This window comes from Doryrhamphus excisus, linkage group LG11 (assembly GCF_037039965.1).
Source record: "Doryrhamphus excisus strain RoL-2023G ecotype Guam linkage group LG11, RoL_Dexc_Guam_v1.1, whole genome shotgun sequence".
NCBI lineage: Eukaryota > Metazoa > Chordata > Actinopteri > Syngnathiformes > Syngnathidae > Doryrhamphus > Doryrhamphus excisus.
The window spans coordinates 10371601-10443689 of NC_136367.1; the positions used below are offsets into that span (position 1 = coordinate 10371601).

The window sequence follows — 72089 nt, forward strand, 5'->3', positions numbered from 1 at the left end:
ATGTGGAGGGATACTCCAGTGAGAGTGCAGTGAGCAGCTGTTGCCATGGAAACAGAATGCATGTCAGCCAATGCCCAGCACAATGGGGTGGAGGGAGGGAGTGGGGGGGCTCTGGCGGGAAACGTAGATGCGGGTTCCAAGCAAGGAGACGCTTGATGACATGGTGACTCTCTGGAGCCGCATAACGTCTCTCCGCTCTCATTTTTGCTCATCATTTCCTGTGAGAGCCACTACTTCCTGTCCAAAGCGTTCCTTCCTAATGAGAGTTTGAGATTGAGCCGAGCGCTGTGTGGATGAGTGAAGGGCGGTGGTGGCGGCTGGCACAGGATCTGACAATCGGCGGACCGATCCAAACCTCCGCATCCACCCGGGGCCCCAGCTCTGGAATCACTTCACTCACCTTTACCACCCGAACTCAGAAGGTCAGCTCAGGAAAGTTGTCACGGTCAAAGTGGTACTATAATGTTCCACTCTTTCGAACTCTTGTGCTAGCATGTTGATGATAATTAGTTTTCATTTTGACCATGCATCAGTTCTGACCATTGAGCAACAGCAGAAAACTTAGAAGAATTTGACGGACGAGCAAAAGATGACCTTAACTCTCCAATGATTCTGATGAATTAGTCGCTGCCTTTCCTTTTTCCTTTCCCACTTTTCTCCTTTGACGTATTTGATTCACACTTCCATCAGCGTCAGTGACCCTCATTAAATCTCTCCTAATTAAATGTGAGGCCTTCCCAAAGACCAAGTCACTGCAGGCCAGCATGTTTCCTACAGCTGCAGCTGAAACTGCTTTGTCAGCATCGTCATCATCACCATTCTATGAAAGCAGTAATGAGATGATGAAGACGTTGAAGATGATCTTAGTGTGTTGTTAGCGAGTGAACTTGGGACCTTTGACTTAGGAAGTCAAAGGTGATTTGACGGTTGCCATTTGTTGCCATCATTGATCCCGCCTCCGCTTGGCTCCTTCCCTGAGTATGTGAAGCTGAAAGTCGACACTCTGAATGTTTTAGTGACCTCGTGAGGGAACTAATTAGCTTCTGTGAGGTCCAATTAACAAAAGCCTCCCTAACGGGCTCTAATGGATCCAATTAGCGGGGATAATCAGCTCGTTTGTTGTCTTCCAACATCAGTCAGATCCGAAAAGTCCAACTGCTCCCGTCAGAACTCCTCTCCTGTGATAATTTCTGTGGAAGCTTTTCCATGCGTCAGCAGAAGCAGAACCAGTGTGTAGATCCAGTGATAAAACCAGCATCAGCGATGTTCTGCGCTAAACTGTCCTCAAATGTCTGGCATGGAAAGATTCAAACCACACCAAGGTTCTGTGATGGGGGAAAGGAATTAACGGAACCGGGACTGTGACACCTTCCCACAGGGAGAGGTCCATCAAGTCCAACATTGTCTCCTGTCAAGTGGTAAGCGCTGGCCCAGATCCTGTGTGATGGGCTGCAGGTAGATGAGATGAAGAAATCCTCTTGCATAGAACATCTTCGACTTCCTCAAAATCCTATGTAAGAGAATTCCATCCTGTGGTTCTGGTGTCATTTATGGTGACACCTTGTCTGGTGGCTCGGCCTGTATTGAAACTTGAGTTTTTTCATGTTCTATATTTAACCTCATGGTCATTAGCAAGGTTCTGGTTGTGTCCTTTCTCACCGTGCCTGCCAACAAATGAAGTGTTGGACTTGCAGCGTCTGCAATCTCCTTATTGAATATTGGCAGCTAATTGCTTGTTAGGAATCCTCAGAGGCAGTATCCATCCAAGGATTCCCTGAGGAGGGGTGGAGGGGTGAGTGGTGGGGACTGGATCCATGTGGATTAATGGAGGGAAAAGGATCTTTATTTAAGATCTTTATGAGCAACAGGCCACCTTCAAACAACATCACAAGATTCTTTGCTGAAGCAGCGGATCCTTCACGTCAACTGCTGACCCAATGGACCCAACCAAGTTGTCCTGAACAAAACTTTGACAGATGACACCGACCAAGTCACTCATTTGGTGGCGGTACTGAGTCCAAGAGTTGGACAAGGTGGTCAGGTAAGACCGGTAATGTTGGAGATGACGGCTTTCTGTCTTATGGCAACCAGTCAGAGGACACGAAAAACACACTTCCTGTGTGCGTGTGTTTGTGGTATTGACACAGCCGTCCTCTGATGCATAGATTGTCAACAACGCGATCAAATAGCGTGTGAACACTAACGATCATCGAACCTTCATTGACCAGACCTGGTGAAGACAAACATCCAGCTCACCCCTGTTGTCCCCCGCATGACTTTCATGGAGGCAGGAAGGGAATAAATAAGGCAGCTAGATTAGCACATGTGCTCATAAACACAGCTTTTAAAGATTCTTCTTCTTCTACTTCTTATTCTATGCATTGTTGTCTTTTCCACACATGGCTTTCTTCACCCTTCTAAAATGGTATTTCACATTTGAAATTATTTTTATTTATTTATTTTACATTTATTTCACGTTTGAATGATTGAAGGACAGGTTCACTTTGACTTTGTGTTGTGTTCGTCTAAACGCCAAACTAGGTCACTTGCTTTGCTGAGTCACCTAAAAGTTCTTTGAAAAAGTGCTGCATTGATGTTGAGCAGAGCTGTGATGCCCTCTAGCGGTGAGGTCTTTCTCGTGCATGTGTTGTCTTCACATTGTCTTGTGTCGGACCAATGCAGGTTCCTGATTGTTCTGGGCTGTTTGATTCTGGCCGTGCTGACCACCTTCAGAGAACATGAGAAGACATCTGCTCATTGGCTGGTGGTCCTGGTGAGTGTGCACACACACAGGCTTACACACACAAACAGCGTCGTGAGATGTTTGATGTTTGCTAGGAAACCTTCGCCATTTTCATCTTTGGGGCTGAGTTTGCACTGCGAGTATGGGCGGCGGGCTGCTGCTGTCGCTACAAAGGATGGCGAGGGAGGCTCAAGTTTGCCCGCAAGCCGCTGTGCATGCTAGGTAAGGTCAAAGGTCACTTGTCTTGTCCAGGGTGAGGTGTGCTTATGAATGGATGTTATTTTCAAATAGTGGGGCACATGGTTCGGTGTCCGGGGGCCGTGAGAGGCGGGGGCCGTGAGAGGCTAGGGCCGTGGGAGGCGGGGGCCAGACCTGCCAACATGGATGCATTTAAACTTTTTTACTTTCATAAAGTGTCTTCAAGGGTGGCAGGTCTGTCGGGGTCTTTATTCATGCTTGAACCATGCTGGTGCCAGCAACTCAAACAGTGGTTTGTATGGATGAATAAATATCATTTTTCAACAGTGTTTAAATTTGGCAGGAGCACGACAGAAAATAATTGATAACCACTGCTCTGGGCAGACATCTTTGTGTTGGTGGCGTCGGTGCCGGTGGTGGCAGTACGTAACCAAGGCAATGTGCTGGCTACGTCCCTGCGCAGCCTGCGCTTCCTGCAGATCCTGCGCATGCTGCGCATGGACCGCCGAGGAGGAACGTGGAAGCTGCTGGGCTCTGCTATCTACGCCCACAGTAAGGTAGGATGAGGCGGGAGGTGTTTCCATGATCACCATGTAATTGTCAGGTTGGTGCAACCAAATGACAGAACAATATTTGACAAATGTATGTAGGAGCTGATCACAGCATGGTACATTGGCTTCCTGTCTCTCATCCTGGCATCCTTCCTGGTCTACCTGGTGGAGAAGGACGACGTATCGGTGGACATGTCCAACCTGGACGACCCCACCGCTCAGCCCAAAGCTCAGGACTTTGACACCTACGCAGACGCCCTGTGGTGGGGGCTGGTACGTGCTTCAACAGCTCATCTCTGCCTGATGTTGACTCTGGAAGACAGGGGTGCCAAATCCAGCCCCCCAAGCCTTTGAATCTGGCCATATGTTTCCAAAGTATGTAATGTTAATTTTTGACATGACTCACAAGTCACAGTCCTTCTGAGACAAACTTTTAATGTTTAAATAGCTTTTCACACCCACAATGCAAAACAAACACATTCACATCAACATATGCACACAACTTAACAAGCCTACCAAGCCACTGCACTGTCTATACACCGATATACGGGATGCACATATTTATTTATAGTCTGACAACCCTGACAATTATTTTACCTCAGTGCAGCTGCGACACAAAAAGTAAAAGGTTTCCCCCCCTGCTGTCTCACAATGTATGACATTGTGAGACATTGTCATACAATGTCATACATACATGTATGACATTGTGAGACAAGTGTCTCTAGTCTGTTTGTCTCTTGCAGATCACGCTGACCACCATCGGTTACGGCGACAAGACACCAAAAACATGGGCAGGGAGACTTTTAGCCGGGACCTTCGCTCTCATTGGCGTGTCCTTCTTCGCACTGCCTGCAGTATGTGTCGCTCCACATGTCCTTAGGAGACATGTGGATGGTGCATGATGTCTAAGTGTGTCTCTGCAGGGCATTCTGGGTTCAGGTCTGGCTTTAAAGGTCCAGGAGCAGCACAGACAGAAGCACTTTGAGAAGCGCAGACATCCAGCTGCCGGACTCATTCAGGTTAGGTCCTCCTGCTCAGTGACCCTGGTTTCTGATTGGACAATTCAACGCTGCTTGGTGTGTGTTGCAGTCAGCGTGGCGCTACTACTCTACCAATCCAATCAGGGAAGACCTCATTGCCACGTGGAGGTTCTATGAAACCGTCATTTCTCTTCCGTGCTTCAGGCAAGTCACGTGCACATGAGCTCCCGTGCATGTGTACATGCCTTCATCAACACTGCCATGTTTGTTTGATTGACAGCGTTGTGTTTTTGTCATGCAGGAAGGAGCACCTGGAGGCCATAGCCAGGTAGAGCACCTCATGACACCTTGGACTTGGACTGTGGTCCATGACACTCTCATGATGAACATCGTGTCCAATAGGGATGTCTTACTGGGTCCAGAATCCAGGTAGGCGGGTTCACTAATAATTGGACCTGCAGAATAATCTGGGAGAGCCATTGTGAGACTCTCCAGCCCCTCTGGACGCTGGCGGTCTCCCTGTCTCCACTTCCTCTCCCTCTTTGGTGGAGTCTTCATGTAGTTCTTGATGGCTCTTGGCTTTAGAAGACATGTCTCAGTCTTCTTGGGAGAAACCAATGTTGAGTCTCTCACTGCTTTGTCTCCTTGATGTGTTTTCACATGCTAAGGCGCTAATGTGAGCGTGGTTTGTCTTTGACCAAAAGTTTTTCTTCTCGAAGGTTATTCCACCTTTGCGCTTGTTGTCACCATGAAAAGTTCATCTTTCTTCATTTTCCTCCTTACAGCCAGAAGATGACGCTACTGGAACGTGTTCGCCTTCCTAACGCCCGGCCAGCAATGGCGGCTGTGGCGGTGGCGGCAAGCAGGAAGCTGGCGGCCAACATGGAATCCATGGAGGACAGTCCATCCAAGGAACCCAAACCTGCTGGCTTTAGTAACCGGGAACGTTTCCGCACCGCCTTCCGCATGAAGGCATCCACGCTGCGCCAGAGCTCTGAAGGTATGACAAAGGTAACGGTAACTAGCTAGCTGGGGTGTCACGTTTAAAATGTGACGGTGTCAGGTTCAAACTCCTGTGACACTTTTAAAAACACTTAAATACAGAAATACAGAAGAGACAGATAACAATATTCAAATTTGCTCGCAGCGAGGAGAGTGAAACAACATACCCAGTGACATGCCACTCCTCTCTGAATATGCAGTTCACACTCCTCTCTTTTTATTCTCTTTCGGGGGTCCCTACTACATGGTCGTGCAACTCTAAGGGGGGAGGGGGGGCAGTTGCACGAGCTGTATTTGTTTGTCTATGTGTGTGTGTGTGTGTGTGTGTGTGTGTGTGTATGTGAGAGTAATTACTTTTGTTTTATGAGTTCTTATCTTGACACATTCTTGCAGGATTAACATGAACATCCGCAGGGTTGATCCAGGCACCTCCAGGACCTGGGGGTCGCTGGGGGTCCCTGATCAGGGTCACGGGAACATTTCTTCTTCAGCACATTCAAACACTTTCTATTGGATATAAGGGTGATAACTGATGCTATATTCATTCTATCTACATTTTATTGTAACAGACGGTATTTCTTTACTTTGAGAAAAGCTAAGATATCATGAGCTGAGTATATCATGACACCCCTACGACCTGTTTAATTAAAGCTTGTTCACGTTCTAACGACATGATTTTCTGGCCCTTTTTTACAGCCACTCTGCTTTCCCAAATGTTGTGGTGACAGACACTCAAAATCCTCATTTAAAATGTAAACATTTGATCTATCAATCAGAAGAGTTTACCGGCATCATGCCAACAAATTATAGTACACGGAATTTTTTGGTTGGCTCACACAATTTAGCGCTCCTTATTTGAAATCTGAGTCGAGGTGGATATGCACATTCTCCAAAACAATGTCCTCCTCCAGATGCAGCAGCCCTGCCAGATCCCGTCCTGGAGGAACGAGGCTTCCCAGCTGACATCTTGCTGGAGGAGATGATTCCCACGCTCAAGCTGGTCATCAGGGCCGTAAGGTCAGACACTAGAACACTTCTACTTCTACATTGTGTCAAGATGCAATCAAACATGTGTGTGCACGTGTCAGGATCATGCAGTTCCTGTTGAACAAGAAGCGCTTCAAGGAGACGCTGAGGCCTTACGACGTGAAAGACGTGATCGAGCAGTACTCTGCTGGTCATCTGGACATGCTGTGTAGGATCAAGTACCTGCAGGCCAGGTGAGTCCAGCGTTCCAGAACAGGGATGGGCAAACTACGGCCCGGGGGCCAAATCTGGCCAGCCAGATGCTTCATAAGGATTTAATGTAAACTTTTATCATACAAGCTGACAACATGACATTCAGGTCTCCAGTCAATCTGAGGTTTTCATATGTGGCGGTCCAGACGACTCCCTCACCCACCATGCCAAACAAACACAAACACACGTCATATACACACAACGCAACTCAACCTGCTCACTGGAGTGTCTGGGAAGTCGGATGGATGTTCACATGCTCCTTAATAGTCAATGTTTTATCATAGTTCATAATGTATTCATTATTAATGCACATTCACTGATTCAATTTGGTTATTTGATGCTGATGGTCTGATGGTCACAAGCACATATAAGCACATTGTATGCCACGGTTACGTCTACTTATACGTACATGTATATATGTACACATACCCCCACATTTATACTGTATGCCCACCCCTGTTCGAGAAGCTTTTTGCTGGACCTCATTGTCTGCCGTCCCTTTGCAGGATCGACATGATTCTGGCCCCTGGACCCCCCCTGACACCCAAGCAGAAGAAACCACCCAAACCCCCTTTTAACTACCCCACAAACCAGTCCCCCAGGTAGGCTGACCTCTGACCTTTGCCTCTACAACAAGAAGTAAGTCAAAGGTCACCACAATGTGTGCGTGTGTGTTGCAGGCACGAGTCGTACTTCTCCAAGAGTGTCTCCATGGCCGACACTGAGGACCAAAGCATGATGGGAAGATTTGTCAGGGTGGAGAGACAGGTGAAGAGGAGGATCATCCCACATGACCTTTCACCTTGTCCAAGCACTCACAGCATGTGTGTGTGTGTGTGTGTGTGAGAGGCAGGTGGAGGACATGGAGAAGAAGTTAGACTTCCTAGTAGACATGCACATCCAGCACAGCGAGCACCTGCAGGTGGACTCTGCTGGCACAGCCCACATGACCTTGGACGCCCCCCACTCCGGGGCCGGGGACATCCGCGGGCTCTTCCTCAACTATGCCGAGTCATTCCCCCACATGGCCTACCAAGTGCCCCTCGGCAAGGTGGGCTCATACTATGGCTTGGGGGGCAGAGGAAATGGGGAGGAGGCGGGATCAGCCGCAAGAGGCCACACCTTGCACATCCAACCGCACCCGCCGCCACTCTCTGTGCCCACCTATGCCGAGCGTCCCACCGTCTTGCCCATCAGCTCCCTGCAGGACACGTCGGGGGGGCTCGGCAGGACCACAGGGGACCGAGGGGGCGACTCCCCGCTGTCGTTGTTGTCAGTGAACCACGAGGAGCTGGAGCGCTCACCAAGCGGCTTCAGCATCTCTGGCGAGCGGGGTGACGAGGACGAGAAGGGGGCGGGGAGCTTCGTCACGAGGGCCAGGGTAGCCACAGAGGAGGGGGGTCGGACCCGACCCAGACCCGCCTACTTGGCAGAGGGTGAGACTGACACAGACACGGACCCCTTCACGCCCAATGGGTGTCCACTGCCACTCTCCTCCACAGGGGAGGGGCTTGGGGACGGCGTGTGGAGCACGCCACCCTGAGCTTGACCTTTAACCCAAGCCACGCCTCCAAGCTCCACCTTCACACTTGAAGCACTCAGAGGAGGTAGTCAGTGATGTCATCGTGATGTCATTGCGTGCACGGCCGCGTGTTAACACAACGTGACGGCCAACTGCATGTGACGCATGACTAGCGTAGACGCTGCTTCTGCTATGCCATTTTCTACTATCACTTTTCTTTTGCATGGACCGCATGCTCGGATGCCATCTACTGGCCAACCAAAACTCACTGATGTATCTGTGGGAGTGAGTGGTTGTGTGTGTTTGTCAGAGTTGTAAAGTAGGCGGTGCTTCACTGTCACAGTGCTGAATGATTGACAGCCTCAGAGTGTCATCAATCAATCAATCAATCAATCACGTGACGTCCAATGTGCCAAAATCCTCCAAAATGTCTTTTTGTTTGTCCTTAACGACCCAACAACTTTGATTAGTTCTGATGGAGCGTCACCGCTGACAAGCCATCGTACAAAAAAACATGTTTGTAGCAGCAGTTTGTTCATCCGTCATTCCAATGAATTTACAATATTTTGTCAAGATTTTCTAACAAAACTTATTTTCTACGTTTATACAACAAAGTCTACTCCTGAGGCAACAACCTTCTGATTTTCTATTGTCTTCTGACCTTTACCCTTCCCATGGCAAGAAAAGACAGGAAGTGAGAGGCGGGTCCTCAGTAGCCTGCAGAGTAATAACAACCATAATAATCATAAGAATTATAACGATAATCATGTCATGTTTTTAGCCGCTTATTAAATGCTACACTTATTACCACTTTAGATTAGCACACTTCTTGTCGTCATGTGACAACTTCAGTCACATGACACTTCAGGCTTCCACTGATTTAACACACTGGCCACTTTATTAGGCACACCTGGTTAAAATTAGAAACTACTGTTCAATGAATGTCTTGAAAATGAACATTATATGAATCTATGCTAATGGTTCACATGCTGGTGTACCTAATGAAGTGGCCGCCTTGACGTAGAGTCGCCGTATTCTAGCTCCCAGCATGCTTTAGAGAACCACATCTACTCTTGAATATTTCAAAGTACAAAAAGCTTCTTTCCTTGGTTCATTTTATATATATATTCATTTAAGGGCATGTATAATGATATCATATTTAACGTGTAATCCAGTATTTACATGAAGACACAATTTTTCCCTTCAAGAATGTTGAATGAGAGTTTTGTTTGTTAGCATGCTGCTAGCTGACATGCTACAATTTCATAACGTCTTTCTGTCATCATTGTTTTATTATCTCCATTTCCACGGGCAAGTGGACCTTCAGCACAAGCAAACGTTTGTTGTTGTCACGGAGTCACGACGAATGACCTTAACCTTGATTCCTTGAACTGAGAAAGCATTTTGGAATCAGGAAGTCATTTTGTGTGTCTGTGCTAACATGCAGGCTTCATGAGATGCTTTCTTGTTCAATTCTTTTTTTTTTTTTAAAGTTCCGTTCGTGGACCTTCCAGAAGGTTCTGGAGCGATTTGTTGTTGTTTTGTACCAGCACACACACACACAGACGCACACATTCTAGTGGGTCCTGAAGGTTGCACAGGTTCTGCTGGAGAACCTAAAGTCCAAAATGTCTTTTCTTACCACAAAAAGCCATACAATGTTCTGACTGGAAGCTAAGGTGCAACCTTGTCGGTTGTGATTGTGTTCTGATCCAAACATTCAAACATGACCTGAAACTTTTTGGACCTTTTGATTGCTACCAATGATTTGTGCCTTGGCTTTTCACACTTTTGTTCTTCTTGTCGCTCTTTGGCTTTACAGAGTTGCAACAACTTCATGGTATGAATTGTATTCATATCCTGCTGCTAAGCTAAACTAAAAACAATAGCAACCTTTTTGGTATGATATACATATTGACAAGAGTTGGAATATCCTGTTTGCTTAGCGACATCGCTAGCACGCTCAGATCACAAGACTTCTCTGTTGCCAAACGAGTAACGTTAGGCAGGGAACGTTCTCCAAGGTTTGATGGACGTGGCAGCAGCAGCTCGTTTACTTTTGACATCTTAAGACAAGAAGTGACCTTCACCAGTCATCACCAACATTTCCATTCTTTTTGACGATATAATATGCAAATGTACTCAGACTTGTTGATAATAAAGGACTGAAGTGAGCAGACCCAGTGTTCTATTGTGACTCGGGAGCAAGGAGATTATCCAACAGGAGAGTCCACTCAGCATTCGCTTTCGTATTATGTCCTGGGCGGGTTTGGCCGCCATTTTAAGCATCACGGAACACGCCAGGGATACGCCTTTAGTCCCCTTCCGTTTGTCGTAGCGAAAGACCCCCTTGCTGTAGCTAAAAGCTCCAACTGTTGTACAGTATATCGGGTTTATAACCGCACACACAAGCTTTCCTGAGCTTCCAGAGTCTGCACCGATTCCAGCTGTATTCCTTTAGATTTTGTGCTTCCTTGCGAAAACAATCTGTTTTAATTTATTCCACTCATGGCATGTTCACTCAATGTATCTTTTTTTAAATGTCCACAATTTGCACACTCTATAATGCTACAGAGACAACCGCTTTTCTTCCATGCCACAAAATAAACACAGTCAGGACACGGATAAATTGTTACTTACTGCTTGCTCTTCTCACTCTTCCACATGAACCAAGTAACATTGGCAAGGCATCAGGCCTCAGCAAATTTGTGGGCTAGTCCAGCTGCATAGTAGCCCGTGTTCACAAAACAGTCCAGTGTGAAATGCTTTTGACGGATTAAAATATTTTTCTTTTGCTGGTAGAGAATCAGGAACTCCAACCACTTCTGGCTGATGTTTGCCTCGTTAGGAATTGTAAACAAATTAAGCTTTCTCTTTCATGCAAAGCAACACTTTCTGGGAGACATTACTAACACCATTAACAAAGAAACAGAGCGTGCGGAGGGGCAGAGAGCCTATCTGGCCTACAGCGCTTGCCCATATAAGGATGCCGAGCACTCTGTGACATCACAGAGAGCCAATGTTTAAAAAAACTCTAAAAGCGAGCATTGAGACCTACATCCTTCAGGGCTCACGTCCAAATGCACAAACCTCATTATCTGAACCACTGAGATTGTTTAACTTGAGAATACAACAAGCTAACTACGTGTGGCGCTTGGAAAAGTGGAAAAAGCATAATAGGTCCCTTTTAAGAAACAAATTATGGCTTTCTAGCCCAGTGGCGTTGAACCATAGATTTAAACACTCACGAATTGATAGAGCCTCCATGTGTGGTCTGAGAGGTCTGAGGTCATTTCTCTACAGTTGACATAGCAGCCACTGGGTGGCGCTCACACACCACTCCTGACTCCTCGCCTCCTCTCTTCTGCCTAGCAACAGCCTCTTGCGCAATTTGCTTATTGTTCACACACACACACACACTCTCTCTCTCAGTGTTAAAGTGAGGAAGACTTAATAGGTTGAGTGTAATGAAATGTGAATGAACAACTACAAATAACTCTTCATCTTCATCATTCTTCATACTGACAAGTGTGTGTATACAGTATATACTGTATATACGTGCATACACACACACACATATAATTGCAACAGTCCATAATTCACACGACATCAGCTATAGAGCACAAAGTAGTGCCTCTAACTAAGAATAAATTAAATCTTTCCAAAAATAACATAAATCAAGGCACAAAAAACACAGATGTATTATTATATAAAATATGTAATAGATTAATTATCTACTCAGAGATGGGTTGAGTAGCCAACAAAACCACTTACTCATTTAAGACCATTGTTACTTACGGTTCTACTCAAGAAAAGTCTATGTGATGTTACACATATCGGTATTGGTAAATATCGGAATCGGAAATTGAATCAGTTATCGGCAAAAATCTGTCCAATATTGGACATCCTATTAAAGACTCATGGTCATTTTAAAATAACAATACAAATCCTAACCCCAACCCCACCCAACCCTAATGTACTCCAACCCTAATCCCAGCTAGCAGTGAGGCAGACCAGTTTGATGAAGATGCTGTACAGCAAGAAAGATGGCTGGAGGGCCGGGGGTCAAAGGTTAGAAATACTAACATGGAACGTATTTCTAACCCCGTCGCCTCCCAGCTATAAGAGTGTGAGTGTAAAAAAAAAGTCCAAATGATATTATTATTCATGAAAATATTGAAGTTGGGGGGCGGGTGGATTGGGGGAAATGAAAATAAAACATGTTTTTATTGATTGTCAAACAAAGCATTCAGTGTTGGGGGGGGCACACGAAACGCACAGATGCAAACCTTACAGAATGTCCCCCTAGCTGCACCCGTCATTAAACCCCCCTGATCAGATACGACCCCAACCCAAAAAAGCACAGAGGATTCTGTAGGTCAGAACCTCCACTGGCCCAGGACTCAGGTGTGACCAATCAGAGGCGAGGGGGAGGTGCCTCAGGTGGACAGACAAAGATGCCATCAGAACTCCACTTCACTATGATTCCAAATACCGCCCCCGACCACAAGGTAAGAGTTTCTGTCTGCCCTTCCCCCAACATGGGAATAGGTCTTGGCTGTATGACCAGAACCAGAAGTGGTGCAGTAGAACCGTGGTGACCACAGAACGTTTGCTCTATGTGGAGGAACCATGATGCTGATGCTCTTGTTGACCCTGCCGACGCTCACACGTGTTCAGTAATGCACACGCGACACACACGGGTTCTGTCATGTGGTCCACATGGACTCTCAGGTCTTTTTGTGTTCTTACCTCAGCTCTGTCCATCGGCGCCCTCTGGTGCTCAGAGTGGGAGGGAGGTTCTCCAGGTCATATGGTGATGATGGTGAGGTCAACATGAGGTTTTTGTCTTTGTGTGGTTCAAATGAAGCACTGTGTACATCTCGGAGTGACACGGCTGTGTTGTTGTAGACTGCTTGGGCGTGCGCTTCACGTGGCTACCTCATGTGAGGCCGCCAACAACACGTGTGACTCAGGTAGACAAGCGCTCAGCACCAACTGGGAAAAGTGGTGTTTTAAGCCTGCAAAAGCCAAAGCTTAATGGTAACCAGTTTGTGCCCTTTGCATTGTTGCCGTGACTGGTGATGGTGACTGGTGCCGGCGGACGCTGTGTGCATGTGACCAGGCTGCCATTCACTGCTTGACACTCAAACACACCTTGAGAGGGTTACACACGTCCTTTTGCTCATCTGCCAATGAAACAGGTAGCCCATTCTTGTTGCACAAGAATTCCGATAATTTGCATTGAAAGATGAAAAGAAGCTGACAATTCTGCATTTTGCAGACTTTCTGCACAGCCAACAAGCTCAGACGCAGGCGAGTGATGCCTGTGATTGGCCAGGAAGGGGACAGACTCCTCCTCCTCGGCGCTCAGCCAATGACAAGAAGTTTTTTATTCACTTCCGCAATTGGAAGTGAATAAGGCTGCACGGCAGACGAGTGGTTAGCGTGCAGGCCTCACAGCTCGGAGAGCGGAGTTCAATTCCACCCTCTGCCATCTCCGTGTGTCATGCTAGGTTAATTGGCCACTCCAAATTGTCCAAATTGTATGAATGTGAGTGTGAATGGTTGTTTGTCTATATGTGCCCTGAGATTGGCTGGCCACCATTCCAGGGTGTATCCTGCCTCTCGCCCCAAGACAGCTGGGATAGGCTCCAGCACGTCCGCCACCCTCGTGAGGATAAGCGGTAGAAAATGCATGAGTGGAAGTGAAGAAGAAAAGCAGGAAGTAACTGTTGTGTTAGCAGCTAACAAATCTTTTCACGTGTCCAACTCTTCCTTAACACTTGCTCAATATTTCATTATTATCATATATTATAAAAAAGTTTTTTGTGTGTGTCGCAAAGTTGGAGCTGGTCGAAGTGGGCGTGGCCAACAACCACAGCCAGATGCAGCAGGTGGATGCTGACTCCATGACACCCCCTGCTGGTACGCTGTGAAATTCATTAGTTAACCTCACATATAAAACCATGAAACCATTGCCTTGAAAAAACAAGTCAATGCAACTTAATAGTTTTCGTTGTCCACAATAGATGTTTTACTTGGCAATCATGAGAGGAACCTTTTGTCCTAAAGAAGTTGAAATAACAGCTTTCAGATCCCAGACCAGTGGGAGGAGCTAGAAAAGGAGGAACAGGAAGTTAACGGTACCTTGAGTGTGCTGGAACAGGAAGAGCAGACTACCCACAATGCATTTGTTGGTGACCCCCAACAGCAAGGTCAATCTGTCACATGCCACAACATTAGGAACACAGCAAGCTGACAGTGGATGTGTTTGTGTAGAAGCGTGGTCACATGACGACACACAGCAATGTGAGGGGGCGGAGTCATCTCAGGAAAGAGCGTTGAGTGATGTCACATCTTCACTGGTACCATCTTCAGTGGGTCCGTCAATCGGCATGCTGCACGAAACCACGGCATTGGCCTCTTCTGAAGAAAACCGGGATGAAGAGGAGGATGATGAAGGTGGTGAGACAAAACTTCTCGAGTCAAGTGTGTAGAACCTGGCCGCGCTTCTTGGTGAACTCTGTCCAGGTCCAAATCACCAAACTTCACAAAAAGCACCTGAGCTCAGACGGTCCACCACCACCATCACAGAATCTGTGAAGGAAGCACAGGATGGAACCAGAACCTCCACAGACTCTTGTGAAGACAAGGAGAAGAGTCCAAAATCAGAATTCGACTGCATGGTCACCATGACCAGAGGCGATTCTATGGTCTGTTCCCTTTGATTAGTGCTACTGCTGTAGAAGTTCAAAGTTTGTCAGCCCTCTGGGGCCCCCGACTGAGGCACCAAGCAGTTCTTTCCTCAGGGCCCCTGACCATGACGACAGCTTTCACTGGTCTTGTTCTGTTGTCTTGACCAAGTCAAGTCTCCATGTTTATTTATGACGTCCATGTTTTGGTCATCAGAGTGGGAAGGAGGTCTCAAGAGGACAGTGCCGACCTTCCCGTGGTCCCCGTTGGACTCAGCGGGTCTAACACAGGGGCGTCACTAGACCTGATACTGTACTGGGGTACACCTGGGGCTCAAATAATTCATGAGGAGCGTGCAAAGCGCGCAAGAGAATTCAACACTTATTTATCATCGAAGAACATAAATAGATGTTTAAACTATTCAATCATGTCAGACTGTTGTTGTTTAGATATTTCATTAACCACCTGAAATGTACTGCAGTAATGCATTTGGCCTACTTGTGTACTTTACTCTAGACTACTAAACTATTACATTCAAGCGTTACAAAAACACAACAACTGTTGTGTGTCTCTTCAGGGAATCATTTTTGGGAAGTAAACTGTAACGTCTTGTTTTCATTTTTAAAGTGGTCAATCACTTGGCTGTGGCTTCACTTGGAAATTCCTCACTCTCCACTGACATGATGGCAAGATGGTGAAGCCTTTCCTGCCCCATCGTGCTTCTCAGCCAAGCGCGGGGCCGTTTTCTGTGAAATAAACTTGAATGGTTTAAAAATGTGGATCACGACTTGATCTTACCATTTGAGACCATTTGAGAACCACTGCACCATCCATAGGCTACATCTGTCAACATCTGTTAACACAAGCTTACTCAAAATCATTGATGAGGAGTTCAGGATGCTCAGGTTCCTGAGCAGAACCAGCAGACCACGAACAGACCATGAACCATGAGACTCACTGGAAGTTCCTCCGACAGCTCATACAGCAAATGATTCTCATCGCCTGCCTCTCCCTCCTTCTCCCTCTCTCTCTTTCTCCCTTTCCCTCGCTCTCCTGACTTGGAGTTGACACACAAGTATTTATCAGCGGAAGTCCCGACACGTTAATAAATTGCCATATTAATTAACCATTGTTTATGTGGAGTGAATACAGCTGCAATGAATTACCATACTAAGTAGTATGTGCCTTACACTTAAAACTCTGAAGTGATTTTTTTAATTACCAGGGCACTGCAGATCAATACCGGGGCACTGCAGATCAATACCGGGGCACTGCAGATCAATAACGGGGGACCTGCAGATCAATACCAGGGGGAACTGCAGATCAATACCGGGGGGAACTGCAGATCAATACCGGGGCACTGCAGATCAATACCGGGGCACTGCCCCAATGAAGTCTGCCTGGCGACGCCGCTGGTCTACCAGATGTTCAGACTCAGTCAGGTAAAGTTCAGGTACATAAAAGCTTTGGTGGCGCACACATTGAAAAGTGACGCAACCTGGTGTCTGCTCCACAGAACGCAGCTCCTCCTTCGATGTGTACGCCAAAGATGGGCGCACACGGAGCTCCATGCTGGCGTTAGGCGAGATGCTACGACGTCTGAGCGGACGATGTCCGCACGAGTATGAAATGGACGGCTGTTACTGCGGTCAGGAGGGCAGCGGCCAACCTGTGGACCGCTTGGACAGGTAGAAGAGTTCCCCACAAATTACTTTCTTCAGGCGCCTTGTTTGGTTTCTTTCGGCTTCTTCCTGATTACGGAGTCGCCAGAGCTAAATTGGCTAAATTGTCCCGCTGTCACCGCCTGCTGGTCTGGCATGAAGCTGACAGCCTCAGAAGTTTCGGTGAGGATGTTCTTGTGATGTTCTCCCATCAGGTGCTGCTTCTTCCACCAGTGTTGTCTCAAACCAGATCACCTCGCAGGGCTGTGGCGCCGACAGGAAGCCGAGTGCGCACATCTCGGGCACAGACAGGAAACCCAGATGTGAGTCCACGCAGATGTTGCGTGTTCCTGCTGTTGATGTTCCTCATCATGTCCTGCACTGTGTTCAGGTGGGGGCGTGTCCATGTGTGACAAGCTGCAGTGCGTGTGTGACAAAAAGTGAATGGCGGCAGCCCACTTAAACCGCAGCCTTCCGGCACCACCGCAATGCAGGGGTCCACGCCTCCCTGCCGCCGAGTCAGCAGACCCCCCAAAAAGATGAGAAAAACTGAGGGCTACGAAATCAAAGTACATTTGTAATGATTTGTGTACCTGGAGATGAAGCAGATGAAGACAACTGGTGAATCAAATGTCAACTTTATTCACTTTATCAAGACACTCAAATAAAATAAAGCCTTGATGCTCAACTGCCGCCAATGTGCTAAATATTTGACATATTTTTTTTCTTTTGACCGGACTTTTTTTTCGTTCTTTCATTTCATTTTCTACCACTTATCCTCACAAGGGTTGTTGTTGCGGGGTTGTGGGGTGGGGCGCTGGAGCCTATCCAACCATTCACACTCACATTCATACCTATGGACAATTTGGAGTGGCCAATTAACCTAGCATGTTTCTGGAATGTGGGAGGAAACCGGAGTACCCGGAGAAAACCCACGCATGCACGGGGAGAACATGCAAACTCCACACAGAGATGGCCGAGGGTGGAATTGAACCCTAGTCTTCTAGCTGTGAGGCCTGCATGCTAACTCATCCGCCGTGCAGCCCACTGGCCTTTTTGTTAATCTTTTTTTCTTTATCATGTGGTTAGCACGCAGGCCTCACAGCTAGGAGACTCGAGTTCAATTCCACCCTCGGCCATCTCTGTGTGGAGTTTGCATGTTCTCCCCGTGCATGCGTGGCTTTTCTCCGGGTACTCCAGTTTCCTCCCACATTCCAAAAACATGCTAGGTTAATTGGCCACTCCAAATTGTCCATAGGTATGAATGTGAGTGTGAATGGTTGTTTGTCTATATGTGCCCTGTGATTGGCTGGCCACCAGTCCAGGGTGTACTCCACAGGTCTCTTGCCCCAAGACAGCTGGGATAGGCTCCCTCGTGAGGATAAGCGGTAGAAAATGGATGAATGAATGAATGTTATGTCACCATGCATAAGGAGCAGGTAGTGCCGAGTTGGCATGCTGGCTTTAATGAGGTGGCAGTTGAGCCTCGGCGCCATCTTGTGGTCAAAATAATGACTGAAATTTCATTACACATAAATGGTTCCTGAATGCAACGTGTCCAAAAGTTGCATTCCTACCTTCCATACCTGTCCACATAGATCTGTGTACATAGATCTGCTGTTGCTCTAAATAAGTAAATCGAACAAGAAAAAAGTGTGTGATGAAGAGTACATTCTAAGCGTTATTAACAACACTGTGCAATAAAATAAACTTTCGTCTGGTAGGCAGTGATAGAAAAATAGATGATCTATCGCTAAAATGACACATTCATTTCTCTCCTAATAAACATCTTGCTTGTAGTTCTCTACTGCATAAAATAAAAGCCTATTTGTCTTTTGGCATTAAAGCGCTAATTAAACATTCATTTAGATTCCAGCATTTATTTTGACATCCTGGCCATCTGACCACATCCGGCTCACAATCTCCGCTGACCTCGGACCGCCACTTAGAGTTGCAGAAGTTTCCGTCATCCAAACGCTGACCTTTCATCACTCGATGACCCTCACTCACTCCTACACTCCATCAGATGTCGCCCCCCGCCCCCCACCACCCACCCCACCCCCCCCTGGGTCAAACTCTACAAGTCTTTTCACAAAATGATCTTTTTTCTCCAGACTCCAATGATGAAATGTTGCTGCTGAGCGCATTGTAGAAGAACATGCACATGAGAGGGCACGCTGCAACTGTGAAGGTGATGACGGCAAATGACTGATGATATGATTGACAGCTGAGCTTCTACAATCAATCAATCATTCATTATTATTAATTTGGCTCAGGATCATGACACTTTCTGATAAATGTCATTATGAAGTGCTGCCCCTGCATCACGTTTCCATGGTGACAACCTCAGTAGACACAAAGGTCTGGAAACTTCATCTCGTAGACGGGCACAGACTGGTGCTGGGCATGGCCTGATGACACAGATACCACTCCAGACGGACTGGGCGGTGGCCTGTGGGGGGGGGGGTCATGTGACTTGAGGATGCTGACTCTTCTATGTGTGTCATCTGATGCATCATGACACAATGATGATCTTTTTCGGAAGAAATGACCACTGACCTGATGGTGAGTTCAAAGATGTGTGCCAGACGCTCATGCAGCATGTTGGCCTGCACGCAGACACACACACACACACACACACACACACACACACACACACACACACACACACACACCAGTGTGAGCATCACATTTAACAACGTTTGACAACAAAATCTTGCTGTAGTACCTTGGACTCGCAGTGGGCGGCAAGCTCCTCAAATGGCGCTTTCTGGAACTTCTCCATCACCTGACGTCTTCGCTCGCGCTCCTGCTCCTCCAGACCGCTTGTGTCTGCGCAGCACACACATGCAATTACAAACTTTGACCATTGTTGGAACGTATGTATGCTAACATCTTACCAATGGCTTTCTTCAGGGTCTCAAAGGTAATCTCCTCAGCTAGTTGTGACTGCACACACACACACACACACACACACACACACACACACACGTTAACATGTGAAATGAATGTGTGATTATGTATCTTCAGTGAAGTGGACCAGAATGGTCTCACCAGGACCTTTGTGAAACTGACCTTGTCAGGGAGACTAGTGGACAGCATGTCCACTTGCAGTGAGACGGTGTCCACAAAACTCTTCCTCCTCGTCAGGCGGTCTTCATCTGCAGGAAGAGAACGCCCCAGAGGAAATACTTCAGAACTTTGGTTCTGTTTTCTTTAACTCAATATGCTTTTATTCAATAGGCTTACTTTCCAAACCACTGTACTGTGTGTACAATGGTAGTATATTTGAGGATGAAGGTGTTATTGAACAACTATACCTAAATGTTAATAAAGCTCATACAAGGTCCATCCATCTGGACCCTAAACCGTAACCCTAACCCTCAATCCATGAAAGGCCCTAATGTAGCACGGTACGCTAACCCTAAATATAAACCCGACCCCATCCTGACACACACCCCAACACGACCAAGCACGTCTTTCTGGAATACTCACCATGTGCCCATGTGACCATGTGACCATGTGCCCATGTGCACGTGCGCCGCGAGAACAAATCATCAAGAGCGGTGGCGTTAAAGTGGTAAACAGGAAATGACAAACGACAGGAACAGCAGGTGGGAACATCTAAAGGGTCTCTGGGTTCTACTGCCAGTCACAGTAACATGGTTGCTATGGTTACCTTGTGACGTCTGTTTGCACCTGTGCAGGATTTTTCCCACCGTGTAAAGAACTGAGAAAGAAAACAACAGTCAGCTGTTCTTTGCAGGCTGGATGCTTCCAGGGCTTTGCAGATCTTTACTGAAAAACCTTTGGACTTCATCGTATCTCCAGCCCCCCGCCCCTCTCCCCCAAGCAAAGATAAATGCGAGGCTTGTATCAGGAAAGATAAGTGTGTGAGGCAGAAGACCAACGAGAACTGCGTGTGTGGATACCTGTGACCTGCGGGACGTAAGGGATGGAAAGTCTCTCTGCGTTGTATCCTGGTCCAGCCAGGCACTCGGCCATGTCAGCTGTCTGGAAGTACAAGGCTCGCTCCTCCTTGTCCAAACACTCAGGAAGGCTGAAAAGCCAAGATGAAGAAAACATCATCATCATTCGGTACCCAGCTAGAATGTTTGGATGTCCCAGAGTAAATGTCCAGGCGAGGACACGTACGTGCACTTGTCCCTGAAGATGTGCTCTGGCAGAAGATATGGCGCATCCATGTTCCTCAGCTCAATCACCTGAAGGCGGAGACCCGTTGTCAACACACGAGATGGCAGAAGACTACGAGAGGAAGGGGTGGATTCACCTTGCTGACGTGCTGGCAGAAAGATGGGTTGGCGATCATCTGGCTCAGAAAGTTGAGGTATGCCGCCACTAACGCCATCACCCCACACCGGATCGACATGGGCATGTTCTCCTCATTGGCCAGCACCATATCCTGTCACATGATCAGCAAGCTTCTAGAAAAGTCTGTCCACCACAAGGTGAGTCATGTGACATCACCTGCAGAGCGACAGCCAGTCGGATGAGGTCGATGACCACTTCCTCATTAGCCAGCTCGATGGTGAGGATGGCAAGCGTGGTGAAGAGCAGCTCAAAGTTCTTGTGCACATTATCTTCCTCCTTGCAGCCCAGGTAGATGTGACGGTACAGCTGCTGGCCGTGCTGCGGGGGGGGGGGGGGGGGGGGGGGGGGGGGGTGGCGGGGGGGGGGGGCATGACACCTATTACTTTCTGCTATTCTCCATAAAATTATGTGATAGCATGTATCCATAGCAACAGAAATAACAAACCCAATGCAACTGACCTTCTTCATGAAGGCCACGTCCTGCTTGGAGATCTTTTCTCTTTTGATCTTCAGTGCAGTCACGTTGGGGATGATCCTTCGGCAAATATTTAACATTATTTTATTACTATTACTTTTTTGTCCTGTCCAGCCATTGGGGCAGATAGTATTGTTGATCTAAATGCCCTTACATGCTAAACAGATTTGCTCTGTGTCAGGAAAGGTGGAAGCTACAACTTCCCTGTACTATGAAATTTTATTTGCTGTTATTTGATGTTTTTGATGTCATTTGGAGCGGCCGGACCGGAGCAAGAAGAAACACAGAAAAGAAGAAGAAGAGAAACTGGGGTGGGGGTGAGGAACCCCAGAGAACCATCCCCGATTAGCCCGAAGACCAGGAAAGCGATGCAGCAGAGCATAGAGACCAGTGGTAGCAGACACCCAAACGCCCGGGAGAGCATGGTCCCCCCCAGCAGGCCGGCCCACCCCCCACACGCCACCCAGGCCATGGGTGGACCCCACTGCCCGGAGACCACTGAACGCCCCCCCCAAGGACAGACTAAGGGAGGTACCGCCAACCGTGCCCCAGATATTTAACATTATTTAGCATCCAGCATGGCGGCAGCGAGGAGAACAAGGTTCTTACCTGATGCCACGCAGTTTGGCTCGGTTGTCATGGCGATCGATGATGTTGTGCAGGATCTCCAGTACCAGCTGCCTCAGCTCGCTGTCCTCCATCAGGGAGATGGAGAAGAGCGGGTCCAGGAAGGGAGGGGGCAGGGCTGCAGCCATGGACTTGGACTTGAAGCCTGAGGTGACCTGGAGGCGGGGGCAGGGTGTGTGTGAGTGATTAAAGGTGACACACACACACACGCACACGCATCCTGTGTGTTGGTAAGTCATGTTAACAAGCAGAGGTCTTAATAATGTTCATCGGGGGGGGGGGGGGGGGGGGGGGGGGGTGGGGTGGACACATTTCACAAAACCATGTGGTGCAGTTATCTGTTATTATTTTTTATATGTTCTGTTTATTGCTGTTTTTATTGCTGAGAAAGAGTAGGGTTGCATTGGAACGTTCAATTTTCTTTTTTTTTCCCCAATTTTCCTCCTTCTGGCAGGTTGAAGTTCTACCTTGACATGTTTTCATCTGCGGTCTTATTCAGAGGGGTCGGCTGGCCACGGTGACGTGGTGCTCACCAGCTGTACCTCCTAGATGTGGCCAACCAGGCGAACCTGACAGTTCCACCTGGTTCCTGGTTCCTTCTTGGTGTTTGGAGCAGAGAGTCCCAGATGTGAGAGAGCATATATGCTCCGTCATCTCAATTTATGGTGTTTTCATCCCAATTGCCTCATTGATCCATCATCTGTCTTTGTTGGTTTGTGTCTTGATGATTTTGGTGCTGTCCCAGTCCATGATATGATTATTTATCTGACATAGCTGATTTTAAATGTATATGTGACATGTTGAAATTGATGTACAATGCCTGTTTAATGGGAAATGCCTTAGAATTCGATGTGGAACTGTTTCAGAAGGGAAGATGAAACGATCATCCATTTGGTAATGTAAATAGTTGGTAATTGAAATGTGTTTTGAAGTTTTGTAATTCGTTTCTCTGCCTGCTCATTAGTAGGACGTGCCTTGATTTTGTATAACTTGAAAGGGGTTTACACTCTCCAAGCTACTTCTGTCCTCAGGGAATATTTTTCTCTTGCTGTCTTGCGAATTAAACATTACACTGGCGTTCACAGTGGAGGAAACACCACAAGTTCATGTGTGATCATTTCTCCCCATGTCAGGGGCGTAACATATATAAGGTGATGATGTCTTCTTTTTTTTCAGGTTTTTGTTCTGATTTTTTCTTGGTCCCATTTTACTTATTGTTCTGCTTTCCTGACGGCCCAAGTTGGACATGGGAGAATTTTGAGTGCGTCTATCCTACTCCTATCCAGAGATGATATCGGCCTGTTCACAGAGTGTGTGCAGTGGGGTGCTCTGAGGTCCAAAGTAAATATTGGTCTGTTGATCTGTGTAGGTTTTCAGTGAATTGTGTTTTTGTTTTTGGCAGCTGTTGTGCGCCTTTGAAGTGGATTTGTATATCCAGACATGATACAGTTGCGTCTTTTTCTTCCTTGTGTGTGAATTTTACATTTCTGGTTGTGTCGTTGCAGTTAAGATGGTCTGTAGGTACCTGTGTATGTCCTTTATGAATTTCTTCTAAGATGTAGTGCCAGCAGCATTTCCAGAACGTGGGTCTGCAATGGTTAGGTGCCGTGTTCATGGCTTCAGTATCCAAGTATTCTCTGAAAAAGCTGCTTGTTATGGCTGACAGGGGGTCAGCAAACCACTCTCTTGTCTGTACAAGATACCCTATATTGATAATATGTGGATCTGGTAACAAAGTTGAGTAGTGTTCTGTCTTCTTTGAGGCGTTTGTGAACTATGTGTATAGGGTGACATCCACTGGTGTTTTGGGGAGTACTGAGTAGACATCATGAGAGATAAAAATCTCATAATGTTCTAGTTTTATGTTATTGAGTTCTTGTGCAAGTTGCTTCGCCTTTATCCAGTGGTACTCCATGATACCAAGAAGGGGTTTCATTATCTACTTTTGATAGATTATAAGTGATTGATCCTACACTGTCAACAGTTGGGCAAAAGGTGGTGTCTTTTTTGTGGATTTTGGGGGTCCCATAAGTTCTTGTGGTGAGGAAGCCTGCAGATGACAGTCGAAACATGTCAAGGAAATATTTCCACTCAACAGGCTCAAATTTTGTAGACCAGTACAGGCTGGTCACGGGCTGTGGCCAAAGCACTTTGCAAATTTCATGAGCAGTGCAGTCTGGCACAGCGCACCCACGCCTCCATCCCTCCCTGGCAAAAAGGGAGGAGAAGGAACGCAAGGATTTAACACAGCCTCGTGTAATCTTAACCAATCAAAGTGTTTGCTGTCATTGTTTTTTTTTCCACTGAAATGTGCGTGTCACTATGCCTGTGAGGTTTTGATGACATGTCTACTCTGTCTATATGACTATCAGCCAATTTACCATTTACGCAGGCTGCGCATCGCCTGCGCCAAGAATAGAACAGGTCGGAGCTTCTCCATACCTTTGCCGCGCTGTTTTGTCACAAAATTGTCACTACGCCAAGCTTAAGATGTGGACAGCTCCCCTGGTGCGCCGCCACAGCCATCTCTGCACAGTCCAGTCTACCACATTGGCTGCGCATAGTAGTGCACTGCGCCGCAAAATTAGAGCCCTGTTTTAAAAAAGTTGAATATTAAAAATTGAATGTTCATTCCCTAAGATGACAAAATGGAACTAACCTAGCGACTAAAAGGGCTCCATTTATACTTTATCACTTGCATTTTTCAGCCGCAAGCTGCGTGACAACGAGCGGAAGTATAGCGTTTTTGACTGGGACTTATTGGCGCTTTACCTAGCATGCCGCCATTTTCGTTTCTTGTTAGAGGGCCGCCATTTCACAGCTTATGTCGACCATAAGCTGCTTACCTTTGCTATGTCCAAAGTGACTGAGCCATGGTCGGCCCGCCAGCAGCGCCACTTGGCGGCCATTCCGGAGTTCACGACGGACATTCAACATGTGGCGGGCAGTGCTAACCGGGTTGTTGATTGTCTGTCTCGGGCACTGGTGTCACCTGTGCACCTCGGGACGGATTTCTCTGAGATGGCCGCGGATCAACCCGGCGATCCTGATATCCGATCCCTTGTGTCTGGGAGTACAGCCATGGAGCTTGAGGATGTGGTGATACAGGATGGTGGTCCCACTCTTCTCTGTGATGTTTCTACTGGCCGCCCCCGGCCTGTGGTTCCGGTGGGTTGGCGCCGCCGGATTTTTGATGTGATGCATTCCCTCTCGTACCCAGGGGTTCGAGCGTCTGTCAAGCTGGTGAGTGCGAAGTTTGTCTGGCCTGGCCAGGGAGTGGGCAGCTGCATGCGTGGCGTGTCAGCGTGCCAAAGTCCACCGGCATACGAAGGCCCCCCCTAGAGCCTTTCCCGATCCCAGATAGGCAGTTTGACCATATGCATGTGGACCTGGTGCGCCCTCTACCACCCTCGCAAGGGTATATGCACCTGCTCACTATGGTGGATCGGACTACCAGATGGCCCGAGGCGGCCCCATTGTTGGCCACTGCCTCTGCAGACGTGGCCCGTGCATTTTTGTCAGCCTGGGTTGCACGTTTTGGCATACCGTCCGATATCACCTCAGATAGAGGGCCCCAGTTCGTATCGGAGCTCTGGTCAGCATTGGCTGCGTCCTTGGGTGTCCAAGTGCACCGCACTACAGCCTACCACCCTCAGGCTAACGGTTTATGTGAGCGTTTTGACCGGTCTCTCAAGGCTGCGTTGCGTGCTGTGCTAACAGACGGCAACTGGGTTGACCATTTGCCTTGGGTCATGCTGGGGTTGCGGTCAGCTCCCAAGGAGGACCTAGAGGCCGCGCCTGCTGAATTGGTGCTCGGACAGCCGCTTCGCATCCCGGGCGAGTTACCTGAGAGTTCTATTTCCCAACCACGCCCCTTCGTGTCCAAGGGCCCTGGGGCCCCTGGGCCCATTCACCACTGTTTTCCACATTCATTCGTGCCACTGGACCTTAGTTTGGCTCGTTTTGTTTTTGTACGCCATGACACCCACCGGTCGCCCCTTCAGCCCCCCTACGATGGTCCTTTTCGGGTGCTCCAGCATGGGCGTAAAGGTTTTGTGCTGGATTTCGGTGGCCGCAACGAGCTTGTTACAGTGGATAGGCTTAAGCCTGCGCACATGGTAGCGGGGGCAGGTCCCTCGTCGGGGTCACCCCCCGAGGTCCTCTTAGCAGGTTTTGCCCATTGCTCCGGCGGATGGCCAACGCAGCCGTGGTGGCAGGCTGGTGAGGCCCCCTGTTAGGTTTTCGCCTTCTTCCTAGGATTCCCTTCTGGGTGTTCGGGTGGGGGGCGTGGCTTGATCCTTGTCTTTTGGCGCGTAAGGTTAGCGCTATATAAGATGTTCCATCTTTGTGATTGTGTGGTTTTTGAGCTGTTGAGAAATAAAGCTCTGAACAAGACCCAAACCTTGAGTCTTTCTTGCAACAGCCACCATATATTCACTGAGAGCAGGTCCACTTTTTATTATGAACTTTATGCATGAGATGCGTTGAGGGTTGGTTGTTTTGAAAGATGCCTCATCCTTTAGTTGACTAAATCTACAGAAATTTTAGACAACTATAACTGAACTCAATTTGGTGACAAAAGTATGACATTTTAGTAAAAACTGCTGCCAAAATTACTACTGACCAGGAAGGAGCTCACACAGCAACAAGGCCAACACACACGCATGCACACGTGACTAGCATGTTTAGCATGGTTTAACGACTGTGACCTTTCACCTTCTCCTCCAGCTGCACACTGGACCCAGGTGGCAGTGAGCAGAGGTGACATGAGGACAGATGGAGGTTGGACTGAAAGCACCGTGCATGAGAATGCCGAAGTCTGTGTGTGGTTGTGTGGCAATTAGTGCAATTGAATACTTGCATATGTGTTCACACTGGGAAGTACGGCACAATGCAGTGACGTGTCAGTGCAGGGACGTTGCACAGGGACGTGGTGAGTGTGCAGTGGTGGACACTTACCACTAGGGTTGGGCACCGTTTCAATTTGAACAATTCTGGATCCAATTCCGATTCCTTGTTTCAATTCTGGACAGGACAAATTTTGTTTTATTTAGTCTGGAGGTATTTCTTGCTTACTATATTCTATATTTTTTATATGAGATTTCCAGCTCATTTTTTCATCTATTATGATCCCCCATTTATTTTCGTTCACCTTTTCAATGTCCACACCGTCTCTTTGTAGTTTTGCTTGTGTACCCTTTGTGCTTTTACCAAATAGTATTAATTTCATTTTACTTGGGCTCAAGGACATTCTATTCAAACTATCTTTTTAGACACGCCCTTTTATCTGTGACTTTTTCGATTAGCCCTTTCTCCAGCTTTCTCCCAAACGGAAGGTGGTAGTATCATCTACAAATAGTACTCACTTTAAGTATTATGTCACTTTTCAGATGTGATTAATATACAAGTTGAACAGTTTTGGTCCCAGTATCGGCACCTGGGGTACTCCACATGTAATATTTAAATGGCAGAGGTGCATCCTCCTAGCTCAACATATTGCTTGCAGTTAGCGAGATAGCTTTTGACCCAATTCAACACTAACCCTCTGATTTGGTAATTAGGATGTTGTCATTAATTGTATCAAAGGCTTTTGTCAGATCCATAAATACTGCAGCTACGCACTTACTGTGGTCTATAGCCTTGGAAATTTCCTCAGTAATTTCAATTGGATGGAGCCATGGAGTTTGAAATGTTAGCGCTGTGTGCGTATTGGCTTTCTGCAAATTCATTCTTTAAATAAATTTACCCAACCTGTTATTTGATGCATATGGGAGTGTTTACCACAAAAATATTATATTATAGATAGAAACTTCTGTGACTCATTGAGTTAACTATGGATAAAAAATGCAATTAATTAATTTCATATTTAAATCTATTGGCACCCCTAATTTTTTAAAAAGTGCATTTTGTATTCAGTTGTCATTGATTCATTTGTTTCATGATCTGAAACATTTAAGTGTGCAAAAATCAGGAAGGGGGCAAACACTGGCATTGAAACTAGGAATCTAAATAAAAACCTTTTGAGGATCCTGATGCTCGTGACTCAATGCCCAAACCACACTTACACCCACAATACTTGCCATCTTGGCTATGTAGCGAAGGAGGGACTTCCTTGAAATAATGGAGGCTGAGGAGCAACATGTAGCGTAGAAAGTAGTGAACTAAGTACACAGTGTACGCAACATGCATGAAGTGTACTATGTGGTGTGTGTGGTAAGGTGTGGTCAGACTGCTTCCAGACAAACACAAATGTCTAATTAGTAGGCTCAAAATAAAATCACTGAATTGAATACTTGATATGACCATCAGAATGAAGAGGGATCCAAAAGATTTGGAATGATACCTGACTGTTTTCTAAGACTCACCATGATGAGTGAGCTGAGCAGCATGGTTTGGATCCGTTTGGTTCCCTGATGTCTGAGAGGACAAGATCATTGAAAAAGATGTTATTGTGGCAACAAACACTCACTGCTTCAAGGCGGGGGGTGGGGGGTGGGGGGGTGTTGGGTTGGCGGTGGTGGCGGTGGTGTTGTTTCTGTTGGGGGACATAATCATGTTGGGGGAGGAGAATTCGCTGTTGATGGATTAGATTTCCTTTCTTTGCTGTAGACATACACTCAGCAGGATGTCCTGGAGATGTGACAACACTGGGTATCCGCTATATCCGTTATATTCTCCTCACTCAACACAGCTTCAACTGACATGGACATGGAGGATTGACTCTGAGGCGGAGAGCACATTCAAACAGACCAGTATAAGAAAACAAAGTCATGATAATTGCAAGGGCATGTGTCAGTGTCGTGGCAGGTGATATGAAAATACAGCAATTGCGCCAATTGAGATCAGGCTTCATCACCCCATCCCTCCCATGCTCGGCTGTAACGATGCATGGTGAATGAAGGGTATTGATCCTCCATTAGCAGTCACATATTGATCAGCTTACAGTGGGGGAATTATTTCACCCCTTGTCCAGCTTGCAGGTTTTATCACTTACAGAGTGATATGGTGTATAATTTTAAATATAGGTTAATTTTGACAGGGAGTGATGAAATATCACCCCCCCTAAAAATTGGAACAAGACATTGTATGCATTTCAGGAATTGATTTGCATTTTATCATTCCAGGCTCTTCAGACTAGGCTGCAACTCAATTGACTGAAAGTTGAAGATAACGGTGCGAGTTGAGGTCAGCAGCACACCATCCTCACCATACACGGTGTTTACAGTGTACTGCTTCCCCCTCTAGAGATGGACGAGGGTGGTCCAGAATGTCTTCGAAGCAATCCGAAAATTGTTCTGCATCGCTTCTCCAACTCCTTCCATGTCCAAGTTTTTGCCTCAGTAAGAGCCAGAGCCACAAACCGCTTGGCCTGCTGGTGCCTGTGGAGTTCCATGGGCCAAAAAGGCCCAATAGACTCCTTCAGTTTGACGGAATCCCTCACCGCTGATGTCTACAAACAGGCTCTGGGATAACCGCCACTACAGGCACTGACCACCTCACAGCCACAGCTTCAATTAACCTCAACAATGGAGGCACGGAACATGGGCCCTCACACTCAATTTCCGCTGCCTCCCTAAGAACACGATCAAAACTCTCCCTGAGGTGGGAGTTGAAACTCCATCTTGCGGGGGACTCTGCCAGCATATGTCCACATGTCAATAACATGTTCACTTCCTGTCCACGGTTACTGCAACTCACCCAATCTTGACTGTGTCCAAGGTGTGGCACGGGGTCCCGTACACAGGCACCTTGCCCATGATGAACATCATGACCTCAGCTCGCTGGTAGTCAGGCAGGTTCCCACCAAAGAATCCTGGCAGGACAGTAGAGGGACAAGCATGTTGTACTCACACGACATGTGCTAGAATGTGAAATGGCGACACGCACCGATGGTCTGTATAATGGCGTTCTGGACAATGCGTTCTTCACTCTCCTTGTTACGGCCGGATGAAACGCTGCTGCTGGAATTTCTCCTGGAGCTCTCGCCCAGCTCAAAGTCCACACTCATCCTCAAGTGTTTGAGCAGCGTGTTGAAGACCTCCAGCACGGTGGGACCTAGATTCACATGACCAGCAGAGAAACCCATGAGATATGACATGTATGTCCAGGACTCTGCCCTCGCACACCAGCAGGAAATGTGACACCACAACCATCACAAACGCAGTGTGAGGCTACAACGTCACGGCACGGAGCTAAGCTATGCTAGCACGGGCTAAATGTGTCCATCTCAATATCATACTGTACCCAGCCACAGGTTGGGAGGGGTGCCGTGTTCACCAAGAGAGGTGAACGTGTCACCTCGCTTGCACTCCTGGATGGTTCCTAGGCAGCATTAATGTTTGTTTGCCCAGATGGAGGTGTTGAAAGGTGGTGGGACACGGAAGCCAATGTCAGCATTTACAGGCATGATAGACGCAGTGACATCACTCACCCACGGAGCCTTTGGCGGCGATGGCCACCGTCTCAAGCAGCACCTGCACGATGCCGGCGCGCACACGAGGAGTGTTCTTGTTGTGTGTGTCCAGGTGGCCCAACACCTGCTGGATGACGTGGTGCGAGTGCTGAGCCTGTACGACAAGGAAGGTATTCATTTAGAGCAGCTAATGTTGAATTGAAGAGGGACAATGGTGGATGGGGCAAACCTGGATGGAGTACATGATGATCCTGAAGCAGGAAACGGCAAACTCATTGGGCTCCCACAGGTGATGGTTGTCTAGGTGACTGTGGACGCAAGTAGCACTGGTGTCACAATAAAAATCTTCTCAGGTGGAGCTTTCATTGTGGTGTGTGTTCAGAGGAAGTCAACATGAGGTCTCGTGGCAAATGGGAAAGACAGATTTGATGGTCTACGCGGGCGCCGACCTGCACCCTGGAGGCCAACATGTCCGTGAGGCACAGCTGCTGCTCGCCTCTGACGAAGGAAAATGGAGCCGCCTTTGCCCTAATGGCAGCTGGCTGACTTTTAACTCCTGAAGGAGTGCTGGTGTTACTGCATTGAAGTTTAGGGGGCACTTGTCAATCAACAGCAAGTGTCCAAAAGTCTTAAAGTGAATGAAGGGGTGTTTTGGGGAATGAGGGTCTTACCTCCTTTGTTTGTCAGTAAGCTGTTTTTTTTTTTACTGTAAAACTAACAATTTTGTCATTCACTACTATTGTGTCAACCCATTTTTCCCAACCGTTCCAACTTGAAAACATTCAGCTCATTGAAAACGCATTCTATTTTCCACATTTCATGTTATCTTGGAATTCCAAATTTTCCAGCCCCAAACTTCCCACTGAAATGATGGTAATGTCCCCTCACATTACTCCACCCATTCAAACCATCCCAGCATCAAAACATTCAAGCTAATGGTATTCCAATGGTATTTCAAAATTAGATTTTCCCATAATTCCACATTTTTTGTACAGCATTTCCCCAGCATTCACCCTCAATGTCTGCAAAAATTGCCTTCTTGTGTATCATTGCATCTTTGCCACTAACAACTTTCAGTCTGCACAACTTTTCCTTGGAGCTCAAAAAATAGTGTAACAATCTGGGGCTAGCCACAAAGCCAGGTGAAAGACTAAGCTGCTGTAGTTCCTGAAAATATGTCCGCTTGAATCAGAAGTTCAGAAACTCCCAGTCGAAGCCACCAACTGCAAAGCACCAAATGCCAAAGTTGAAGGACTTTATTATCTTCATCACTCTTGTGTATAGTTCCTGGCAGCTCGTTCAACTATTGATGCTCCACACAATGACCTGCTCTTGTATCGGCAAATACTGACATACAGGAATTTTAATCCAGATGTTTCTGACAGTACATTTTAGCTGAAATGGTTCTTGCTGCTCTCTTCAGTGAGAAAGTAGCACCACAATCGCCTTGCTGTGAAGCCACATAGAGACTTGGTTACCCCAGAAGACCATGATGGATCTGCCTTCAGACTGAATCCACAACACTTGCTGCCCTTGTAACGGATGACTCATGAAAATCATCAACGACTGCGCCGACTGCATCAAAAGTGAGGATTACTACAAAAATGTTCTACAAGTGGTTAGCGCACAGGCGTCACAGCTAGGAGACTACTCCGATTTTCTCCCACATTCCAAAAATATGCTAGGTTAATTAGCCACTCCAAATTGTCCATAGGTATGAATGTGAGTGTGAATGGTTGTTTGTCTATATGTGCCCTGTGATTGGCTGGCCACCAGTCCAGGGTGTACCCTGCCTCTCGCCCCAAGACAGCTGGGAAAGGCTCCAGCACCCGTGACCATCGTGAAGATAAGCGGTAGAAAATGAATGAATGAATGTTCTACAAGCAAAATTAAGCACAAGGCAAAGCCTGCATCTCCTCTTACAGAGCGTGAAGGGAAGCTAGCAGAGGTTAGCTTAGTATAGCACGCTGTGTGTGTGTGTGATTCGGGCTCGATGAGTACATTTTCACCTTTTTTTGAGGCTTTAATGTAAGGAATGTTTTACAATGTCCGACGTGCAGATTTGGAGTGAAAAAAATCAGAGAAGCACGTTTATTGTTGAACGCAGCTTGTCTTAGTTCTCCACACACAGTACATACTTCTGTGATCGTCCTTCAAAATAAGAGCACCGTTTGCTGCATGTCTGCGTAAACAAAACAAAGAGTGTCATAAAAAATATCTTCCATACGCAGTTGGAATTGCATGGGTGCCTACATCTTCCGTCATCACAAGCACATTACAGTTTGTTGAAGATTTAGTAGCAATGTGTGCAGAATCTGACAGCCCATTTGGACAGTTAGCCACTGAATAAATGTAACCAATAAATAAATGTGCTTGACAATTTGAGACAAGTGTATTTCATTAAGGTTTGTCGCTTGGTTTGTTGCATCCCAAATATATCGCAATATATGCTGAGGTCCACATCGGCCAACCCTACTATCTTTATCCATAGAAATATAGATATATAGATAAAGATAGACAGACAGACAGTTAGGTAGGGACTAAATTCGCACACAGGTTACACAGTATACACAGCATACTGATTGACATGTGCTGGAACAAGTATTCCATTTGAAACACAGCCCAACTGATTACTTTGACAATCAATCATGGTGTCAAGTCTTCACCTGTATCGTCAGCCATTTTAGCTGAAAGTGGGGGGAAGAAGATGAGAAGACCAGTGGAGCTGCAGCAGAGCCTCCCCCAACATGACGTCAATCCGAAACCTCCTAAACCTTTCTTACCCCCACCATGAACCCCAATGCTTCTATTTATAGTAGAAGCCCCCCCTCGCCTGTTGGGGGAGGAGAAGCTGAGCCAAGTGACAGCAGAGAAGCTCTGCAGCCATTAAAGCTTCTAAACATTGAATGGACATCACAGCAGGACTGCATCGACACCAGCGTCACCAACTTCTTTCAGTTGCCCTCACTTGAGGGCAGAAGACATCGCAGTCAAAGTCTCCACAGCATGAGAGCTCCGAGAATCAATCACGACTAATGAACATACTCAGGGTGAACTCATGTGTGCAGTCCAGCAAATGGAATTGAATACTTTACACAGCAGGGGGTGCTGTAACAGGCAAGTAAGACACTAACAACACCACACCTAACGCTATTGCCAGCAGGGGGCGAACAAGATCTTCCTACTCTGCGTGTGTGTTCTACATCTACTCACACCAGCACGGGTCGCACAGCATTGTTCATGTTGCCATATGCAGCTCGGCCCAGCAGTTCTCTGAAGCAGCTCTCTGCCAGCGTGGCCGGGTTCTCCTCGCCATCCTGATCCGACACTGATGGCGTGCTGGGATGCCCCGCCCTGACAGAGACAGACAGACTGTGAGAAAGACCTCCTTCCCAGACATGTGAATATGTGCAGATCTGAGTGGGACGAAAAAACTCTATGAGCTACTTCATGTTTGCATATAATGTCATGTGACATCCTCACTGACGCACAAACATCATCTACAGTACTTCCTGCCGAGTCAGCAGTAGGTCACACAGACTGCCTGCTTCAATGAAAATGAAGCGAGTAAAAACTGGCACAAAGAGCCACACTCGCAGGCATCACAGACACCTCTCGAGAGGCATTAGCTGTTCCAGAGGTCCCACGCAGGCCCAAATGAAATGCTCGCTGCTCATTAGTGGCAACAAATGAGACGTAAAAATGAAATTGTGTGTGTGTGTGTGTGTGTGAGGACGATGGTTAAAGATGTGTACTTACTCCATAAAGTGGATCACTAACATCAATATCATCAACCACTACGTGATGTGGTCACATGAGACCACACTTGGAGCTCTTTGGCATCACGTCAACTGGACGTGTTTGCCGCAAAAAAAATAGTGAATATGAGCCCAACAACGTCATCACTCATGCATGCAGGTGGAAATATTCTGCTTTGGGGATGTTGCTCTGATCAAAATCCCTCCTGAAATGAGATCAAATACTTATTTCACTCAAATACAACAGCAGTACATCTGTAGGTTTTTTTGTTTACATTCTGTTGCTCATTGTTCAAATAAACATAGCATAAAAATGTTCAATGGTTCATATTTTTGTTAGGGGTTAACCTTCAAAAATCAGCAGGGGATCAAATACTTATGACACCCACTGTACAGTGTATACAAATATACTGTAGATGGCCACAGCATTTCAGTCTTTAGTGGTTAACAATGACCAAAGATAACCACAAGAAGTGGGTGTTATTATTTACGAGACAGTCAATCAATTAGCTGCTTGTTGGAGATGGATCATCAAACGTGACTGCAGGAGGCAAACAACAATAACGACCAACATTCTTAGGTCATTTACCAATGAGAGTGTGTGTGTGTGTGTGTGTGTGTGTGCGCAGCAGTTCATTGTCAAACACGAAGGGTTTTTGTGCACTCTGCCTTCAGCATGCTGGACATGTGCGTCCTCTGACCACAGCTTCCGGCAGGTCAATTGTTAGAAAGGACAGGACACTGCGGGCCAAAGTTAGCATGATGCTGTTGGAACAACATAATAGCGAGCACACTGTTCACAAATAACACTGAACAAGATCAGTGTGAGAAGTACTTACGAACAACATGATGGGAATGAGCATAACTGGTACCAGTGTGAGAGTCTCTGCTGGTTTAGGGTATTTAAAGAGTCATATCTCAGTGAAGGAGCTGCTCATTAAGCTGCAAGAGTACCATTAGGACCGTCTGATAGCAGGCCATTAAATAAGGCAGAAAGATTCCCCATGGTGGCAGTGCACTGAAGGAATATTTGCAGGATAATTGGACATGCAGCATGTAAAGGGGCTACTTGCACTGACATACAGACAGAAAGAAAGGTATCGGAGATAAATCATCTAACCAAGCAAAAGATAAATATACTAATTTGTCTTGTAAGGACAGAATGTTTGTGTTCTTACACACGTGGAGGAAGACAATCAAGAAGAAAAAGAATAAGCAGCGATTTAAAAAGAAGGCAAGGTCCAAAAATAGATTTTTGTTGACATGGAAACTACCTGAGAAAGATGGCAGCAAGAAACCACGAATAAAAAACCCTACATTTTATGTATTTGTTTGTTGTTTGTTAGCATGGTCACATGTCACATGCTAAATAACATGTTCATTGGTGTGGCCAATGTCATATGTTAATTGTTATGTTTATTAGCATTGATAATGTCAGGTTTATGAGCATGTTACTGTAATTAGCATGGCTAATGTGATATGTATAGCGGTATAGCTGTCGGTTGTTTTTGTTGATGAAGAACAGAATGAATGCTAATTCTCTGTGTCCAAAAAAACAAAAAAGAGACAACAAAAAACATGTGAAGACTAATCAACGTGTGTTCCAATGTTTGAGAAGCTGGAGAAAGTCCTGGATTTGTCATGGAGAGGATTTGCAGCAGCTCGGCTTAGAGGACTGAAGGTTTGTAATAAGGTGGAGGGTGAAGAGGACAAATCCCTCCTTGCCACTCTGGGCTAGCAGTTGGCTTCAGAAGGAATCACAATCCTCTCAGGGAAGGACAAATATGGATGTCTGTATCCACTATGATGTTGAGGCGTTACAGCATATAGAGAATTGATGGAGGGCCATACCTGTCCAGGTCGTCGCTGTCCTGCATGTTGAAGAGCATGGAAGGGATAAGTTTGTCCATATGCTGAGGCTCCCAGATGATGGCCTGCAGCTCGTCATTCACCGTCTTCCTGACCACTCCCTGCAGACCTTTGATTCCTGCCACACGAATCCTGACGCAAAAAAAAAACTCATGTGATAGTGGTCAAATGTCACATGTCCCCAAAAGAGCATCAAAATCATCACATTCCACTAGAATCACGGCCATATTTAGTCTGATGTTTAGTCTGATAGTCTGAGCAACCCTGTGGCACAATCTGACCCCGCCCACACCCTGCCAATCAAACACCAGCTAGCCTTGCAGCCCTGCGTGAGGACAAAGCCTTGTCAATGTGTGTGTAGATGGTAAATAGCTGTGAAAAAAGGCCATGGCAATCAGTAGTTCTCCATGGACCATGGTAATAAAATGCTAAATGCTAATAATCGACCCAGCTGACTCCAAATGAACAAAGTAAGACTCTTTCTATCAAGTCTGCATAAGCTTTTCTTTCTTACAACTAGGCCTGTCACGCTAATCAATAAATCAATTAATTGCACGATAAATAATAAAGTCTATAATTTTGCCGGTGTTCAATCCCACCCTCGGCCATCTCTGTGTGGAGTTTGCATGTTCTCCCCGTGCATGCGCGGGTTTTCTCCGGGTACTCCGGTTTCCTCCCCCATTCCAAAAACATGCTAGGTTAATTGGCCACTCCAAATTATCCATAGGTATGAATGTGAGTGTGAATGGTTGTTTGTCTATATGTGCCCTGTGATTGGCTGGCCACCAGCTGGGATAGGCTCCAGCACCCCCCGCGACCCTCGTGAGGATAAGCGGTAGAAAATTAATGAATTAATTTTGTCGGCCTCTGTAAATTGTCATGTACATGCATGTTTTGTTTTCCTCGTCTCTTTACCACGCAAGCTGAGGTTGAGGGGAGTTCGACTATATCTAGTTGGATTGCGTCAACCTCTTGCACAAGTTCCAACTCCTTCCCCACCAGAGAACTGACATTCCATGTCCCAATAACCCGATTTGGCCGCCTCAACTGGGCCGCTCAGGCCCCCGGCCTCAACAGCCACCTACATCTCAATGCATTGTTGTAATTTATCAATGCATCGGTATATACGTACGTAAATGTTACATTGTATAACTTTATTGTATCAACTACAGTCTGACCAATTAATCAGCCCGCTGATTAATTCATCAGCACCGAGCTGTTTCAAATACAAACAAGTTCTCTCAGCATGACGTTGTGCATCAGCAGTCAATCCCACCTGGTCCTGGTGTCCACGTCTTCGTGGGTTGAGTGACACATAGCACTAAACTGGGACACAAAGAAGTCATAACGGCGGTGGTAGGAGGGCGTGTCCTCCTCGATATTGGCAAACTTCACAAACTGTAGGAAGAGACAAGAACATACTTTTGACATTTGACTGCATCAGTTGAACTCAATAAGACCATATACATATATAGATGCACACACACACACACACATATATACACACGCGCAATCAAACTACAGTGTGGGCGTCATTGCTCGCAGTAGCTGACTAGCTGATGTTGAGTAGCTCACAATAAATAACTAAAAACAATAATAACTATAAAAATGTAAAAAAAAAAATAAAATCTAAAATATTTTTTTAAAAAGTGAAGTTAATCAATAAATAACTAAATATTTTTAAATGGGACCTATTATGCGTTTGTCAAACGATGCCAAGCTTTCAGATAATGAGGTGTGTGGATTTGGAAGTGAGCCATGTGGAGAAGTTAGAGATGGCTCTGAACGCTACGTTTCCTAACACTTCCCGGTTACAAGCTGTGCAAGCTGAGTGGAACCAATCACAGCGGAGTGGGCGTGGAGGAGGCAGACCATGGGTGTAATAAATTAAAACGTTTTGGAAATCCAAGGAAATACAGTTGGAATAGGTACAGATTCTGAAATATCTAGAGAGCTTTCTGTGTGGGTCATCATGTGTAGCTGATCTATAGGAGTCCACCACTCAATACATTCATTCATACATTTTCTACTGCTTATCCTCACGAGGGTCGCAGGGGTTACTGGAGCCTATCCCAGCAGTCTTCGGGCGAGAGGCGGGGTCCACCCTGGACTGGTGGCCAGCCAATCGCAGGGCACATATAGACAAACAACCATTCACACTCACATTCATACCTATGGACAATTTGGAGTGGCCAATTAACCTAGCATGTTTTTGGAATGTGGGAGGAAACCGGAGTACCCGGAGAAAACCCACGCATGCACGGGGAGAACATGCAAACTCCACACAGAGATGGCCGAGGGTGGAATTGAACCCTGGTCTCCTAGCTGTGAAGTCTGCGCGCTAACCACTCGACCGCTGTGAAGCCCCCACTCAATACAAAGGTCTAAAAATAAGTATTATAGGTACCCTTTTAAAACATTGTCCAATGTCTCCAGATTTTACCATGACCTTTACAAAAAATACAATAAAAAAATATAGGATAATATATCTACTACAGCTGGTCGATAGGACCTCAAGTCAGTATCACAATAAATTTGGCAGTGTTACCTCAATATATAAAGGCACGATAAATCCCCAACAACTCAATATCTTTGCCATCTGAAAATAATTGCAGGAAATGCAAATTAACTGGTTTCATTGATTTATTTGACCAAGTGGCACACATGAATTTTGATGAAATATAAAAGTATAAAAATAAGTTTGCAATCTTTCCTTTTTTCAAGCTGCAGCGCTTTCTCACACCACACTCGACCTTCTCATCTGAACAAGCTCACTGTTATCTCAACTGCTATCTGTCAAGAAAGCATAAGCTGTGCCAACATGTCTGCATTTGACCAAACTAATGCTAGCAGTGACAATAACAATATAACCAATAATAAATAAAGGTGACATTTTGTTGAGGTGACTGGCATGTCTTTCTTCATACAAATGATTTTTATGTCTAATTAGCTGCTTTGAAGCAGTCGAGCGGTTATCCCTTTCCATGACGCATAAACAAGCCCACACATTAAGGGCCGTCTCCGCTTTGTTGGTGCGACAAGGAAAAATTTAATTAACCCACTGCTGACCTGAAGGTACTGTGCAGACAAGCAGCAACCTGCCTTCACCCTCGGCTACATGCTACTGTGTCAGCATCCAAATATCAGTCATAAATAAAAATAATGTTCATTCATAAATACCAATCCCTCATGGAAAATGCCCTTCACTTCCCACGTGGCTGGAGCAGACAATACATCCTGTATATTTTGCACTCACCTTGAAACGGCTGGGAATGTGAAACAGGGCTGACATTTGCTGGCGGCTTTCAAAGGCTAATAATAATTAGCTGCATGTTTCCCAGAATGTGATAAAAGCCATTTGCAGCGCCAGTGTAACGTTAATTAGGTGCTTGAGCGCTAACATGCACCTCCAGGCTGCAGCGCTGTCTCCTTGCCGCTTTTATCTTGTGAAAAGTCCCCCAAAAAATAACTAAAAACAATTTCACATGTGACTAGTGACATGCAGCTCAGAATGAGGCTGAAAATAAAAGTTCCTAATTCAAGCTAGGCACAAGCCGAACTAAAGCGCTGTGGTCTTACCGAGTTCGTCCCCAGCACCTGCAAATCCGGTTCTCTGGACTCCAACAGTTTAGCCACCATGTGCAGGAAACTCTCCACAAAGGGCTTGATGCTCTGAGAGTGACAGGCCATCAGCAACTGATCCAGAGCCTCCATGGCTATCACCACATTCCTGAGGACAGTCAGGCTTGTTTTAGCATCAAATGATCTGAAACTATATGGAGAAACAGTCTTCATCCCAGGTGTTGCATGTGCATTTGCATCTATCCAATGTTTTACAATGCTTGATGACAATGTGCAGGTTCTGAGTTAACAATACAAGAAGCATGTTTATTGTTGAACGTAGCACGTCTGAGACATTGTCCACACACACGAAGCACAAGAACACACTTGACCGTCCTTCAAAATAAGAGCGCCATTTGCCCTGCGTCTGTGTAAACAAATATGTGTGTCATAAACAAATATCTTACATTCTGTATGCAGTTGGAATTGCATCTGTGACCATATCTTCCTTCATCACAAGCACAGGCATTACAGTTTGTTCAATATTTAGTAGCAATGTGTGCAGATTCCATTAGAAAAGTGAGCCAGGCTACCATTTCTCAATTCCAGGGCAAAATCGTCCAATGAGGTAATGCATCAATAAATACAAGGTTTTTTCATTAATTTAATTAATGGACATTTTATTAATTAAGTCAAAAAGCAGACACACTATGCTGGTAAAAATAAGTGTAAAATGAATTAAAAATATGAATTCTAAACAAATGAAGTGGAAAAACCCTACTGTTTAATGTCTTTATTAGCAGTCCCATGCTAACAGCAAGCATTAAGTTGATATATCACTCACCCGTAGCGATGCCGCACCACATCCCTGCTTAGCCGCTCAGCCAGGTACGCTCCAATCCTGTCCAGCTTCTCCGGGGCAGACACGGCGTAGAAGGTCAGTTTTTCCATGTCTGACTTGCTCAGACCATCCTGAAGAAACAAAAAAGACAAAAATCACGTGGTGAGAAAAGGGAAGTGCCTAAAGTTTGTGCTTGAATGGCATGATGCTCGTAATGTGCATCAGTGACTGAAAAGCAGCAAAAATGAAATAAAAGTAAACACGTCCCCAGCAGGTCACTTGTAAGGAGGAGGAGGAGGGAGGAGTTTATTTGAGACATAACCTCCCCAGAGTATTTTCCTGTGCTTGGGTTCGCCACAAGTGATAATTAATTTGACAAGGTGGTGACCAATTCAAGCATTTCCATTCCCCACCGCACCTGTTCGATTACGCCAAAAGCCCCAGAGAGTGTTGGGTGGAGGACTCCAAAGTAATAATAGAGACAAATCCCTCCCTGGTGAGTTGAACTGATCAAACGTTGCTGCTCAAAGCTTTACCGAAGTCGGAACAGCACCATTGTCGTTTTCACATGAAAATCACAGACTTTATTATGACTTTATGAAGAATAAATAAGACCAGTGTGTCCTCTACCACTACATCAGGGGCACCACCCACCTTCTCCCAAGAAGGATTTCATTGTATTTCACTGAATTTTTATCTAGCGCCAGAACACAGCAGAGGTCATTTTGAGGAAAACTGCACTTTTTTATTTTGGCCATCAGCTACAATGCTACACCGTTATGTCTCAGATAAGTGGACGGTGGACGAGTAGTTAACATGTAGGCCACGCAGTCAGGGGATCAGGTAGACCTGGGTACAATGTGCGTCTGGGGGTTTTCTCCAGGTACTCCGGTTTCCTCCCAGACTCCAAAAACATGCATGTTAGCTTAATTGGCCACAGGTATGAATGTGGGAATGGTGGGAATGGTTGTTTGTCTATATGTGCCCTGTGATTGGCTGGCCATCAGTCCAGGGTGGACCCCACCTCTCGCCCGGAGACAGCTGGGATAGGCTCCAGCATACCCGCGACCCTCGTGAGGATAAGTGGTATCGAAAATAGATGGATGGATGCTTTTGATACAATGTGCTCTCATTATTAGGCCATATAAATAATGGAAAAAAAGTCTCAAAGTGTCAATAATATACAATATTGACAAATAATTTGTAGAATAATTATTGTCCAGCAAAATTTGTTATCATGACAGGCCCACCCGTACACACACACACGCATTGCACGCATACATTTGCATCTCAACTGCAACTTTAGAGGAGCAATTGCATTACAGTTGGCTGCGCACGTTCATGTGTGCTCGAGTCAATGCCCCCTACCTGCCACTCCAAAGCTATAAATAATAAGGACTTACTTTGGGGTCCTCAGGGAAGATGTTATCCACCAGACGTTTGTAGCGTGGCCTCAATGGCCCACAGCAGCCGCACACTCCTGGAAGAGGAAACAAAAATAATATTGTACTTGTGACCCCACAGAATTTCAATACTATAGTCACTCAAAAAGCTTTCATTTATGGTGACTGACTACTTCATACACATACTTATATATACTTCTATTCCTAGGAAGTTAGTGAAGTAAGCAGTAATATATTGACAGCAGCAAGACTTTGTCATGACAGCTGTGACCATTATGGAATGTTGAGCAGTGCACTGATGACACACCCGCTGCTCTCTGCAGTGTGACTCCCAGCTTACGTGAAGCAATCATCCATCATTGCCCCCCGAAGTCACCACCTGCTAAGCTAATTGAAGTCCAAGGACCAGAGGACTTCCTCTGCTCACAGTGACCTTACACTATAACCATGCAGGTCCTCACCCAAGTGTCTCTGAGTGGCATACTGACAATAGCAGATTTTAATTAGACAGCTCGTAGAACATAAACGTCATATCCGGTTATGTATCACATATACAGAAAACCTGTTTATGATCTTCTGAAAGGTTGTGACATTATTAGAGCCCTGTAGACATGAAATAACACCACCAAAGTCACCTTTACACTTGACATGATAAGCGAAAAACAAAAAGTTATTAAGATATTATTGATATACAATATATAGCCATATATCGCCAGATATTTTTTCCACAAAGTGACTTTAGACAATGTCAACGCCAAATATTCAGGTGAAATTGTTTTATTAAAATAAATACTCAACATGAGGATTGTAGAACTTCATGCAAGCTGCACATAAAAAAAATAACCGCTAAAATAAAGTGCGGCATTCTCTTTTTAAAATAAATATAGATTATGAAGTGCTCAAGACAAAAATCAATGTGCAAACTTAAAAAAATGATCTGCTGTTGCGACTCCATAATCAGAAAAAAAGCTGACAGAAAAGGAAGATAGAAAAAGTCAAATATAACTTCATATATCTTAATAGTATTAACAAAGTATTAATCTACACAAACCTTTAGCTATGCTCACCCCCTCAGCTAATAACAAAATAACAAAATATGAAGCAGTGCCTGGTTTAAGAGGATATTTTAAAATGTCAACAACTAAAAAAAAAAAAAGTTGAAAAGAGTATTTTTTGTCTCGGCTTTGGCATTGCGGTATGACCCCAGTATGCAGATTTTAATGATATTGTGGATATGCAGCAGCAGGACACCAGCCAAGACACTTGCAGTAGCGTGGCAAGCTACAACCAACAATACAACGACACACTAGGGTGCACGCACCTGAACTAAATAGAAGGGGAACACAAATAGCAACAGGTGCAAGTGAAAAGGTAAAAAGCAAAGCAGGCCAGGGCAAACAGGAAACGATACCAAAATAAGAGCCTTAAAACAGGAACTAAGGCATAGAAGCGGAAACAAACTAAACTGTCACAGAGGCTAACTTGAGGATTGTGAAAATTTTTGAGGTAAACATTTTTTTAAGACAAGAGTGTCCTTATTTTGTGCCATGAATACCAAGATGTCAACTGCATCCAGCTGTCTGAAACTTCCTCGTACATTTGGGGTCGTGCTTGTCGTGATAAATAATTATGACTTGAAAACCTCGCTGGTCACTTCCGCTGACCACACCAGCAACTGTCAAGCATCTTATATGAACCAAGATAGCTACAGGTCACGTTTCCCAATGGACTACAGGCAACTGGGTTCAAAGGTCACAGTGGCATTGGACAATACTCCATAAAGTGATCATTGTGCCGACATCTATTGGGCAGCCTTGACCCCGGAGACGCCGGATGAGCCTGGTAGTCTTCTCTAAGTGGTCCCTATGGCTTAGGACCCTGCACTTGTTTACACCTCTCAGTGACTCATTACATTGTATTTTGAATTATTGGGAATGGTGACGATGTGTTTGATAGTTGTCCTCAATCCAATGTGATTTTAGGACATCAAGCATCTTTGCTTCCATAATAATCTAGTGTGTTTTCTTCTCACTCTCTGCATCAGCTGTTAATTTTACTGTCATGGAACATCATGCAGTCACAAGGGCTCATGGCTCCCAATTGCCGTATGCAGCATTGGTCAGCTGCTTATTTGTTGCCAATAATGGTGAGCTGACCACTCTTCAAGCCTTGGTCAACGCTCAGTCCATGTGCAAGTTTTCTGCTGCACTGGTGTCGATGCCAAAGTCGCAGGAGTCGTTCATCGCTCTCACACAAGTTTTTTTTTTTTCTTCGGTAGACCTTTTAGTTGAACTAAGGGGAGTTCTAAGAGCGCTGGATGGGTGGTGTGTGTTACATTAAGAGTTGGTACAGTGGAGAGAGTTGGATAGAAAATTGCAACAAGAAAACAGGATAAGGACATTTTGAGGCTGTAAAATGCCCATTTGTAGGAAAAATGAATGAAATGCAAAAGGGGGTGATCTTATCTCCACAGGAAATGCAGGCAGTAGCTTGCTACAATTCAGTTGAGTTGAATTGCAGTTGAGTGTTTTAGAGATTGAGGTATGTTTTCAAGGTTGGCATAATTAGATTAGGGTTGTGAGCAGCACAAAAAGAGAAACATTTTGTGTCTGCCATAGAGCAGTAATAAAAACAAGGATGGAGTTTGGGTTTCTCGTGATGGGTGCACTGTCCCCTCTGCTCGGCTGCTCCGGCGAGGTACGTGGACTTGGACAGTTAGGCAAACAACAAATAATGCATGCAAGGACACACAGGTATCTCCTATTGATGATAGATAAAGTTGAGGAAAGGTGAAGGAATGAATCAAAATTTTTAAAATAAAATAGCAAAAATATGCAGGATACAAAAATGGGTTGATGCACTTCAATTAGCTCTTATAGCTGTTGAATGTGCCGTAAACATCCAGATGAGGTTCACACCATTTGAACTCACTGGATGTCAGCAGTTTCCTGGACCTACTGCTGTCACAGGACCCATGGATATCATGGACAAAATGATGTACATATGACACTTGTTGCATCACAATGGTTGGTGAGTAAAATCTTCTGTACAGGGTGCTGACACTGCAAACGTGGCCCTGAGCAGGAGGTGTACACATCACCATGGGTGTACTTAAAGTTCTTAAAAAAAAGTGTGGACGGAGCCCAGGTGGATAGGCCCGTACTGGGTGACAGCAAGAACATCACATTTTCCTCTGGCTGGAGAAACAGAAGTTTGTGGTTCCAAACACTTTGGAGGAAACAACATCTACTCTTTAAAATATCCTTCTGTATCTTTGTTTATGCCTATGGAGTGTGGACCACAGTATAGATAGCTGCGGTTCAAAGGGGGATTGTTTGGAGGAAACAACATCTACTCTTTAAAATATCCTTCTGTATCTTTGTTTATGCCTATGGGGTGTGGACCACAGTATAGATAGCTGCAGTTCAAAGGGGGATTGTTGGATAATAGTTTTATTAGATGGATAACTGAGCTGATACATGTTCAAGTAGTTCATGGGAATACTTTGGTTGAAGTGCCAACAGGGAAGACATTAGCCACAAAAGGTGAGGAATGTGTTTAATTGTGTCTTGTGTTATCTTTGCAGAGATCATTGCGGGAGAACCAAAAGACCAGGAAGGTCTTGGGTATTTAAGGTTATTTACTCAGGAGGCAATGAAGATAATGGGGTGAAGGGGGAAGTATCTGGTCCGGGAACGGGATCCTGGTCCATCCCCCACACATACCCCAACTCCACCCCATCAAAGCCGATCTACAAAAAGTTCTGGGATGCAAGAATCGGGGCTGACTTTCCTTCTTATCGTCAGGAGGCTGCAGGGGGACATTGGAAGAGAAACTCAGCCCAGGATCCTGTTTTTGTGATTTTATTTTGTCTGACCAATTTTACAATGCATGATGTTAACTTTTACTAGTGTGTAAGTTTTATTTCTTCTCATAAGTGGAGATTAACGAATACGCTCAGAGAGATGAAATTTACTTCAACAAGTGGTCTTGGAAGCCTTAATTAGGTTGCAGAGAATTTCTTCTCCAACAGTAGACGGAGCTACAGAGGGGGCCGGACTTGTTCTGATGTACAACTGTGTGTCGTCCGCATAGCAATGGAATGATATTCCATGCCAGCTGATCACATGGCCAAGGGGGCGCATGTAGACAGTGAAGAGGGTGGGGCCAAGGATTTTTTTGAGATTCCTGAAACAGATTTTTCTGTTTGGCTTTTTGATGGGGGACACCATTGGAAGCTCCACTGATATGGCCTTATGGTCAGACGCACCCAGATCATCCACTTAAGATTGCTGATTAACATGTTGAGTGAGGTTGAGGCAATCAAAAAGATTCATGAATTCAGCAGCAGAATAGGAAGAGTGGTTATCAATATGAATATTAAAATCACCCAATATGATTATATTCCCTGTTGTTGCACAGAGAGTGGAGAGGAGGTCATGCATCTCGGGAATAAAGGCTGGGTTTGGTTTGGGAGGGCGGTAAACCAGGATAAAAGTTGAGGGAACTGGGGGTTTACATTTGAATGCAAGACATTGGAAAGAGGAATGGGCAGGTAGAGACAGCGCGAAGTCTATGTCTACTAGTTAGCCTTCAATTCATGTATTCTAAAGTTAAGAAAGGGTATGAAACTAACTGCCCAAACTTTACCACTTCCACACAGAATGGAAGACAATTTATTCACTATATCATGCCAGACCATGGCTGACTCCAGGGTGTCCACTGACATTGGCCCAATGTCAGCTGGGATAGGCTCCAGCATACCCCTACTACCCTAGTGAGGCATAAGTGCCATGGAAAATGGATGGTGTCGACAGATATCACAAGTCAGGTATCGGATTGGAAATTGAAATCTTCTGGTATGTTTGCATATTTTTCTAGAACCAGAATCATTAGAAGCCCTCTAGTGTGACACAAGCATGTGACATCATAATAAAAGAACACAGTTGATCGTGATCAAACAAACACACCTTTCCATCATGTCCACAGATACATTGTGATTAGTCACTGCTCGTGCTGACTGTGATGATAACAAACGCTAATGTTTATACAATAATTTAGTGCTCTTTGGGAGTCTTCACTGATAAATGTGCAAACTCACCATATCAGTGAGTCACACAGCTGCCTAAAAGCCAAGTTAAATAAATTCCACAAGTTGTGAATACCAGGAGAACCATTCTCAACAATTTTGAACCTACCAGAATTCAGTGGTCGCCTGTTTGGGGTTGGGCTGTAAGTGAAGGTTCTGCGCTCCTCGATGCGAGGAACCTGTCTATACGTCCTCAGAACGCCATGTTGGAAGTTGATGCAAAAAGACGACATGGCTTCCAGCGACCCACTAAAGAAGATGTGTCCTCACTGCCTCACCGTCCGACTAAGTGAGGAAAAAACGACATGCTCACAGGTTCTTTAACAACATAACCTGCGGCAGCTCTTGGGTCAACTTTCATGTTTCCTTTCAGAAGCGGATGCTGCAGGGCAGCAACGTGAGCTGCTCCTCGCAAGCTCAGGTTACACCGAGACACAGAAAGAAGAGTCAATGGACACCTGCTCTCACCAACAGGACAACAATAACTGGTTCTTCACACTGCTGAGCTTCAAGCGAACGGACTGTTGGCGGACCGACAAGACAAGCAGGACAAATACTTTGAAATATGAAGATGAAAGATGGACGTCTTGTGGTTGCCGTGGAAATACCCCCGATACACAGGAAGTGAACTGAAAATCAATCCAAGTGGTGGTGAGTTGACACACCAGCTGAGGTCTTCTGTTTTTATGTAAATATTGCATTCAACGTTTGAGTCCCTCCTAAACAAGACACACACACGCGCATGAACACACGCACAGGCGCCTCACTGACTACATCACTGCCTCTGATTGGCTATCATCCTACTTTGACTTTTGTTGCCTTTGAAGGACAAAAAAGCCACTTGGGCATGTGACTGGACCACATAGTCCCCACATAGTCCCACATAGTCCACAATGTGCAACATTGTCACCGTTGGCATATCACAGGGCTTTAATGTTATCTTGGATGAGATGAGATAGCTGATGGAGAATCATTTCACAGGAAGCTTTTCACCTTGAGGATGACGTTCCAGTGGAACATCTTAAGATCTAAAGATGGAGACTGACTGTGGGAGTGGCGGTAAAGCAGTGTCTCATCTAAATACTAATGCTGGGGAAGACAGGAAAAACAAGGAAAGTGAGCAGCCTGAAATCCCAGATGGAGGGGGCCTACAATGCCCTAATCATGATCAGTCCAATGATGTGCACTGAAGTGGGCCTCCCTTTCAACTGGCTGTATCATCAGTTTGATGGGAAGCGAAAGCCATCAGTGTCGCCATGCAGCCCCAAGAAAAACATCAAAGCCAAATGCAGCACAAAACATTCTACCAGTCAATTCAAGCCATTGTGAAAGACGAGAACGATAGCAGCCATGAGGAAGGAGTGAGGATGAGAAAAAGGGATGAAAACAGATGAAGGATGTCAAAGAAGAAAGGAGCCATTTTAGGAGGAAGGATGAAAAGAAAGGAAGGCTGTATTAGGAATTAGGGTTGGACAATATGGACCTTAAGATGTTACGGTATCACAATATTTTTGGGTTGTATCATGATATGAAGATATAAAATGATATCAAATTTCTATGTTAAAAAATAAACATGCTTTTTTCACTCAAAAACGGTGAATAATGGGCAAATTTAAAAAAAAAAGTGCATTTTCCCTTTAATGGCACAGTCAGAGGACTGAGCTGCACTTATTCCTTAATCCTCCTCAAGAACCTTCTTCAGCTCAAATTCATCCTGACGCTCACGGGAAGTCACACGACATGTCATATGTGTGATTAGGGTATACTTGCTCGCCAGGATGTAGGAGACACCACATATTGAAAAATATTGCATATTGAAAAATCAAAGGACAATTTTGATATTTGACAAGTATTTTTATGCTAATATGTTATATGTATATAGTTAAAGAAAAGGTTACACAGGAGGTGGAACTGTCTCGCCACTTTTGATACATTTTATACACGGAAGATGTTAGAACTCTAATGCGGGTCAATGTTGAATAGACAGTCATGGCCAAAAATATATGAATTCCAAAAGATGTGGCTGTACAAATTAGCCTGATATGTTTGAATTCTATACATGTATGTTTTTGGCTATGCCTGCATGCTAACTATCCAAAAAAACATCCACCGTTTATATTTTGTTACTGTTATAGATGACAAAGCAGACTAGTGTAATATCTAATAACATATATAATGAATTTTATTTTTAGAATATGCAGAGGGCCCTCTTTTCACTGCCTCAAAAGGAAGTTTGGACATTCAGTCATGAGAGAGAGAGAGAGAGAGAGAGAGAGAGAGAGAGAGCGAGAGAGAGAACAGCACAGCAGTGGGAGGGACTTAACAGAGCATGAAAGACAAGCTCAATGTCCTCTAAAGCTTCAGGCTTGCTGCCAATCAAACATCTGTTGGCCCGCTGCACGAACACGACCACGCTCACTCACACGCGTCCTTCACGCTCACCTGCCAGCACTTACTGGAGGACGGCACAGGAGAATAAACATGTTAGTATTGTAACTAGCAAAAGATGCTCCAAAAATCATTATGGTGGTCATGAAGGGGAGAGTCCATCACCTGCTCTGACCTCATCAAATCTTTGCCCTCGCTTCCATTGGTCCACATGCCTGTGTGCCTCAAGAATGCTCGCAGCTGATTGGACATTGAAGACAAGAGGGCCGGATGGTTCAGACATGAGCAGATCAATGGATCAATGGAAATGCTGGCTTCTTTAGCACGCCGCACATCTCAGTGCTCAACAACACACAAACACAACACATATGCACACACGTCCACATCACAAAACTAGCCTCCTACCAGACTCGTTGTTCTCTGAATCCATGTTTCAGGAGATGATGCGTCGGCTGGCCTGTCAGGTGGACATGGATGTCTTCTTTCTCACTCTGTTTCTCTCTCTCCCTCTTTCCCCCCTCACACGCCCACTCACTGTCTGACCTTGCTTCCCCTCCGCAAACACACTGCAGGTGAGGCTGCAGTGCTGCACAGTCCAAACCACTAAAATGCTCCGACACCCTCAGAACCTATTGGACCACCACCAACAGCCCATCAGCCCACCACCCCACACTAAACACGCCACACACACACACATCTAATGGCATGTGTGTTATTTTAATCATCCTGATTGAGTGTAATTACGTACACTGAGCGTGACGATTTTGAACATTCATGTGCATAGCAAAGTGCATGTGTGCGTGCATCTGGTTTATGCGAGTAATGGACTGTGATGTAAACATGACTAGGAAGAATGCAGTGACACACACACATCCACGCACACACAAGCAGGCTATGTGTGATGCTAACAAGGCATGCTAACAAGGAAAGCTGACTGTGTCTCAGTTGGCATGTTTGTGTAGTTGACGTTTTAAGTCTTTTAAGACTGGTAAGTACATAGTGTACACAGCATTATTCAGTAGGGGTGTCACAAAATTTTGTGTCACAAGATCTCGCAAGATTAAAACATGAAAAGATATCTCATTTAGAAAAAAATGTCTCGTCAGCACCGCGCGATTGGCTGGCGACCGCTCACAGGTGTATGTCGCCTGTCACGGAAATGGATAGATGAATGTCTTGTGAGCACTAGGCCTGGGACGATAATAACTTCATTCATTAATCACACAATAAATGAAAATGAATGTGATAATTTTGCTGACCTCAGTATATTGCCATGTGCCTAAAAATGTTAAAAAGATGTGTCACCCTTCCTCGGAGTCCCTCCTCTCTGAGGCAAGGGGCGGGCCAAAATGCTGCATTAATTGAAGCATGGCAGCCAGACAGCAGTGGAACCTTGCCAGGTCAAAGTGCATTCAAGCCTTCCCAAAGTGCAGCATTATGGTGCAGCTAGCTACACATGACGGCCAGCACAAAGAGGAGTGAACAAATAGTACGCGGCTGCAAAGCAGGCAATACATCGTCGCCATTGTTTGTTTGATCTACTTCAGCGAGGATCCCAAACTTATAGCTGCCCGGTAGGTGACCTGTTAGGAAAACGAAAAGGTCCAAACACAATGATGGCACCAATACTTCCCAGCAGGCCTTGCTGCTTCCATTAAGCCATTTATTAGCACTTTCTAGCCATCCCCTCAGTGCTCACATGGCGGTGGCGCCCTACATAATGACTTAATTGAGGTGGTTAACACTTTGAGGATAATGAGAGCCTCTAGACCACAACACACTGCAAGTGAGAGCGGCACACACACATGCACACACAGCTGATTATTAATATCATCAGTCCGTCTACTTCCTGTCTCAGTGGCTCATAAAAGTGTGTAAGTCAAGGCTGCATCAATTTGCCACACACATGCACACTTCCTTTATTTAGAAAATATAGCTTATATTGTACAGTGAATCTCCACATATTAACTACTCAGCATTCACGGCACTGCAAAAATCACAGATATTTGGTCAAGTTATTATTATTTTTTCTTAGAAAAGAAGTCTATTTTTCGGGAAACTCAGTCACTCTAAGTCAAACATATTTACAAGTATGCGATACCCCTAAATAATCTACTATACACGTATTGGGTCACAGACAAACAGCTTACAGAAACAGGTCACCCACAAGTTCTGCAAAGGGGTGATGACAGAGCTCCACAATAAAGAAGATCACGTTTGGTGCGATTTTAAGCCAAAAAAACGTCCATAAGGTGCCTTTTGTAAAAACTCTGGCTGAACCAGGAAGTGTAGTCTTGTAGCGTTGAAGAGACCACGCACTGAGGGGAAATTTTAACACATGCACACACACACACACACACACAGTTCAGTTCCAAATGGGAAAATTGTTAATAGTTCATTGTGTTATATTTGTAAATAAATTGTTATTTTCATGTAAAACAACATGTTTTGTGTTGTGGCATATTTGTGTATAAATTTTGGCTAAATATATACAGCAAAATTAGTGTCAAAGTGACACAAAAAGCTATTTTACGCTATTTTTTGTTGAGATTTTGCTGAGATTTTTCTTTGTTCTACTGCTGATTACTAAATAACGGAGACAAGTAGAAACAAAGATTCTTTTCTGATGAAAGATGAGAGTCCAACTCAGTGGTTCCCAAACTTTTTTTCTAGCGCCCCCCTATTGGAGATGAAATTCATTCATTCATTTTCTACCGCTTATCACGAGGATGGCAGGGGTGTTGGAGCCTATCCCAGCTGTCTTTGAGCGAGAAGTGGGGTACACCCTGGACTGGTGGCCAGCCAATCACAGGGCACATATAGACAAACAAGCATTCACACTCACATTCATACCTATGGACAATTTGGAGTGGCCAATTAGCGTTTTTGGAATGGGGGAGGAAACCTACGCATGCACGGGGAGAACATGCAAACTCCAAACAGAGATGGCAGAGGGTGGAATTTGACTTGGGTCTCTGAGCTGTGATACGTGCATGCTAACCACTCGTCCGCCGTGCAGCCGGAGATGACATTATTTTTGAAAATGGCTGGGATTGAATGAGTTGATGTGTACAATGTGGGATATCAGTAGGCCTTTGGACCAAACCAAAAAAATCGAATTATGTATAGCTGTATCATTACACCCTGAGATGGCAGGAAGTTGTTGAATGTTGATGGAGGTCTGAGTGATAAGTGTTAGTAAGATAACATTCTTGCATCTTTCCTTAAGACTAATGTGTCTTCATCAACTTTAAATCATGTCCATTTCCGCTTCATAATAAGGTCTAAGCAGCAACTAAAGTTGACTAAGCACTAACATTTCATGAAGAGGTAATTAGCAGTGACCAGGCAGCTGTATTAACTGGTGAGATGCTAGCTGTATTAATTAGACTTAATAAACGTCCGTGTTGCTGTCAAAGTAGAGTCAAATGTGTAATTCACATTTTCAAAGTAAACACACACTGCAGTGGGGTCCGCGAACGCAACACCAGCATTTGCTGTGTTTTGTCGGGAGGTAAAGCAGCTGATCAGTGATTTAAAACTGTCAGGTTCGAGGCTATGTACCCGATAGAAAGTCTGCCTTCCGTCCACCGACGCATCTTACCTGCTGGCATGGTGTCGTTTGAATGCGGCAGTTAGTTGTTGGGTTGGTAGCTAGTTAGCCTCCATTGCTTCCCTTCACTCGGCATCGGAATGGCGTCTTCGTGTCCTAAGGACTGCCGATTGTCATTCCACACCAGCACACAGGGCACTGTGTTGACCCCGTGAGGATACCAGTCATCCAGGTCCGGCAGGAAAGAGAAGCCGCCCGCTGAGCGGTGAACGATTAGCCTCTCAAGCTAACGTCCACACACCGCGAGGCTGGCACTCGCCGGAGACGTTCACCAAGCAATTGCGTCTGGATATGGCCACAAGACAGACCAAGACGTCGCCCAACTCCAGGCTTCCTCTTGGCAGGAACACAACACGGAAGTACAGGCCTTGCAGATCCGAAATAAAAACAACCCACAGCTTTCCCTACGAAAGCACGTACACTGACTGACACTGAAATATCCGAGGGCATATGAAGGCACCGTAAAGGAACGTTAAATCGACTTGTATGTAAGTATGCAGGCCCGTGCACTAGTAGTGAACTGTTCGTGACATACTTACGTCTTCTCACTGTCTTGATTACTTTGGTCAGTTCCTGTCAATTTGTCTCACTATGTTTACTTTGAGATGCCCCCCTCAGGTATGTGTATATATCAAAATATATAACCTTGGCCACTCCAATGAAACATTTCTGGTTCCGCCACAGGTGATACCTTTGTTGTGTGTCATGATGAATGCTTCTGTCCTTGTGTCACTTGCACCCATCTTGAACTGCATTGAAGTCCTGCTATATGTTTTCCTAATGAAGGAAGCAAACCTTAATGATGGCACCAGACAAATGTAGTCATTAAGTTGGGCGGCTTATAGGCTAATTACAACACAACTAAAAATATCTCTTAGCTCTGGTGTGAAAGTGCACAACGCTGTAGTGCTTTTTAAGCCCTTAAGGACCTATTGGACTTAGTGCTGATTAAAGGATTTAACATGCCAAACGTCTGCTGCAGTCTAATGATTGACGGTCACTAATAGGACAGAACGGTAATACATGTTTGTTGTCATAATGAATATTTATTATGTACTTTATCATTCAGCTATTACAGTATATCTCTTTTGGGTGAGAGGTGTGTTGAGTGTAAAGCCGGGCTTGCCTGGTCAACAATTCTAGCTCTCTTTAAAAGCAGCTATGTCACCATGGTAACTTAGGCTAAACAGTTATGTCCAGACTTTCATCTTAAAATCTGCTATACACGAGCCACTGTTTCACTGTGTAAGTCGTTCGAAGATGGAATCAGTTCCATTGACAGGGGTTGGGGGGGCAAGGGGTATAGTGTCCCGGGCCCAGGCATGGGGGGGGGGGCACAACTGGTGTGTGGCGGGGGAGCACTCAGATGATTTTGTACCGAGCCCAGTCAAAGCTGCCAACGGCCCAGGATAGAATACACTACATTTGACCACTTTTTGAGCAGAGCATCAGTAATAAAAAAAAACCCAATATGAAATATTAACTCAGCCAGTGTTTGCATGCCACAATAGTCCTTGCATGAGTACTCAATCCATTAGTCTTAATATGTCATCAGAAATTGCATGTTAATCCTGAAAAGCTGTTGCAAATCTGAAATATTTTGAAAAGCTGCAAAAATCACAATTCATAATGAATCACAGGAGATGTCCGGAAGTCGAAGCTGGACTTGAAATGCTGGGGAAATATGCAAAAAAGTTAGAGTAAATTGGTAGTTTGAGCTGAAATTGGGAATTGAGCCACCACCTCTGGGTCTGGATCCAAATACTATTCCGGCTGCGCTATACAACTTTTACTACATTGCCACAATTGGAGTAGCAGTATGCAATCACCACCACCAATCACCGCCACCGCCACCTGTCGATGGTTCAACTGAAAACAGTCAATTCTGTTGGATAACTTTTACTTGTGCCCGCTGAGTGGTTCGCATGTTGGCCACACAGTCAGGAGATCGGGAAGACCTGGGTTCGATTTCTCCGCTTGGGCATCTCGGTGTGGATTTTGAATCCACACCGTGTGAATGGTTGTTTGTCTATATGTTTCATATACCTCATGTCTGTTCATTTTGCTTTACCCATGCTAATTTGCACTACTGTTTCATACCTCATGTCGGTTTATAATGTTTACCCTAATGAGGATAAGCGGCATCTGAAAATAGAATGGATGGAACTTTGACTTGTGATTGCAACCATCTGACTTCAAGCCAGCACTTCAGTCAAATTCAAATCAAATTGTTCAGCTCATTTGGGACAAGTGTGCTATCAATTGAGTGTCATTTCATATTTTCTATGAACATTTTCCGATTGAAGAAATTGATTGGACAATTTAAATGACATTTGACATTTTCCATTACTGCCTGTGATTGGCTGGCGACTAGTCCAGGGTGTACCCCGCCTCACGCTCAAAGATGGATGGGATAGGCTCCAGCATACCCGCGACCCTAGTGAGGATAAGAGGCATAGAAGATGGATGGCATTACTGAACTCTGCTGATTTGACAGGCGTGGCATGGCTTAGTTGGTAGGAGACTAACGTTACATTTCCTCACTTTAAAACCAAGTAGTGACTTAACTTGCTGTTGAGCTCGCCTCATCCAAGCATGTTTCCGTTTAAGGTGCTGTATTATGGTGCCACGTCATATCACTTTGCAAAGCTTTGTTTTTGTGCTCCCACACTTTTGAAGACTTCGCTCAACCTGGTTTCTCCATGTTTGATTTGTTGAATTTACTTTTCCTTTGAAAATACCACCTCTGCTCTCACTCCACCTCGCTCGCTTCAGCTCGTTCTGGAGGTGGAGTTTTTTAAAAACTGTATTTCGGTCAGCAGGCATTGACAAAGGTCTGCCTCTGCAGGTGAAGTAAACGGCTCTGTGGCGTGGTGACTGACGAATAAATCGTACAACACTACGAATCGAAAATTCAATTTGTTGTTGCAACTTTTGTCGATTTTTTAAATCAATTTTATTGATTTGTTGTTGCAGCCCTGATATTATACACACACATAAACCCACACACAATCCTGGTTGGGAGGAGGGTAGACTTGTGGGTTCACAGCCGAGACCAGGCATCTTGGACTCAAAAAGTATGGTGACCACTGAAGGAATCCACGCTGCATGGCATGTCACTCAATGGCGCCCTCTCTGGTGTGTGACGGCATCATGTAGTGTACAAGAGGACAGTGGAAGTATTTCTCCATTGAGTAAGCTCCAGGAACGTACACAGTCAAACATGAAGACCTACTTCCAACTGTGATGCTGCGCAGACTACCTTTTTGGAGGATGACTCATCGTTTAGCGGCATCCTTCCCTCTTAGTGCTGCGATGCTGAGTGTGACGCTGTTATGCAACGTACATATGTGACACCATGGTGTCCGGAGGCAGCTGCTCACCATCCAACCACCACTTTTCTCATCAGACAAAGAAAAAGTGCAGAGAACCTCAGGGTATCTTCCTAACCTGACCACAATTCATCAGACACAAATTGGAAATGTGCTTCCTCTCCTGATGTCCCGCTTTCCAGCAAGAGGCAGAACTTCAGAATCCAGGCTATTTTTATTACATTTCTATCAAACCATGTGATAGAAATGTAGTTTTACTTTTGTCACGCCTTGCTGTGACATGTATGCCTTTCCTTATATTTACAAATTTCCCCACTGAGGGACGAATAAAGGCATATCTTAATCTTATATTGCTGTATTTTGTGTATGCCTGTTGTGTTGCTCACTGGGGCTCCATGCTGCTCTTTCTGTTTGCGTTCCTGAGGTGGGCGGCGCTAATGGATGAGCACAGCTGCATCCCATCAGCACCTGGACCTATTCACCTCAGCTGCTTCAGGAAGGTGAGGGATGGACATGGACATGTGTATGGACATGGCAGACCCCATGTCTTGTCTCCTGCGAGGAGCGTCTGATCTGGTTGCGAAAACTGCTCACGAGAGCAGTTGTTGACGCGATACCTAGCCTTGTATACAGAAAGTTATTGTAAACAATAGCCGTATTACAGCGCACCACCCACGTACCGAAGAACCATCCTAGACGAGCCCTCAGACAGACCGGGGACGGGCAAAGACAAGGACAGCGATGCAGCAGAGTACAAAGACTCCCAGCGGGCCAATCGCAGGATAGGCGAAAGGCTGTCCGGTCCAGCTCGCTACAGCCGTGTGTGTATTGGAATGGTATTGTGATCGACTGGTAGCTTGCGATTGACAGGTTGGTAACCCCCTGGATTAAGTGGAAGCAGGACACTCAGCCCTTCTCCCTGCAAGGAAAAACAGTGAATACTTGTTTTTGAAAATGTGATCATATGGACAATAAGATCAGATAAGATAAATTAGATTTAATAGGTCAACCTGCCTCAGAAGCCTTTTCTGTAATTATACTATATGTATAGTTGTTGGTGAAGTTGTCCTGAAGTTGCACAAATGAATAATTCTTGCTTATAAACAAAACTATTTATGCCACCAACCAGGGATCCAAATCCCCTTTCGTTTGGCATTGTTTCCATGGCAATAACTCTTGAACGGAGTGGTGTGACTTTTCATCGTCTTTCTGGCTTAACTTCTGCAGACGTGGAGCATCAATTAGGAAGTTCACTGAAGATGAAAAATAGACTCAAAATAGACAGAAATTCCAGCAAGAGAAGCACAGGTGTTTCATAGAAGTCTGCTAGCTGCCCCCATGGGGTGACGTGGATAGGTTTGTGATAGGTTAATTTTCATGGAAGTTATCATATATTTGACTGTGAATGCATTTAGGTTTTATCTTTGTACTAGTCCTTCTCAAAAAATGAGTTCATTATTTATAAGTTCATTATTTTCTGTAATGTACTGATAAACATTACTTTTATATATTTTAGATTCATTACACACAACTGAAGTAGTTCAAACCTTTTATTGTTTTAATATTTGATTGTGGCAAAAAAGTAAAGAAAAACCAAGAATCCTGATCTCAAAAAATTGGCATATCATGAAAAGGTACTCTAAATGATCTATTAACCAAATCATCTGAATCAACAAATTAACTCTAAACACCTGAAAAGCATTCCTGAAGCTTTTAAAAACTCCCAGCCTGGTTCATTACTCAAAACCGCAATCAGGGGTAAGACTGCCGACCTGACTGCTGTCCAGAAGGCTATCATCGACACCCTCAAGCAAGAGGATAAGACACGGAAAGACATTTCGGAGCGAATAGGCTGTTCCCAGAGTGCTGTATCAAAGCACCTCAATGGAAGGCTGTGGGAAGGAAAAAGTGCGGCAGAAAACGCTGCACAACCAGATGAGGTGACCGGATCCTGAGGAAGATTGTGGAGAAGGGCCAATTCCAGATCTTGGGTGCCTTGGAGGCAGTGGACTGAGCCTGGAGTAGAAACATCCAGGGCCACCGTGACAGGCGTGTGCAGGAAATGGACTACAGGTGCCCCATTCCCCAAGTCAAGACACTTTTGAACCAGAAACTGCGGCAGAAGCCCCTGACCCGGGCTACAGAGAAGCAGGACTGGACTGTTGTCCAGTGGGACAAAGTATATTTTTCGGATGAAAGCAAATTTTGTTGACATTTTTTTCAAATGTCATTCGGAAATCAAGGTGCCAGAGTCTGGAGGAAGACTGGGGAGAAGGAAATGCCAAAATGACTGAAGTCCAGTGTCAAGTACCCACAGTCAGTGATGGTCTGGGGTGCCATGTCAGCTGCTGGTGGTGGTCCACTGTGTTTTATGAAGGGCAGGGTCAATGCAGCTAGCTATCACGGGATATGACATAGTATTTACTGTTTTTGAATGAACACATACAGAGCCATGTCAACAAAATGTTATAGTGTGTAAAAGTTCATTTTCTTCCGTAATGTCATTCCGATTGTGAAACCTTCATATCTTCTAGGTTCATTGTGCATGCAGTGAACTATTCAAAACCTTTTTTTGTCTTAATTTAGATTTATATGGCATTCAGCTCAAGAAAACCCCCAAATCTATTTATGATAATATTAGAATCAGAAATTGTTTTATTGCCAGGTATGGTCATATACATACGCAAACACACACGCACACACACACACACACACACACACACATACACGTCAACTGTCAGTCCTCTGCATCAATCTCCTGGTATATATACACACTTACGCACACATATATGAATATGCGCACCAACAGAAGTACACACCTCCATATGGACACTCACAGCACATGGGTGCTTCTCTACACAATCTACCATCTTATCCCTGATGTCTATATGCTATTGGTATGCTATTATTACAGTAATAATGATGTCAAGCAGTGAGATTTTAATTACTGTAACTGTATGGCTGTAATTGTGTTTACTATCATGGTTCATGTCTTCACTGTTACTATTGCCACTGGTAAGTTGGACTGTTTCATTTCACTGATATCATCTCCATTGTGACCCTTAGCCATCATTGACATTTAACTCATGCAGTCCTGTTTGTCACTGTTGTTGTTATGAGAATTCTTGTTGCTGCTGTTTTTTCTCTCTCTCTACTGTCAAATACAAAAGTAAGACACATTCCAAGATGCTGTAATATGCTGTATTCTACACAATTCGCTAGGTGTCAGTAATGTTTTGGTCCTGTTCAATGAAACACGGTGAAGGGAATCTCGACCTCCCTTACTTCGAGGAGATCTCCTATGTGGGTGTCGAATTGAGGATATGGGAAGACTAAATAACCAAACCGGTATATGAAAACCAGAGTATTTATTCCTGATACAAACAATATCTAATACAGATGTCCGGGCTTAGTTGCCTTCCCTGTATTCCAACAGTAAGTTGGGTCTTAGTACAGCGCAGCTGCAAAAAAGCACCCTTTCTTTCCCTGCCCAGCTTTTTATACATTTCAAGATTGGTCCACGTCTTGCACAATCAGCACGTGTCGTCGCCCTGGTTTCAGCATCACCGGCCCATCTCTGTCTTTCTTGTCAGCAAGGACGATGCCAGGACGTCTGGAACGTTCTGCCATTTTCTTGTGCTGTAAACAAGCCATATCATACATACCAGATATCTCCTGCCTTGGTCATCACTCTACTTCTCTTTTCTCTGTTTGTGTGTGTGTGTGTGTGTGTGGTGTCAAGGGTCACACTAAGTTTGTCAGTACCTGTGAAACTATTTGTTTGTATTTAACTGTGTTTAAGCTATACACTGCATCGCATACTAAAAAACATCTTCATAAACTATGTGCTTGATTTTAACTTTATTTTTAGCTAGCCAAAATATGAGCAAATACCTTCATTTCCCCTCATGGGGAATTTTTGCCACACTGCAAAAAGCACGCCATCAAAAGGAAAAGTGAAATAAAAAGACACACGCATATAAGGAGTTTTTATTTCACCGGTCCTGGAACAACAGCGCCCTCCTGCATCGTCCAGAGTGTCCCCCTCAAGGCCCCCGGAGACCCGGACCAAGTGGCACTGGCCGCGGCCATCCCCAAAGAGTCCCAGGGTGACCCTCTCCACCAGGCACCTAAGATATGGGACACAGCAGCACCCCACACCCCCAAGGACAACATACACACACCAACTGTCACCAGAATGGTAGAAGCCAGTTGTTTCCACTCACCAAAATATCTCATCCAGCGGTCCCACATGTTGGTGTCCACCCCCGAGTGTTCCTTCATCCGTTCGTTTAAAAGCCTAAGACCCTCTATGGCTCGGGTCAATCTGCCATTGGGGGCCGTATTATTGGGAATAAATGTGCAGCACTCACCTCCCATCATGGCACACCCCCCTTCATGTCCACTGCCATGCGGGTTTGGAAGGTCATCAGGGAGGTTGCTTTAAGCTGTTCACTGACGGCCCTAAACGCCTGTTCAATTTGATTCGATAACCGCTGAATGTTATAATGGAGATAATTAATTACTTCGGTATTATTATTAATAGAAATCCAAGGAGCAATGGAGGCAAAACCGGACTTGACCTGATCAATTATTTTATACTCATCTGGTACCCCTCAGGGACTGCCGATAGCGTCAATGTAGGTGGGGTTCGGGGTGTTCAGCCAGGGGGATGGAGCTTCCCTCCGCCGTCAATAGGGTGCAGACCGGTGTGGCCCCGTTCCTATTGCCGTAGCTCGGGACACAAGATGGTTCATCGTCACAGGATTACACTTACCAGCATGATGAAGGAAATCAGGTCACAAACGCCTGTCATGTCCTTAGTGGGTAATTTGTCCAATACTGAGGAACCGCCACCACCAGGCATCTGCTCTCGACACCGTCCGGAAGTATCCGCCCACCTTCGTAAAAGAGGTACACCTAGTGTGGTTTACGAAACCTAAATTATACTTATTACCTGTCGTTATTTGAACACACAATAAATGATGTTGTGCTACGAGTTGACTGAAACCTGGCTTACCGATGGCCAGTGGAACGACCGGATGCGCCTCACTATACGTATAAGATGCAGTTGGCTTTTGTAACTTGAGTGTTGTTCATTACCTCCTGCAGGCAGCTATCAGGGAGGGCTGTGGGGACTGTCATCAGCAGGGGACATGGATGTATAAAAATATAAAGAAATAAATATAAAAATGTGCCCTGCAGATGTGTTTATCAGTGTAAGTGAGGTCAGTGCTATCAGTACGTATATGTGTCATGCGTGTCACCATCCTGTGCATCCACTAGGATGTCTTTGTCGTCAGGATCAGGTGGAGTTGGCGGCAGTTGTGCCCTCGACGGGCTGGACTGGGTCCAGACCGAGAAGGCAAAGAATTAAATTCATGGCCACAGGAGGGGTCGGGAACCGCCAGGGCCGAGGCAGTCGCCAGGGCCGGTACAAGTTGGATAAAACAGTCAGATGTCTCAGTGGTCCAGTCAAGTGTGTATTACTGTGTTTAGAGCCCTTAGCTTTAACTAGAGCCCTCATAGGGGCGGCCTGTTCTACATAGCAGGGGATGTACGCTCTGCTATAGCCACAAAGGCCAAGGAAAGAAAACATTTCTCTGACTGTCTAAGGTTTGAGGTGCCGCAAGATGGCAGCTCGATGGTCATCTGACATGGAATAGCTGGAGGCCAACAGAACTCGGCCGAGGAAGGTCACCGTGCGCCTACAACATTGCAGCTTTTCCTGGAAACTTTGAATCCTAAACTTGTGGCATCTTAGCAACAACCGTTTGGTGGCATCCAAGCAGACATCAGCAGAGTCACAGGCAAGTAAGAGGTCATCAACATACTGTCCCAAGGTGCAGCCCTCCGGGAGTTCCAGGTCAGCAAAGGACAGCTAAGGATTGAGGAGTTCAATAGGAGCAATGTCACGACCAAGGCCTACGTCAAAGGGTGCCTTGGACCACACCCCCTCCGGGATGGAGTCAAGAAGGGGCCCTGCTAACTCGTGGTCTGTGAGTTTGTTACCGTGATCCCGCATTACCACCTGATGCTGGAAGATGGCCTCATCATGGAAATGACCCAGAATGTGAAACGCGCATGTTGACGGCGAATACTGGACCTGCGGAACTTGGGAAGGTTGCTAATCGGAAACATCAATCAAGCGTTTTACCTCGGGGCCAAGCTGAGGTCATGTCCGGGAGCAACAGCCGGGGAGATGTGAGGGACCGAAGCCGGTCCCATCTCGTAGAGGGCCAGCTGTAATGGAGTGAGATCGACAAAAGACGCAACACCTTTCGGGCCGATATAAATGTGCATGGAATCAAGCAACCATGTGTTACCGTCACATTCGCTAAACTCATCTTTGTACTGTTGTTTATCATCACGTCATAAAATGGGGTGCAATGCAGCTGGTCAGAGGTAGATTTATGTATATATATATATATGTGTGTGTATATATAGTGTGTATGGTGTCTATATTGTCTATCTTTTTGAGTTTTTATATTTTATCATATATTCTTTTACACTTTATTTATTTATTTATCTACTTTTATGATAATTATTATTATTTAATTACTTTAAACATTGCTATACATGGAGCAGTGGAGATGCCAATTTCCCTGAGGGAATGCCAAAGGGATTAATCAAGTATTCTGTCTGTCAGGAATTCCCTTTATGGCTGCCCTGATATATTCCATGACAATATGAATGCCACTGTTTCGGTTGGAGGTTGAGACTTCATATTTCCAGTCACACATGGAGTCAAACGGGTGCATCCTGGCCCCAACACCTTTTAAAGACTGCATCAAAGGGGATTGAAGGCCATAAATCCAAGCCACTGGGAACAACTGGCTGTGGACCGCGCGGGATGGCGGCACTTTATGAAGGAATGAAAGCAATTGAAACAACTAGGGAGACAAGTTATCAGCAAGCCTCTGCACGAAGACGTCATCAGCAGGTGTTTTCAACCACATGTTCCAGCTGAACCTCCTCGTGTGTCTTGGTCGAATACGACGGACAGAAATCTAGTCTCTGGACTCTACTGTAACATCCTTTTTACCAGGCTCATTAATTGAGCAGTGAAACAACTGCAGTATATACAGAGTGCTGCTGCTCGAGTCCTGACTAGAAACAGGAAATAGGACCATATCAGTCCAGTACTCAGGTCTCTGTACTAGCTTGCTGTTAGTCAGAGAATAAACTTTTTGGTCTCTTCATGGTCTTGCGGCCAAATACATCTCTGACATATTAGAGCCACATAAACCATCTGGAGCTCTGAGGAGCTCAGGTAGTGATGTCCTAAAGTCAAGACTAAACATGGTGAGGTTGTGTTTCAATTTCATGCTGCCAAAATCTGGAATAGTTTCCCAGAATATATATAACAACCATCAACAATGTTCAAATCCAGGATGAAAACATGTCTATTCATTTCTATTCATTTCAGTATTTGGAAGGTCTTAAGCAAGTTTTCTATGCTTTAACTACAAAAATATTCCATTCATAAATATGCAATCATACTTTGAAATACACTTATTCTTGTCGGGCGTGGAACCAGTTAACCATGACAACTAAGGGATCACTGTATATTTATTCTTTTATTGCGTGTGTAAATGTTTTTTTAATTGGCTGTACTAATAGTAATAGTAATAGTAATAGTAATAGTAATAGTAATAGTAATACTAATGGCTGTGCAAATAGAAAATGTGAGCGAGTGAGACCTCTCATACTGACACAAACTCAGCTCAAAATAAGACTCCTTATTTATGACACTGGTTTTAAATGCTAAATGTGTGTGCGTAAAAAAGCCTATTTAAGAACATTCGGAAAGGATTATTCATTCCTTCATTCATTTTCTACCGCTTTTCCTCACGTGGGTCGCGGGGGTGCTGGAGCCTATCCCAGCTGTCTTTGGGCGAGAGGCGGGGTACACCCTGGACTGGTCGCCAGCCAATCACAGGGCAAGAAAGGATTATTGTGTTTTTAATTATTTTTTATCAGCAGTTGAAATCTGTAACTTTGGTCCGCTCTTCTTCTGCTGCTGACGTGATCTGCCATGTCACGTCCTTGTAGCTGGAAGGGTGGGTGCTCTTCCATGTTGGCGCTGGGGGCAGGTGGTCTCTGATGGTGTCACAGGAAGAGAAGAAGAAGCTCCTTTGAGGCCGCTGGAGTTTTCGGTTTCGTGAGACTTTGTTCTGGCCTCCAGGGCAACTTTGCACTGTGATGCGTAACAATGGGTGGTCACTTTGATACCTTTTGGACATTAAAAATGCTAAAATAAATTCAGGGTAAGTCAATACAATATATGCTAAGCTATCAGAACTTTGTGCTTTGTGCTATAGGTGACAAAGCAAGTCAGTGTAATACCTAATGATATATTGCATTAATAATCAATTCTATTTTTACAATATGCCAGGGGCCAATAAAAAGATTCAAATTGGAGCCGGGTCTCACTTTGGACACCACTTATATACAGAAGATGAATGGATATATATAGAGAGTGGATCTGTGAATAAAGTGTAACAATAACAGCTAACAGGCATTGACATTTAGCAGCAGGAATCATACATTACCGATGGCGACAATACACAAATGATGTGTATCGTCTGATGAATGCAGCACCGCTGGTCCCCCTGCAGGACGCCACAATGCGTCCTCTGCCAAATGATGTACATATACCACATGAGTGCCTCATGTCTTCATACGTCAATGCATATTTCTTTTGAAAGGGCCTTGGAAAACATTTTATATGAATAATAAGAAGAAGAATAATACATTTGATTTTAATGCAATTTATCTTTGAAAATGCTTACAAACAATACAATACAAATACTAACTGGTCTGGTATGGCGTTCCACAGTCACTCTTCTGTCACTGTGCGGTCTCGGCTTTCCGGATCCGTTTTTTGACAATTACGGAAAATTTCAAACCATTAATAATTTTTGACATTGTTTTGGATACAAACAGATAAACGCAGGCCAAACATAACCTCAGCGCTGCTGGGCTTGGCGGAGGTAATAAAAATGACTAAACCAACTAAAATGCAAATACAAGATATTCAGAAAAGCCTCGATAGACACATTTACACGACGTATTCTACACTGGCCGCTAGGTGTCAGTTAGGGACGATATCTGCTCGCCCATCGAAATGATCTGTATCCAATCTGTACTGTGGATGGGCGGGGTATAAACCGAAAGTGGGTGTCATTTTCTCAGAAATGGGTGGGGCATGGACCGGGAGTAGGCGTGGCTGAAATCAGTACTTTATTTTAAGTCTGAAAAAAAACAGGAATTGATGAGAAGTTGCTCTATGTATTATTATTGTGCTATATGTGTACTATTATGTGTACTATGTAGTATATGTGTGAGTGATCTCACTTGTTTTTTAGTCGTTTTTATTTCTTCCTTGAAGGAATTGCCTGCAGAGGTTCCAAGTGGAGCCCAAAGGTGCAGCTTGAGAGGATAAGCTGAAAAGTCATTTATCACACTTGTTCAATTAACCAGCGAGAAGAAGTTGAGCAAGAAATCTTCGTGGCGTGCCCGCTGGTGTTGGGAATAACTTCCATTACTGAGCATGATTGACAGCTTATTAATGAAGATGATGACTGGGTGGATGAAGATCATTTCACACACACGTACTCACACGCCCTCCTTCAGGGGGACCCCACAGGCTGGGATTTATTTTCATGTTTTTATTTCAAGCTTGTTTAGACAGTAAAAGAAGGAATACACACGTAGGCAAAAGAAGTGGTCTTCAGTGTGCTTGCTTAGTAACAACAAAGCCTCCACTGGACCACCAGTTGTTGTTAATGTGACTTCATTCTCCAAAGCATCGGCCTCCCATCTTCCTGGTCAGCCTCTTCTTTAATGAGATCTTGTGCTTGGCCATCAGATTGATGACACAGAATTCAACTTAATCGCACTTTTACGCTCCCAGCAGGCCCATCTGAATTGCAGCAGTAAGCTGATCATCCGTTAGCTTCCTAAAAGTGGAGAGATGATGCTTAAGCTTCTTAGTTTGCTGTTTGCATGCGCCGCCTCTCAAAATCCAACAAATGATTTTTCTTTTCATGAATGGAAACTTCAAGATGGCCGCCCACTTGCATATACAGGCAGCGTTCCCTCTGAGCTGCGCACGTACACTACATGCACAATCGCAATCACAATCACAATCACAATCACACACTGAGCTTGTGTTCTCCAACTCCATGAGCAACAGGGGACAACAAGCCATTTCATTCCGGAATGAAGAGTTGTTTTTCTTCAGTACTATCTTCTTGCCAAAGACAGCTGGGATAGGCTCCAGCATACCCGCGACCCTAGTGAGGATAAGCAGCATAGAAAACGGATGGATGGAACATATTTCATTTTTAAAGGGGACCTATTGTGCGTTTTCCACTTTTCTGACCTATAAATGTAGTAATGTAATGTTGTATTCTCCTGTTAAACCATTAAACCAAGTTATTAGGATAATGAGGTTTGCACATTTGGAAGTGAGGCCTGAAAAAAGTTTGCGATGGCTCAAAGTGCTCGCTTTGAAAAGGCCTGGTAAAACCGTTCTTTTGTGACATCACAGAGGAGCGGACTTCCTTAGATGTCAATTCTCTGCCCTCCCCAAGCGCTTCTCCGCTGTTTACCTTCTAGCAATGCCACATTTGTTTCCAATTCCTAAAGACGCCGCCATCAAGTGGTTGGAGTTCCTGGTTCAGCAAAAGAAATGCATTTTAATGTGTGAAGGGCATTTCCCACTGGACTGTTTAGTGGACATGGGCCACTATGCAGCTGGTCTAGCCCACAAACCTGCTGAAGCCCTACGCCTTTTCCAACGTTACTTGGTGGTGTGGAGGAGTCAGAAGAGCAGTAAGTGCCAATGTATCCATGTCCGAAATGGTGGTGCACGGCTTCAGTGCGGATTTGGGAGCACACCGACACAGTGAAGGAGGAACTTTGGCTGTGTGCAGGCAAGCAGCCACGTGTGGAGCCTGTTATGTTATCAATGGATACAATACCCAAAATACCACAGAATGGAAGTTGGACTAGCTCAAGTTCTCAGGTTTTGGATGGATGTGATACAAGTGTGCATGTCTGATGGCGCTCACGGAAGTCCATAAAATGCTCAGGTTGTTTGTGTGTATGCTCAGACACTTGAAAAATGACAGGCAATGTTGTAGAAAGATGGATATAAACAATCCAGCCAATAGAGGGTGCCAGTAGGGCGTTACCGTTGTTGCTAGGCAGACTTCATTGAGCCCAATCAACACTGCCCCACTGCCAGCACCCAGATGTTGCACTCCACATGCTCAAAATGGAGCAGGTGCAGTGATGGACACTTGCTACCCTCAATAGTCGCCATCTTGGCTATATAGCGGGGTAGGCACCAGAAGGCGAAGGAAGTAAATATTGAAGTAAATGTTGTGATTTCAGGTGAATGTGTGCAACAACAGTCATGGATTTGGGAAAGCAATGCACTGTCAAAAGTCACACAAAGTGTATTGGAGTATACTGATGGACGTGGGGCGGAGGTCTCAATAAAGAGAGCACCAGGCTGCAAGTTAGCACTCCATTTCTCCAGACATCGGTCCGGATCCAGACCCGGTGATGTAAATGTCAACTATAATAACGTATAATAACATAAGCATTTTGCGAGCCTAGTCAATGGAGCTTCAACTTCGAATGAGAATCATCGACCCTTCCCTTCGTATTGAGTTGTGGTCTCCTATAGAGCAGCTACACACAATAACCCGCACAGAAAACTTTTTAGATTTTGCTGAATCTGCACCTATTCCAGCTGGATTTCCTTTGAAATATAGTCTGTTTTAATGTAGTCCACTCATGGCCCGCCTCCGGGCATGCCCACTCCACTGCCATTGGTCACACGCCCTAGCTATGAACCATATAAGGAAGCCCGCCCCTCTGTGACATCACAAAGGAACAGTTTTACCACACATTTTGAAACCGAGCATTTTGAGCCATCCCAAACTTCTTTCAGGACTCACTTTCAAATATGCAAACCTCATGATGTGAAACTTTGGCATGTTTAACACCAGAATCCAACATTCTAACTACATTTATAGGTCAGAAAGGGGAAAGCATCATAGGTCCCCTTTAACACCAGAATCCAACATTCTAACTACATTTATAGGTCAGAAAGGGGAAAGCATCATAGGTCCCCTTTAACACCAGAATCCAACATTCTAACTACATTTATAGGTCAGAAAGTGGGGGGGAGCATCATAGGTCCCCTTTAACACCAGAATCCAACATTCTAACTACATTTATAGGTCAGAGAGGGGAAAGCATCATAGGTCCCCTTTAACACCAGAATCCAACATTCTAACTACATTTATAGGTCAGAAAGGGGAAAGCATCATAGGTCCCCTTTAACACCAGAATCCAACATTCTAACTACATTTATAGGTCAGAAAGGGGGGGCGGAGCATCATAGGTCCCCTTTAACACCAGAATCCAACATTCTAACTACATTTATAGGTCAGAGAGGGGAAAGCATCATAGGTCCCCTTTAACACCAGAATCCAACATTCTAACTACAGTAAAGTCTCGTTATATCAATATCGGTTATAACGAATTACTACTTATTACGATACTAGTAGTTCCGTTCCGTTAGTACGATACCCGGTTATTATGATAATCCGGTTACTACGATGCCCTTTTCATCTCCCGCTAGCCAATTTGGTCTGCTTATATCGATACAAAAGCAGCTTAAATCAATCTTTGCTTAAGGATTTCAATACCAAAAAAGAACACGGCGAACGGCTGCTTCCAGTCAACTTTATTTTTCACACTTCCACCACCAGAGCACAGCACACACACCGATTCCCGCACTTCCTGGTTCACAAGTCATGCTCAACCCGCCCCACATAGCTGGCCAAACACATGCCTGCAACAGAAGAACCAACTGACATAGCATACACACCTATTCCAACGAAGACACAAGCGTACAAATACATGTATTTAATTGTGTTGTATTCAGATATCTTTTTATCGCTTGCAATAATCACTGTTTTTCATATGTACATGCTGGCGTTCGTGGTTTTTCTCGTGTGTATAGATTCTATACACACAAGAAAAACCACGAACGTAGTTGGTTCTTCTGTTACAGGCATGTGTTTGGCCAGCTATGTGGGGGGGGTTGAGCATGACCTGTGAACCAGGAAGTGCGGGAATCGGTGTGTGTGCTGTGCTCTGGTGGTGGAAATGTGAAAAATAAAGTTGACTGGAAGCAGCCGTTCACCGTGTTCTTTTTTGGTATTGAAATCCTTAAGCAAAGATTGATTTAAGCTGCTCGACATTGTTCTATATTATAGAACAATGAGTGCATTATTGCCCACTTTTAATGCAGTTCGGCGCAGGATCGGATATATGGATAGTCCGGTTATATCGGTATTTTTTCAGACTCCCGAGAATATCAATATAACGAGACTTTACTGTACATTTATAGGTCGGAAAGGGGAAAGCATCATAGGTCCCCTTTAACACCGTCTTGGCGAGTCTTGGCGAGAGGAGAGTACTGTACAGACTGAAGTGGAACCTGCGACCAGCAAAATGCAACAAAAGGCAGAGCGGCGAAGCATACAGAGTATTCAAGAGTCAAACTGCATCCCGCATGCTGAGTTCGACAAATCATACACGTTGGCAGGTCTGTACTAATATTAAAAGTCCTCCGTGCCACTCACGCCTTCCTGACAGAGCACCTTGTCTTCCCCAAGGGGGACCCCCCAAATCCCTCCCCCCCATTATTGGAGAAGCACTGATGGTAGGGTGATGTGCAGGGCTTCATTTGGTATTCATATTAGCTGCTTCAAGTTTGTTTGATGCAATTTAAGGATTGGACGCATAAACGGACCTTACCCAACTTGAGCTTTTAAAGCGTGTGTCCTACATATGATGTAACCAGTTCCCATTTTGTGTTTGTACAGTATTAATCATTTATGGGAGTGTAGCCATGGACAGTTGGAACACAGGACTTCCTGTATATGCTTTTGTTGTGGAAATGTTGATCCATCAGACAGCTGGACAAGAACAGCAACAGATGTAAGGAAGAAATAAAAGCTAGAATGAATCAAAAAGTTGCACCAAGATGGTTAATCCTCGTGGTTAATACACACGGGTCACAAGGTCGTCAGGAAGCTTTAAAGGCTAAATGAAGGTAATGGCAAGATAAACCTTTACGGGTTGTCTTATTTCATGTTGAATGTTAAGAAGAAAAAAGATGCATCGTTCTCACTGACTGGATGCAAACTTTAGCAACACCAAAAGAGTCAAAAGAGTCAAAAGTTATGTAATCATGTGACTGCCGCTGATGTCGCAATCAACAATGTTCGCCGTTTTTTTTATAGGACAGCAGCTTGACGAGACGTGTCATTATTCACAACAATCAATCTGCTCTCCAGCAGGGGGAGGAGTTTTTCCTGGGATGTCACATTAGTGCTTTTCAATATTTGCCCATTTCAATGCTTGTGGTTTGTGTTCTGTTCTCTTGCCATTGTTTTCGTAGAGCTTTTAGCTGACATTCTTACGCTTACATGGACATGCAATATTTGTACATTGACACCAGAATCACATAGCAGTTACCATGGCAGCAAATGCCCCCCAACTAGTGTCCAAAAGGTGAAGGGTTTGTGGCTCCTCTGATAATTGTATGCTGCTTCATGTGGGAGCCCTTTATTCTTGTCACTTGTACAGAAGTACAAGCCAACTCGTGCAATCATCCGTCCATACATACACAACATACTTTGCAGTGAGAGGACGGGACGATTGGGACGGGATGATTGGGCGATGAAGGGGGAAAAGAAGGGGGACATCCCGTATCCCTACATCCCTAGATCTGCCTGAGCTTGTCTGGAAGAAAGATGTCCTGGGAGCCAAAGCTAGCAACCGTAGACGGTGAAGCAGAGTGTGGGGAGGGCAGTCCTAGAGCGTTGCTCTACTTTACAGTGCATGCCCATATAAAGTCAGGCTAACTGTGACATCACAGGGAGCCAGTGTTACAAAAATAACAAAAATTCAAAAAAAACGGAGCGTTCAGAGGCTTCCAAAATTACTTTCACAGCTCACTTCCAAATGCGCAAACCTCATGATGTGAAACTTTGGCATGGAATAACATTCTAACTACATTTATAGGTCAGAAAGGGGAAAGCATCATAGGTCCCCTTTAACACCAGAATCCAACATTCTAACTACATTTATAGGTCAGAAAGGGGAAAGCATCATAGGTCCCCTTTAATAATAATGCTGTTAATAATAATAATACACTTCATCGCCTATAACACAAAGCTTTTTTTACAAAGGAAAAATATCAAAATGGCCCCCGAATCCTTTGAGTTTTCAGCATGGGGCCCTCTGAGCTTTGGACAGCCCTGATGTAGATGGTTCCACTTATCTGTGACCTTTGACCAAGACATGTAATGCAGCAGCTGTCACTTTTGCTGTGCCTCCTAAATGTTCTCTCGTGTGTAGTGATGAAGCTGTTGCTGCAACATGTGACCTTTAGTTGCTCGGGAAGGAACAAAATGGCGGAAAGCAGCAGCGTATATAGTGGACCGCTCCAATCAGATCAAACGTCCTCCCGGCGTTGCTAATTAAACAGCTGACATTTGGAAGTGGCTCGAGATTGCTGGACTAGTCCTCCATTGTCTTCACTGCCTTCATTGTGCTGACGCGGGATGTCACATGGTCCGCCAACATCTTCTTATTGCTGTTAGTGTGCCCGTCGTGGTGTACGCTATATAATACACTATATACACCATATACGCTATATACGCTATATAATGTGGAGGATCATGAAACAGCCTAT

The 72089-nt window shown here is 45.1% G+C and overlaps 2 protein-coding genes and 1 long non-coding RNA gene across 7 annotated transcripts in view; 2 read left to right on the forward strand and 1 right to left on the reverse strand.

Moving 5' to 3' along the window:
- kcnq3 (potassium voltage-gated channel, KQT-like subfamily, member 3) overlaps positions 1-11179 on the forward strand; it is a 20330-nt gene extending 9151 nt beyond the window's left edge. The window contains exons 3-16 of the mRNA XM_058075513.2: positions 2683-2773; positions 2839-2965; positions 3326-3498; positions 3592-3765; positions 4236-4346; positions 4416-4511; positions 4582-4680; positions 4778-4800; positions 5258-5472; positions 6386-6491; positions 6563-6694; positions 7220-7315; positions 7394-7481; positions 7567-11179. Coding sequence (XP_057931496.2) covers positions 2683-2773; positions 2839-2965; positions 3326-3498; positions 3592-3765; positions 4236-4346; positions 4416-4511; positions 4582-4680; positions 4778-4800; positions 5258-5472; positions 6386-6491; positions 6563-6694; positions 7220-7315; positions 7394-7481; positions 7567-8256 — 2221 coding nt within the window. The 3' untranslated portion in view covers positions 8257-11179. The remainder of the gene's footprint in view (positions 1-2682; positions 2774-2838; positions 2966-3325; positions 3499-3591; positions 3766-4235; positions 4347-4415; positions 4512-4581; positions 4681-4777; positions 4801-5257; positions 5473-6385; positions 6492-6562; positions 6695-7219; positions 7316-7393; positions 7482-7566) is intronic.
- Positions 11180-16310: 5131 nt separating this feature from the next.
- LOC131131231 (uncharacterized) lies at positions 16311-17041 on the forward strand. The gene is made up of 3 exons (XR_009130165.2): positions 16311-16373; positions 16448-16619; positions 16808-17041. It is a non-coding gene; the product is annotated as an uncharacterized LOC131131231 (long non-coding RNA).
- Positions 17042-17802: 761 nt separating this feature from the next.
- On the reverse strand, positions 17803-53425 carry efr3a (EFR3 homolog A (S. cerevisiae)). 5 transcript variants are annotated; one of them, XM_058075031.2, is made up of 25 exons: positions 52953-53425; positions 41872-41948; positions 40472-40599; positions 39646-39796; positions 37343-37464; positions 36049-36198; positions 33653-33793; positions 30669-30747; positions 30458-30593; positions 30271-30348; positions 29914-30081; positions 29725-29839; positions 28392-28443; positions 22009-22181; positions 21384-21459; positions 21081-21242; positions 20884-21015; positions 20748-20815; positions 20525-20652; positions 20272-20322; positions 19668-19753; positions 19493-19541; positions 19321-19424; positions 19152-19201; positions 17803-19044 (listed from the first exon to the last, which is right to left on the reverse strand). In XM_058075031.2, the coding sequence occupies exons 1-25, from the start codon at positions 52960-52962 to the stop codon at positions 18939-18941; spliced, it is 2592 nt and encodes an 863-aa protein (XP_057931014.1). In that variant the 5' UTR covers positions 52963-53425; the 3' UTR covers positions 17803-18938. The 5 variants fall into 5 exon arrangements, with proteins under 5 accessions (XP_057931014.1, XP_057930933.1, XP_057930850.2 ...); XM_058074950.2 differs by lacking the exon at positions 52953-53425 and adding an exon at positions 49754-50336; XM_058074867.2 differs by lacking the exon at positions 52953-53425 and adding an exon at positions 47070-47698.
- Between the last annotated feature and the right edge of the window lie 18664 nt (positions 53426-72089).

Coding starts and splice junctions, on each gene's coding strand:
- efr3a (XM_058074867.2), bottom strand. CDS start 47,193: ATGTCGTCTTTTTGCATCAACTTCCAACATGGCGTTCTGAGGACGTAT. Junction 30,349..30,457: donor CGCCGCCAAAGGCTCCGTGG/GTGAGTGATGTC, acceptor AATGCTGCCTAG/GAACCATCCAGGAGTGCAAG. Junction 20,653..20,747: donor ATCTTCAGGGACAAGTGCAC/GTACGTGTCCTC, acceptor TTGGCTTTTCAG/CCTTCCTGAGTGTTTGGACA.